We start from the raw sequence: 72089 nt of genomic DNA on the forward strand, positions 1-72089 counted from the left end.
AGGCATTTTGCGCATACATGAAATGAACACATTTTTCTCCAAACCTATAACACATGCAAGCTTGTCCTGTTTGGTGGAGATGATATTTAATAAAATAAGTAGAAATCCACTAAAAGTTTTGTTTGGTTATCTTGCAATCCCGAGATAATCGTTTCCATGCTCCAAATCCATTTTAAAGCCATTTTTAAGGCATTTCGCGCATACATGAAATGAACACATTTTTCTCCAAAACTATAACAGATGCAAGCTTGTCCTGTTTGGTGGAGATGATATTTAATAAAATAAGTAGAAATCCACTAAAAGTTTTGTTTGGTTATCTTGCAATCCCGAGATAATCGTCTCCATGCTCCAAATCCATTTTAAAGCCATTTTTAAGGCATTTCGCGCATACATGAAATGAACACATTTTTCTCCAAAACTATAACAGATGCAAGCTTGTCCTGTTTGGTGGAGATAATATTTAATAAAATAAGTAGAAATCTACTAAAAGTTTCGTTTGTTTATATTGCCATCCTGAGATAAACGTCTCCATGCTCCAAATCCATTTTAAAGCCATTTCAAAGGCATTTTGCGCATACATGAAATGAACACATTTTTCTCCAAAACTATAACACATGCAAGCTTGTCCTGTTTGGTGGAGATGATATTTAATAAAATAAGTAGAAATCCACTAAAAGTTTTGTTTGGTTATCTTGCAATCTCGAGATAATCGTCTCCATGCTCCAAATCCATTTTAAAGCCATTTTTAAGGCATTTCGCGCATACATGAAATGAACACATTTTTCTCCAAAACTATAACAGATGCAAGCTTGTCCTGTTTGGTGGAGATGATATTTAATAAAATAAGTAGAAATCCACTAAAAGTTTTGTTTGGTTATCTTGCAATCCCGAGATAATCGTCTCCATGCTCCAAATCCATTTTAAAGCCATTTTTAAGGCATTTCGCGCATACATGAAATGAACACATTTTTCTCCTAAACTATAACAGATGCAAGCTTGTCCTGTTTGGTGGAGATAATATTTAATAAAATAAGTAGAAATCTACTAAAAGTTTCGTTTGTTTATATTGACATCCTGAGATAATCGTCTCCATGCTCCAAATCCATTTTAAAGCCATTTCAAAGGCATTTTGCGCATACATGAAATGAACACATTTTTCTCCAAAACTATAACACATGCAAGCTTGTCCTGTTTGGTGGAGATGATATTTAATAAAATAAGCAGAAATCCACTAAAAGTTTTGTTTGGTTATCTTGCAATCCCGAGATAATCGTCTCCATGCTCCAAATCCATTTTAAAGCCATTTTTAAGGCATTTCGCGCATACATGAAATGAACACATTTTTCTCCAAAACTATAACAGATGCAAGCTTGTCCTGTTTGGTGGAGATGATATTTAATAAAATAAGTAGAAATCCACTAAAAGTTTTGTTTGGTTATCTTGCAATCCCGAGATAATCGTCTCCATGCTCCAAATCCATTTTAAAGCCATTTTTAAGGCATTTCGCGCATACATGAAATGAACACATTTTTCTCCAAAACTATAACAGATGCAAGCTTGTCCTGTTTGGTGGAGATAATATTTAATAAAATAAGTAGAAATCTACTAAAAGTTTCGTTTGTTTATATTGCCATCCTGAGATAATCGTCTTCATGCTCCAAATCCATTTTAAAGCCATTTCAAAGGCATTTTGCGCATACATGAAATGAACACATTTTTCTCCAAAACTATAACACATGCAAGCTTGTCCTGTTTGGTGGAAATGATATTTAATAAAATAAGTAGAAATCCACTAAAAGTTTTGTTTGGTTATCTTGCAATCCCGAGATAATCGTCTCCATGCTCCAAATCCATTTTAAAGCCATTTTTAAGGCATTTCGCGCATACATGAAATGAACACATTTTTCTCCAAAACTATAACAGATGCAAACTTGTCCTGTTTGGTGGAGATGATATTTAATAAAATAAGTAGAAATCCACTAAAAGTTTTGTTTGGTTATCTTGCAATCGCGAGATAATCGTCTCCATGCTCCAAATCCATTTTAAAGCCATTTTTAAGGCATTTCGCGCATACATGAAATGAACACATTTTTCTCCAAAACTATAACAGATGCAAGCTTGTCCTGTTTGGTGGAGATGATATTTAATAAAATAAGTAGAAATCCACTAAAAGTTTTGTTTGGTTATCTTGCAATCCCGAGATAATCGTCTCCATGCTCCAAATCCATTTTAAAGCCATTTTTAAGGCATTTCGCGCATACATGAAATGAACACATTTTTCTCCAAAACTATAACAGATGCAAGCTTGTCCTGTTTGGTGGAGATGATATTTAATAAAATAAGTAGAAATCCACTAAAAGTTTTGTTTGGTTATCTTGCAATCCCGAGATAATCGTCTCCATGCTCCAAATCCATTTTAAAGCCATTTCAAAGGCATTTTGCGCATACATGAAATGAACACATTTTTCTCCAAAACTATAACACATGCAAGCTTGTCCTGTTTGGTGGAGATGATATTTAATAAAATAAGTAGAAATCCACTAAAAGTTTTGTTTGGTTATCTTGCAATCCCGAGATAATCGTCTCCATGCTCCAAATCCATTTTAAAGCCATTTTTAAGGCATTTCGCGCATACATGAAATGAACACATTTTTCTCCAAAACTATAACAGATGCAAGCTTGTCCTGTTTGGTGGAGATAATATTTAATAAAATAAGTAGAAATCTACTAAAAGTTTCGTTTGTTTATATTGCCATCCTGAGATAATCGTCTTCATGCTCCAAATCCATTTTAAAGCCATTTCAAAGGCATTTTGCGCATACATGAAATGAACACATTTTTCTCCAAAACTATAACACATGCAAGCTTGTCCTGTTTGGTGGAGATGATATTTAATAAAATAAGTAGAAATCCACTAAAAGTTTTGTTTGGTTATCTTGCAATCCCGAGATAATCGTCTCCATGCTCCAAATCCATTTTAAAGCCATTTTTAAGGCATTTCGCGCATACATGAAATGAACACATTTTTCTCCAAAACTATAACAGATGCAAACTTGTCCTGTTTGGTGGAGATGATATTTAATAAAATAAGTAGAAATCCACTAAAAGTTTTGTTTGGTTATCTTGCAATCCCGAGATAATCGTCTCCATGCTCCAAATCCATTTTAAAGCCATTTTTAAGGCATTTCGCGCATACATGAAATGAACACATTTTTCTCCAAAACTATAACAGATGCAAGCTTGTCCTGTTTGGTGGAGATGATATTTAATAAAATAAGTAGAAATCCACTAAAAGTTTTGTTTGGTTATCTTGCAATCCCGAGATAATCGTCTCCATGCTCCAAATCCATTTTAAAGCCATTTTTAAGGCATTTCGCGCATACATGAAATGAACACATTTTTCTCCAAAACTATAACAGATGCAAGCTTGTCCTGTTTGGTGGAGATGATATTTAATAAAATAAGTAGAAATCCACTAAACGTTTTGTTTGGTTATCTTGCAATCCCGAGATAATCGTCTCCATGCTCCAAATCCATTTTAAAGCCATTTCAAAGGCATTTTGCGCATACATGAAATGAACACATTTTTCTCCAAAACTATAACACATGCAAGCTTGTCCTGTTTGGTGGAGATGATATTTAATAAAATAAGTAGAAATCCACTAAAAGTTTTGTTTGGTTATCTTGCAATCCCGAGATAATCGTCTCCATGCTCCAAATCCATTTTAAAGCCATTTTTAAGGCATTTCGCGCATACATGAAATGAACACATTTTTCTCCAAAACTATAACAGATGCAAGCTTGTCCTGTTTGGTGGAGATGATATTTAATAAAATAAGTAGAAATCCACTAAAAGTTTTGTTTGGTTATCTTGCAATCCCGAGATAATCGTCTCCATGCTCCAAATCCATTTTAAAGCCATTTTTAAGGCATTTCGCGCATACATGAAATGAACACATTTTTCTCCAAAACTATAACAGATGCAAGCTTGTCCTGTTTGGTGGAGATATTTAATAAAATAAGTAGAAATCCACTAAAAGTTTTGTTTGGTTATCTTGCAATCCCGAGATAATCGTCTCCATGCTCCAAATCCATTTTAAAGCCATTTTTAAGGCATTTCGCGCATACATGAAATGAACACATTTTTCTCCAAAACTATAACAGATGCAAGCTTGTCCTGTTTGGTGGAGATGATATTTAATAAAATAAGTAGAAATCCACTAAAAGTTTTGTTTGGTTATATTGCAATCCCGAGATAATCGTCTCCATGCTCCAAATCCATTTTAAAGCCATTTTTAAGGCATTTCGCGCATACATGAAATGAACACATTTTTCTCCAAAACTATAACAGATGCAAGCTTGTCCTGTTTGGTGGAGATGATATTTAATAAAATAAGTAGAAATCCACTAAAAGTTTTGTTTGGTTATCTTGCAATCCCGAGATAATCGTCTCCATGCTCCAAATCCATTTTAAAGCCATTTTTAAGGCATTTCGCGCATACATGAAATGAACACATTTTTCTCCAAAACTATAACAGATGCAAGCTTGTCCTGTTTGGTGGAGATGATATTTAATAAAATAAGTAGAAATCCACTAAAAGTTTTGTTTGGTTATCTTGCAATCCCGAGATAATCGTCTCCATGCTCCAAATCCATTTTAAAGCCATTTTTAAGGCATTTCGCGCATACATGAAATGAACACATTTTTCTCCAAAACTATAACAGATGCAAGCTTGTCCTGTTTGGTGGAGATGATATTTAATAAAATAAGTAGAAATCCACTAAAAGTTTTGTTTGGTTATCTTGCAATCCCGAGATAATCGTCTCCATGCTCCAAATCCATTTTAAAGCCATTTTTAAGGCATTTCGCGCATACATGAAATGAACACATTTTTCTCCAAAACTATAACAGATGCAAGCTTGTCCTGTTTGGTGGAGATGATATTTAATAAAATAAGTAGAAATCCACTAAAAGTTTTGTTTGGTTATCTTGCAATCCCGAGATAATCGTCTCCATGCTCCAAATCCATTTTAAAGCCATTTTTAAGGCATTTCGCGCATACATGAAATGAACACATTTTTCTCCAAAACTATAACAGATGCAAGCTTGTCCTGTTTGGTGGAGATAATATTTAATAAAATAAGTAGAAATCTACTAAAAGTTTCGTTTGTTTATATTGCCATCCTGAGATAATCGTCTCCATGCTCCAAATCCATTTTAAAGCCATTTCAAAGGCATTTTGCGCATACATGAAATGAACACATTTTTCTCCAAAACTATAACACATGCAAGCTTGTCCTGTTTGGTGGAGATGATATTTAATAAAATAAGTAGAAATCCACTAAAAGTTTTGTTTGGTTATCTTGCAATCCCGAGATAATCGTCTCCATGCTCCAAATCCATTTTAAAGCCGTTTTTAAGGCATTTCGCGCATACATGAAATGAACACATTTTTCTCCAAAACTATAACAGATGCAAGCTTGTCCTGTTTGGTGGAGATGATATTTAATAAAATAAGTAGAAATCCACTAAAAGTTTTGTTTGGTTATCTTGCAATCCCGAGATAATCGTCTCCATGCTCCAAATCCATTTTAAAGCCATTTTTAAGGCATTTCGCGCATACATGAAATGAACACATTTTTCTCCAAAACTATAACAGATGCAAGCTTGTCCTGTTTGGTGGAGATGATATTTAATAAAATAAGTAGAAATCCACTAAAAGTTTTGTTTGGTTATCTTGCAATCCCGAGATAATCGTCTCCATGCTCCAAATCCATTTTAAAGCCATTTTTAAGGCATTTCGCGCATACATGAAATGAACACATTTTTCTCCAAAACTATAACAGATGCAAGCTTGTCCTGTTTGGTGGAGATGATATTTAATAAAATAAGTAGAAATCCACTAAAAGTTTTGTTTGGTTATCTTGCAATCCCGAGATAATCGTCTCCATGCTCCAAATCCATTTTAAAGCCATTTTTAAGGCATTTCGCGCATACATGAAATGAACACATTTTTCTCCAAAACTATAACAGATGCAAGCTTGTCCTGTTTGGTGGAGATGATATTTAATAAAATAAGTAGAAATCCACTAAAAGTTTTGTTTGGTTATCTTGCAATCCCGAGATAATCGTCTCCATGCTCCAAATCCATTTTAAAGCCATTTTTAAGGCATTTCGTGCATACATGAAATGAACACATTTTTCTCCAAAACTATAACAGATGCAAGCTTGTCCTGTTTGGTGGAGATGATATTTAATAAAATAAGTAGAAATCCACTAAAAGTTTTGTTTGGTTATCTTGCAATCCCGAGATAATCGTCTCCATGCTCCAAATCCATTTTAAAGCCATTTCAAAGGCATTTTGCGCATACATGAAATGAACACATTTTTCTCCAAAACTATAACACATGCAAGCTTGTCCTGTTTGGTGGAGATGATATTTAATAAAATAAGTAGAAATCCACTAAAAGTTTTGTTTGGTTATCTTGCAATCCCGAGATAATCGTCTCCATGCTCCAAATCCATTTTAAAGCCATTTTTAAGGCATTTCGCGCATACATGAAATGAACACATTTTTCTCCAAAACTATAACAGATGCAAGCTTGTCCTGTTTGGTGGAGATAATATTTAATAAAATAAGTAGAAATCTACTAAATGTTTCGTTTGTTTATAATGCCATCCTGAGATAATCGTCTCCATGCTCCAAATCCATTTTAAAGCCATTTCAAAGGCATTTTGCGCATACATGAAATGAACACATTTTTCTCCAAAACTATAACACATGCAAGCTTGTCCTGTTTGGTGGAGATGATATTTAATAAAATAAGTAGAAATCCACTAAAAGTTTTGTTTGGTTATCTTGCAATCCCGAGATAATCGTCTCCATGCTCCAAATCCATTTTAAAGCCGTTTTTAAGGCATTTCGCGCATACATGAAATGAACACATTTTTCTCCAAAACTATAACAGATGCAAGCTTGTCCTGTTTGGTGGAGATGATATTTAATAAAATAAGTAGAAATCCACTAAAAGTTTTGTTTGGTTATCTTGCAATCCCGAGATAATCGTCTCCATGCTCCAAATCCATTTTAAAGCCATTTTTAAGGCATTTCGCGCATACATGAAATGAACACATTTTTCTCCAAAACTATAACAGATGCAAGCTTGTCCTGTTTGGTGGAGATGATATTTAATAAAATAAGTAGAAATCCACTAAAAGTTTTGTTTGGTTATCTTGCAATCCCGAGATAATCGTCTCCATGCTCCAAATCCATTTTAAAGCCATTTTTAAGGCATTTCGCGCATACATGAAATGAACACATTTTTCTCCAAAACTATAACAGATGCAAGCTTGTCCTGTTTGGTGGAGATGATATTTAATAAAATAAGTAGAAATCCACTAAAAGTTTTGTTTGGTTATCTTGCAATCCCGAGATAATCGTCTTCATGCTCCAAATCCATTTTAAAGCCATTTTTAAGGCATTTCGCGCATACATGAAATGAACACATTTTTCTCCAAAACTATAACAGATGCAAGCTTGTCCTGTTTGGTGGAGATGATATTTAATAAAATAAGTAGAAATCCACTAAAAGTTTTGTTTGGTTATCTTGCAATCCCGAGATAATCGTCTCCATGCTCCAAATCCATTTTAAAGCCATTTTTAAGGCATTTCGCGCATACATGAAATGAACACATTTTTCTCCAAAACTATAACAGATGCAAGCTTGTCCTGTTTGGTGGAGATGATATTTAATAAAATAAGTAGAAATCCACTAAAAGTTTTGTTTGGTTATCTTGCAATCCCGAGATAATCGTCTCCATGCTCCAAATCCATTTTAAAGCCATTTTTAAGGCATTTCGCGCATACATGAAATGAACACATTTTTCTCCAAAACTATAACAGATGCAAGCTTGTCCTGTTTGGTGGAGATGATATTTAATAAAATAAGTAGAAATCCACTAAAAGTTTTGTTTGGTTATCTTGCAATCCCGAGATAATCGTCTCCATGCTCCAAATCCATTTTAAAGCCATTTTTAAGGCATTTCGCGCATACATGAAATGAACACATTTTTCTCCAAAACTATAACAGATGCAAGCTTGTCCTGTTTGGTGGAGATGATATTTAATAAAATAAGTAGAAATCCACTAAAAGTTTTGTTTGGTTATATTGCAATCCCGAGATAATCGTCTCCATGCTCCAAATCCATTTTAAAGCCATTTTTAAGGCATTTCGCGCATACATGAAATGAACACATTTTTCTCCAAAACTATAACAGATGCAAGCTTGTCCTGTTTGGTGGAGATGATATTTAATAAAATAAGTAGAAATCCACTAAAAGTTTTGTTTGGTTATCTTGCAATCCCGAGATAATCGTCTCCATGCTCCAAATCCATTTTAAAGCCATTTTTAAGGCATTTCGCGCATACATGAAATGAACACATTTTTCTCCAAAACTATAACAGATGCAAGCTTGTCCTGTTTGGTGGAGATAATATTTAATAAAATAAGTAGAAATCTACTTAAAGTTTCGTTTGTTTATATTGCCATCCTGAGATAATCGTCTCCATGCTCCAAATCCATTTTAAAGCCATTTCAAAGGCATTTTGCGCATACATGAAATGAACACATTTTTCTCCAAAACTATAACACATGCAAGCTTGTCCTGTTTGGTGGAGATGATATTTAATAAAATAAGTAGAAATCCACTAAAAGTTTTGTTTGGTTATCTTGCAATCCCGAGATAATCGTCTCCATGCTCCAAATCCATTTTAAAGCCATTTTTAAGGCATTTCGCGCATACATGAAATGAACACATTTTTCTCCAAAACTATAACAGATGCAAGCTTGTCCTGTTTGGTGGAGATGATATTTAATAAAATAAGTAGAAATCCACTAAAAGTTTTGTTTGGTTATCTTGCAATCCCGAGATAATCGTCTTCATGCTCCAAATCCATTTTAAAGCCATTTTTAAGGCATTTCGCGCATACATGAAATGAACACATTTTTCTCCAAAACTATAACAGATGCAAGCTTGTCCTGTTTGGTGGAGATGATATTTAATAAAATAAGTAGAAATCCACTAAAAGTTTTGTTTGGTTATCTTGCAATCCCGAGATAATCGTCTCCATGCTCCAAATCCATTTTAAAGCCATTTTTAAGGCATTTCGTGCATACATGAAATGAACACATTTTTCTCCAAAACTATAACAGATGCAAGCTTGTCCTGTTTGGTGGAGATGATATTTAATAAAATAAGTAGAAATCCACTAAAAGTTTTGTTTGGTTATCTTGCAATCCCGAGATAATCGTCTCCATGCTCCAAATCCATTTTAAAGCCATTTCAAAGGCATTTTGCGCATACATGAAATGAACACATTTTTCTCCAAAACTATAACACATGCAAGCTTGTCCTGTTTGGTGGAGATGATATTTAATAAAATAAGTAGAAATCCACTAAAAGTTTTGTTTGGTTATCTTGCAATCCCGAGATAATCGTCTCCATGCTCCAAATCCATTTTAAAGCCATTTTTAAGGCATTTCGCGCATACATGAAATGAACACATTTTTCTCCAAAACTATAACAGATGCAAGCTTGTCCTGTTTGGTGGAGATAATATTTAATAAAATAAGTAGAAATCTACTAAATGTTTCGTTTGTTTATAATGCCATCCTGAGATAATCGTCTCCATGCTCCAAATCCATTTTAAAGCCATTTCAAAGGCATTTTGCGCATACATGAAATGAACACATTTTTCTCCAAAACTATAACACATGCAAGCTTGTCCTGTTTGGTGGAGATGATATTTAATAAAATAAGTAGAAATCCACTAAAAGTTTTGTTTGGTTATCTTGCAATCCCGAGATAATCGTCTCCATGCTCCAAATCCATTTTAAAGCCATTTTTAAGGCATTTCGCGCATACATGAAATGAACACATTTTTCTCCAAAACTATAACAGATGCAAGCTTGTCCTGTTTGGTGGAGATGATATTTAATAAAATAAGTAGAAATCCACTAAAAGTTTTGTTTGGTTATCTTGCAATCCCGAGATAATCGTCTCCATGCTCCAAATTTATTTTAAAGCCATTTTTAAGGCATTTCGCGCATACATGAAATGAACACATTTTTCTCCAAAACTATAACAGATGCAAGCTTGTCCTGTTTGGTGGAGATGATATTTAATAAAATAAGTAGAAATCCACTAAAAGTTTTGTTTGGTTATCTTGCAATCCCGAGATAATCGTCTCCATGCTCCAAATCCATTTTAAAGCCATTTTTAAGGCATTTCGCGCATACATGAAATGAACACATTTTTCTCCAAAACTATAACAGATGCAAGCTTGTCCTGTTTGGTGGAGATGATATTTAATAAAATAAGTAGAAATCCACTAAAAGTTTTGTTTGGTTATCTTGCAATCCCGAGATAATCGTCTTCATGCTCCAAATCCATTTTAAAGCCATTTTTAAGGCATTTCGCGCATACATGAAATGAACACATTTTTCTCCAAAACTATAACAGATGCAAGCTTGTCCTGTTTGGTGGAGATGATATTTAATAAAATAAGTAGAAATCCACTAAAAGTTTTGTTTGGTTATCTTGCAATCCCGAGATAATCGTCTCCATGCTCCAAATCCATTTTAAAGCCATTTTTAAGGCATTTCGCGCATACATGAAATGAACACATTTTTCTCCAAAACTATAACAGATGCAAGCTTGTCCTGTTTGGTGGAGATGATATTTAATAAAATAAGTAGAAATCCACTAAAAGTTTTGTTTGGTTATCTTGCAATCCCGAGATAATCGTCTCCATGCTCCAAATCCATTTTAAAGCCATTTTTAAGGCATTTCGCGCATACATGAAATGAACACATTTTTCTCCAAAACTATAACAGATGCAAGCTTGTCCTGTTTGGTGGAGATGATATTTAATAAAATAAGTAGAAATCCACTAAAAGTTTTGTTTGGTTATCTTGCAATCCCGAGATAATCGTCTCCATGCTCCAAATCCATTTTAAAGCCATTTTTAAGGCATTTCGCGCATACATGAAATGAACACATTTTTCTCCAAAACTATAACAGATGCAAGCTTGTCCTGTTTGGTGGAGATAATATTTAATAAAATAAGTAGAAATCTACTAAAAGTTTCGTTTGTTTATATTGCCATCCTGAGATAATCGTCTCCATGCTCCAAATGCATTTTAAAGCCATTTTTAAGGCATTTCGCGCATACATGAAATGAACACATTTTTCTCCAAAACTATAACAGATGCAAGCTTGTCCTGTTTGGTGGAGATGATATTTAATAAAATAAGTAGAAATCCACTAAAAGTTTTGTTTGGTTATCTTGCAATCCCGAGATAATCGTCTCCATGCTCCAAATCCATTTTAAAGCCATTTTTAAGGCATTTCGCGCATACATGAAATGAACACATTTTTCTCCAAAACTATAACAGATGCAAGCTTGTCCTGTTTGGTGGAGATGATATTTAATAAAATAAGTAGAAATCCACTAAAAGTTTTGTTTGGTTATATTGCAATCCCGAGATAATCGTCTCCATGCTCCAAATCCATTTTAAAGCCATTTTTAAGGCATTTCGCGCATACATGAAATGAACACATTTTTCTCCAAAACTATAACAGATGCAAGCTTGTCCTGTTTGGTGGAGATGATATTTAATAAAATAAGTAGAAATCCACTAAAAGTTTTGTTTGGTTATCTTGCAATCCCGAGATAATCGTCTCCATGCTCCAAATCCATTTTAAAGCCATTTTTAAGGCATTTCGCGCATACATGAAATGAACACATTTTTCTCCAAAACTATAACAGATGCAAGCTTGTCCTGTTTGGTGGAGATAATATTTAATAAAATAAGTAGAAATCTACTTAAAGTTTCGTTTGTTTATATTGCCATCCTGAGATAATCGTCTCCATGCTCCAAATCCATTTTAAAGCCATTTCAAAGGCATTTTGCGCATACATGAAATGAACACATTTTTCTCCAAAACTATAACACATGCAAGCTTGTCCTGTTTGGTGGAGATGATATTTAATAAAATAAGTAGAAATCCACTAAAAGTTTTGTTTGGTTATCTTGCAATCCCGAGATAATCGTCTCCATGCTCCAAATCCATTTTAAAGCCATTTTTAAGGCATTTCGCGCATACATGAAATGAACACATTTTTCTCCAAAACTATAACAGATGCAAGCTTGTCCTGTTTGGTGGAGATGATATTTAATAAAATAAGTAGAAATCCACTAAAAGTTTTGTTTGGTTATCTTGCAATCCCGAGATAATCGTCTTCATGCTCCAAATCCATTTTAAAGCCATTTTTAAGGCATTTCGCGCATACATGAAATGAACACATTTTTCTCCAAAACTATAACAGATGCAAGCTTGTCCTGTTTGGTGGAGATGATATTTAATAAAATAAGTAGAAATCCACTAAAAGTTTTGTTTGGTTATCTTGCAATCCCGAGATAATCGTCTCCATGCTCCAAATCCATTTTAAAGCCATTTTTAAGGCATTTCGTGCATACATGAAATGAACACATTTTTCTCCAAAACTATAACAGATGCAAGCTTGTCCTGTTTGGTGGAGATGATATTTAATAAAATAAGTAGAAATCCACTAAAAGTTTTGTTTGGTTATCTTGCAATCCCGAGATAATCGTCTCCATGCTCCAAATCCATTTTAAAGCCATTTCAAAGGCATTTTGCGCATACATGAAATGAACACATTTTTCTCCAAAACTATAACACATGCAAGCTTGTCCTGTTTGGTGGAGATGATATTTAATAAAATAAGTAGAAATCCACTAAAAGTTTTGTTTGGTTATCTTGCAATCCCGAGATAATCGTCTCCATGCTCCAAATCCATTTTAAAGCCATTTTTAAGGCATTTCGCGCATACATGAAATGAACACATTTTTCTCCAAAACTATAACAGATGCAAGCTTGTCCTGTTTGGTGGAGATAATATTTAATAAAATAAGTAGAAATCTACTAAATGTTTCGTTTGTTTATAATGCCATCCTGAGATAATCGTCTCCATGCTCCAAATCCATTTTAAAGCCATTTCAAAGGCATTTTGCGCATACATGAAATGAACACATTTTTTTCCAAAACTATAACACATGCAAGCTTGTCCTGTTTGGTGGAGATGATATTTAATAAAATAAGTAGAAATCCACTAAAAGTTTTGTTTGGTTATCTTGCAATCCCGAGATAATCGTCTCCATGCTCCAAATCCATTTTAAAGCCATTTTTAAGGCATTTCGCGCATACATGAAATGAACACATTTTTCTCCAAAACTATAACAGATGCAAGCTTGTCCTGTTTGGTGGAGATGATATTTAATAAAATAAGTAGAAATCCACTAAAAGTTTTGTTTGGTTATCTTGCAATCCCGAGATAATCGTCTCCATGCTCCAAATCCATTTTAAAGCCATTTTTAAGGCATTTCGCGCATACATGAAATGAACACATTTTTCTCCAAAACTATAACAGATGCAAGCTTGTCCTGTTTGGTGGAGATAATATTTAATAAAATAAGTAGAAATCTACTTAAAGTTTCGTTTGTTTATATTGCCATCCTGAGATAATCGTCTCCATGCTCCAAATCCATTTTAAAGCCATTTCAAAGGCATTTTGCGCATACATGAAATGAACACATTTTTCTCCAAAACTATAACACATGCAAGCTTGTCCTGTTTGGTGGAGATGATATTTAATAAAATAAGTAGAAATCCACTAAAAGTTTTGTTTGGTTATCTTGCAATCCCGAGATAATCGTCTCCATGCTCCAAATCCATTTTAAAGCCATTTTTAAGGCATTTCGCGCATACATGAAATGAACACATTTTTCTCCAAAACTATAACAGATGCAAGCTTGTCCTGTTTGGTGGAGATGATATTTAATAAAATAAGTAGAAATCCACTAAAAGTTTTGTTTGGTTATCTTGCAATCCCGAGATAATCGTCTTCATGCTCCAAATCCATTTTAAAGCCATTTTTAAGGCATTTCGCGCATACATGAAATGAACACATTTTTCTCCAAAACTATAACAGATGCAAGCTTGTCCTGTTTGGTGGAGATGATATTTAATAAAATAAGTAGAAATCCACTAAAAGTTTTGTTTGGTTATCTTGCAATCCCGAGATAATCGTCTCCATGCTCCAAATCCATTTTAAAGCCATTTTTAAGGCATTTCGTGCATACATGAAATGAACACATTTTTCTCCAAAACTATAACAGATGCAAGCTTGTCCTGTTTGGTGGAGATGATATTTAATAAAATAAGTAGAAATCCACTAAAAGTTTTGTTTGGTTATCTTGCAATCCCGAGATAATCGTCTCCATGCTCCAAATCCATTTTAAAGCCATTTCAAAGGCATTTTGCGCATACATGAAATGAACACATTTTTCTCCAAAACTATAACACATGCAAGCTTGTCCTGTTTGGTGGAGATGATATTTAATAAAATAAGTAGAAATCCACTAAAAGTTTTGTTTGGTTATCTTGCAATCCCGAGATAATCGTCTCCATGCTCCAAATCCATTTTAAAGCCATTTTTAAGGCATTTCGCGCATACATGAAATGAACACATTTTTCTCCAAAACTATAACAGATGCAAGCTTGTCCTGTTTGGTGGAGATAATATTTAATAAAATAAGTAGAAATCTACTAAATGTTTCGTTTGTTTATAATGCCATCCTGAGATAATCGTCTCCATGCTCCAAATCCATTTTAAAGCCATTTCAAAGGCATTTTGCGCATACATGAAATGAACACATTTTTCTCCAAAACTATAACACATGCAAGCTTGTCCTGTTTGGTGGAGATGATATTTAATAAAATAAGTAGAAATCCACTAAAAGTTTTGTTTGGTTATCTTGCAATCCCGAGATAATCGTCTCCATGCTCCAAATCCATTTTAAAGCCATTTTTAAGGCATTTCGCGCATACATGAAATGAACACATTTTTCTCCAAAACTATAACAGATGCAAGCTTGTCCTGTTTGGTGGAGATGATATTTAATAAAATAAGTAGAAATCCACTAAAAGTTTTGTTTGGTTATCTTGCAATCCCGAGATAATCGTCTCCATGCTCCAAATCCATTTTAAAGCCATTTTTAAGGCATTTCGCGCATACATGAAATGAACACATTTTTCTCCAAAACTATAACAGATGCAAGCTTGTCCTGTTTGGTGGAGATGATATTTAATAAAATAAGTAGAAATCCACTAAAAGTTTTGTTTGGTTATCTTGCAATCCCGAGATAATCGTCTCCATGCTCCAAATCCATTTTAAAGCCATTTTTAAGGCATTTCGCGCATACATGAAATGAACACATTTTTCTCCAAAACTATAACAGATGCAAGCTTGTCCTGTTTGGTGGAGATGATATTTAATAAAATAAGTAGAAATCCACTAAAAGTTTTGTTTGGTTATATTGCAATCCCGAGATAATCGTCTCCATGCTCCAAATCCATTTTAAAGCCATTTTTAAGGCATTTCGCGCATACATGAAATGAACACATTTTTCTCCAAAACTATAACAGATGCAAGCTTGTCCTGTTTGGTGGAGATGATATTTAATAAAATAAGTAGAAATCCACTAAAAGTTTTGTTTGGTTATCTTGCAATCCCGAGATAATCGTCTCCATGCTCCAAATCCATTTTAAAGCCATTTTTAAGGCATTTCGCGCATACATGAAATGAACACATTTTTCTCCAAAACTATAACAGATGCAAGCTTGTCCTGTTTGGTGGAGATGATATTTAATAAAATAAGTAGAAATCCACTAAAAGTTTTGTTTGGTTATCTTGCAATCCTGAGATAATCGTCTCCATGCTCCAAATCCATTTTAAAGCCATTTCAAAGGCATTTTGCGCATACATGAAATGAACACATTTTTCTCCAAAACTATAACAGATGCAAGCTTGTCCTGTTTGGTGGAGATGATATTTAATAAAATAAGTAGAAATCCACTAAAAGTTTTGTTTGGTTATCTTGCAATCCCGAGATAATCGTCTCCATGCTCCAAATCCATTTTAAAGCCATTTTTAAGGCATTTCGCGCATACATGAAATGAACACATTTTTCTCCAAAACTATAACAGATGCAAGCTTGTCCTGTTTGGTGGAGATGATATTTAATAAAATAAGTAGAAATCCACTAAAAGTTTTGTTTGGTTATCTTGCAATCCCGAGATAATCGTCTCCATGCTCCAAATCCATTTTAAAGCCATTTTTAAGGCATTTCGCGCATACATGAAATGAACACATTTTTCTCCAAAACTATAACAGATGCAAGCTTGTCCTGTTTGGTGGAGATAATATTTAATAAAATAAGTAGAAATCTACTAAAAGTTTCGTTTGTTTATATTGCCATCCTGAGATAATCGTCTCCATGCTCCAAATCCATTTTAAAGCCATTTCAAAGGCATTTCGCGCATACATGAAATGAACACATTTTTCTCCAAAACTATAACAGATGCAAGCTTGTCCTGTTTGGTGGAGATAATATTTAATAAAATAAGTAGAAATCTACTAAAAGTTTCGTTTGTTTATATTGCCATCCTGAGATAATCGTCTCCATGCTCCAAATCCATTTTAAAGCCATTTCAAAGGCATTTTGCGCATACATGAAATGAACACATTTTTCTCCAAAACTATAACACATGCAAGCTTGTCCTGTTTGGTGGAGATGATATTTAATAAAATAAGTAGAAATCCACTAAAAGTTTTGTTTGGTTATCTTGCAATCCCGAGATAATCGTCTCCATGCTCCAAATCCATTTTAAAGCCATTTTTAAGGCATTTCGCGCATACATGAAATGAACACATTTTTCTCCAAAACTATAACAGATGCAAGCTTGTCCTGTTTGGTGGAGATGATATTTAATAAAATAAGTAGAAATCCACTAAAAGTTTTGTTTGGTTATCTTGCAATCCCGAGATAATCGTCTCCATGCTCCAAATCCATTTTAAAGCCATTTTTAAGGCATTTCGCGCATACATGAAATGAACACATTTTTCTCCAAAACTATAACAGATGCAAGCTTGTCCTGTTTGGTGGAGATGATATTTAATAAAATAAGTAGAAATCCACTAAACGTTTTATTTGGTTATCTTGCAATCCCGAGATAATCGTCTCCATGCTCCAAATCCATTTTAAAGCCATTTTTAAGGCATTTCGCGCATACATGAAATGAACACATTTTTCTCCAAAACTATAACAGATGCAAGCTTGTCCTGTTTGGTGGAGATGATATTTAATAAAATAAGTAGAAATCCACTAAAAGTTTTGTTTGGTTATATTGCAATCCCGAGATAATCGTCTCCATGCTCCAAATCCATTTTAAAGCCATTTTTAAGGCATTTCGCGCATACATGAAATGAACACATTTTTCTCCAAAACTATAACAGATGCAAGCTTCTCCTGTTTGGTGGAGATGATATTTAATAAAATAAGTAGAAATCCACTAAAAGTTTTGTTTGGTTATCTTGCAATCCCGAGATAATCGTCTCCATGCTCCAAATCCATTTTAAAGCCATTTTTAAGGCATTTCGCGCATACATGAAATGAACACATTTTTCTCCAAAACTATAACAGATGCAAGCTTGTCCTGTTTGGTGGAGATGATATTTAATAAAATAAGTAGAAATCCACTAAAAGTTTTGTTTGGTTATCTTGCAATCCCGAGATAATCGTCTCCATGCTCCAAATCCATTTTAAAGCCATTTTTAAGGCATTTCGCGCATACATGAAATGAACACATTTTTCTCCAAAACTATAACAGATGCAAGCTTGTCCTGTTTGGTGGAGATGATATTTAATAAAATAAGTAGAAATCCACTAAAAGTTTTGTTTGGTTTTCTTGCAATCCCGAGATAATCGTCTCCATGCTCCAAATCCATTTTAAAGCCATTTTTAAGGCATTTCGCGCATACATGAAATGAACACATTTTTCTCCAAAACTATAACAGATGCAAGCTTGTCCTGTTTGGTGGAGATGATATTTAATAAAATAAGTAGAAATCCACTAAAAGTTTTGTTTGGTTATCTTGCAATCCCGAGATAATCGTCTCCATGCTCCAAATCCATTTTAAAGCCATTTTTAAGGCATTTCGCGCATACATGAAATGAACACATTTTTCTCCAAAACTATAACAGATGCAAGCTTGTCCTGTTTGGTGGAGATAATATTTAATAAAATAAGTAGAAATCTACTAAAAGTTTCGTTTGTTTATATTGCCATCCTGAGATAATCGTCTCCATGCTCCAAATCCATTTTAAAGCCATTTCAAAGGCATTTTGCGCATACATGAAATGAACACATTTTTCTCCAAAACTATAACACATGCAAGCTTGTCCTGTTTGGTGGAGATGATATTTAATAAAATAAGTAGAAATCCACTAAAAGTTTTGTTTGGTTATCTTGCAATCCCGAGATAATCGTCTCCATGCTCCAAATCCATTTTAAAGCCATTTTTAAGGCATTTCGCGCATACATGAAATGAACACATTTTTCTCCAAAACTATAACAGATGCAAGCTTGTCCTGTTTGGTGGAGATGATATTTAATAAAATAAGTAGAAATCCACTAAAAGTTTTGTTTGGTTATCTTGCAATCCCGAGATAATCGTCTCCATGCTCCAAATCCATTTTAAAGCCATTTTTAAGGCATTTCGCGCATACATGAAATGAACACATTTTTCTCCAAAACTATAACAGATGCAAGCTTGTCCTGTTTGGTGGAGATAATATTTAATAAAAAAAGTAGAAATCTACTAAAAGTTTCGTTTGTTTATATTGCCATCCTGAGATAATCGTCTCCATGCTCCAAATCCATTTTAAAGCCATTTCAAAGGCATTTTGCGCATACATGAAATGAACACATTTTTCTCCAAAACTATAACAGATGCAAGCTTGTCCTGTTTGGTGGAGATGATATTTAATAAAATAAGTAGAAATCCACTAAAAGTTTTGTTTGGTTATCTTGCAATCCCGAGATAATCGTCTCCATGCTCCAAATCCATTTTAAAGCCATTTTTAAGGCATTTCGCGCATACATGAAATGAACACATTTTTCTCCAAAACTATAACAGATGCAAGCTTGTCCTGTTTGGTGGAGATGATATTTAATAAAATAAGTAGAAATCCACTAAAAGTTTTGTTTGGTTATCTTGCAATCCCGAGATAATCGTCTCCATGCTCCAAATCCATTTTAAAGCCATTTTTAAGGCATTTCGCGCATACATGAAATGAACACATTTTTCTCCAAAACTATAACAGATGCAAGCTTGTCCTGTTTGGTGGAGATGATATTTAATAAAATAAGTAGAAATCCACTAAAAGTTTTGTTTGGTTATCTTGCAATCCCGAGATAATCGTCTCCATGCTCCAAATCCATTTTAAAGCCATTTTTAAGGCATTTCGCGCATACATGAAATGAACACATTTTTCTCCAAAACTATAACAGATGCAAGCTTGTCCTGTTTGGTGGAGATAATATTTAATAAAATAAGTAGAAATCTACTAAAAGTTTCGTTTGTTTATATTGCCATCCTGAGATAATCGTCTCCATGCTCCAAATCCATTTTAAAGCCATTTCAAAGGCATTTTGCGCATACATGAAATGAACACATTTTTCTCCAAAACTATAACACATGCAAGCTTGTCCTGTTTGGTGGAGATGATATTTAATAAAATAAGTAGAAATCCACTAAAAGTTTTGTTTGGTTATCTTGCAATCCCGAGATAATCGTCTCCATGCTCCAAATCCATTTTAAAGCCATTTTTAAGGCATTTCGTGCATACATGAAATGAACACATTTTTCTCCAAAACTATAACAGATGCAAGCTTGTCCTGTTTGGTGGAGATGATATTTAATAAAATAAGTAGAAATCCACTAAAAGTTTTGTTTGGTTATCTTGCAATCCCGAGATAATCGTCTCCATGCTCCAAATCCATTTTAAAGCCATTTCAAAGGCATTTTGCGCATACATGAAATGAACACATTTTTCTCCAAAACTATAACACATGCAAGCTTGTCCTGTTTGGTGGAGATGATATTTAATAAAATAAGTAGAAATCCACTAAAAGTTTTGTTTGGTTATCTTGCAATCCCGAGATAATCGTCTCCATGCTCCAAATCCATTTTAAAGCCATTTTTAAGGCATTTCGCGCATACATGAAATGAACACATTTTTCTCCAAAACTATAACAGATGCAAGCTTGTCCTGTTTGGTGGAGATAATATTTAATAAAATAAGTAGAAATCCACTAAAAGTTTTGTTTGGTTATCTTGCAATCCCGAGATAATCGTCTCCATGCTCCAAATCCATTTTAAAGCCATTTTTAAGGCATTTCGCGCATACATGAAATGAACACATTTTTCTCCAAAACTATAACAGATGCAAGCTTGTCCTGTTTGGTGGAGATGATATTTAATAAAATAAGTAGAAATCCACTAAACGTTTTGTTTGGTTATCTTGCAATCCCGAGATAATCGTCTCCATGCTCCAAATCCATTTTAAAGTCATTTTTAAGGCATTTCGCGCATACATGAAATGAACACATTTTTCTCCAAAACTATAACAGATGCAAGCTTGTCCTGTTTGGTGGAGATGATATTTAATAAAATAAGTAGAAATCCACTAAAAGTTTTGTTTGGTTATATTGCAATCCCGAGATAATCGTCTCCATGCTCCAAATCCATTTTAAAGCCATTTTTAAGGCATTTCGCGCATACATGAAATGAACACATTTTTCTCCAAAACTATAACAGATGCAAGCTTGTCCTGTTTGGTGGAGATGATATTTAATAAAATAAGTAGAAATCCACTAAAAGTTTTGTTTGGTTATCTTGCAATCCCGAGATAATCGTCTCCATGCTCCAAATCCATTTTAAAGCCATTTTTAAGGCATTTCGCGCATACATGAAATGAACACATTTTTCTCCAAAACTATAACAGATGCAAGCTTGTCCTGTTTGGTGGAGATGATATTTAATAAAATAAGTAGAAATCCACTAAAAGTTTTGTTTGGTTATCTTGCAATCCCGAGATAATCGTCTCCATGCTCCAAATCCATTTTAAAGCCATTTTTAAGGCATTTCGCGCATACATGAAATGAACACATTTTTCTCCAAAACTATAACAGATGCAAGCTTGTCCTGTTTGGTGGAGATGATATTTAATAAAATAAGTAGAAATCCACTAAAAGTTTTGTTTGTTTATCTTGCAATCCCGAGATAATCGTCTCCATGCTCCAAATCCATTTTAAAGCCATTTTTAAGGCATTTCGCGCATACATGAAATGAACACATTTTTCTCCAAAACTATAACAGATGCAAGCTTGTCCTGTTTGGTGGAGATGATATTTAATAAAATAAGTAGAAATTCACTAAAAGTTTTGTTTGGTTATCTTGCAATCCCGAGATAATCGTCTCCATGCTCCAAATCCATTTTAAAGCCATTTTTAAGGCATTTCGCGCATACATGAAATGAACACATTTTTCTCCAAAACTATAACAGATGCAAGCTTGTCCTGTTTGGTGGAGATAATATTTAATAAAATAAGTAGAAATCTACTAAAAGTTTCGTTTGTTTATATTGCCATCCTGAGATAATCGTCTCCATGCTCCAAATCCATTTTAAAGCCATTTCAAAGGCATTTTGCGCATACATGAAATGAACACATTTTTCTCCAAAACTATAACACATGCAAGCTTGTCCTGTTTGGTGGAGATGATATTTAATAAAATAAGTAGAAATCCACTAAAAGTTTTGTTTGGTTATCTTGCAATCCCGAGATAATCGTCTCCATGCTCCAAATCCATTTTAAAGCCATTTTTAAGGCATTTCGCGCATACATGAAATGAACACATTTTTCTCCAAAACTATAACAGATGCAAGCTTGTCCTGTTTGGTGGAGATGATATTTAATAAAATAAGTAGAAATCCACTAAAAGTTTTGTTTGGTTATCTTGCAATCCCGAGATAATCGTCTCCATGCTCCAAATCCATTTTAAAGCCATTTTTAAGGCATTTCGCGCATACATGAAATGAACACATTTTTCTCCAAAACTATAACAGATGCAAGCTTGTCCTGTTTGGTGGAGATGATATTTAATAAAATAAGTAGAAATCCACTAAACGTTTTGTTTGGTTATCTTGCAATCCCGAGATAATCGTCTCCATGCTCCAAATCCATTTTAAAGCCATTTTTAAGGCATTTCGCGCATACATGAAATGAACACATTTTTCTCCAAAACTATAACAGATGCAAGCTTGTCCTGTTTGGTGGAGATGATATTTAATAAAATAAGTAGAAATCCACTAAAAGTTTTGTTTGGTTATATTGCAATCCCGAGATAATCGTCTCCATGCTCCAAATCCATTTTAAAGCCATTTTTAAGGCATTTCGCGCATACATGAAATGAACACATTTTTCTCCAAAACTATAACAGATGCAAGCTTGTCCTGTTTGGTGGAGATGATATTTAATAAAATAAGTAGAAATCCACTAAAAGTTTTGTTTGGTTATCTTGCAATCCCGAGATAATCGTCTCCATGCTCCAAATCCATTTTAAAGCCATTTTTAAGGCATTTCGCGCATACATGAAATGAACACATTTTTCTCCAAAACTATAACAGATGCAAGCTTGTCCTGTTTGGTGGAGATGATATTTAATAAAATAAGTAGAAATCCACTAAAAGTTTTGTTTGGTTATATTGCAATCCCGAGATAATCGTCTCCATGCTCCAAATCCATTTTAAAGCCATTTTTAAGGCATTTCGCGCATACATGAAATGAACACATTTTTCTCCAAAACTATAACAGATGCAAGCTTGTCCTGTTTGGTGGAGATGATATTTAATAAAATAAGTAGAAATCCACTAAAAGTTTTGTTTGGTTATCTTGCAATCCCGAGATAATCGTCTCCATGCTCCAAATCCATTTTAAAGCCATTTTTAAGGCATTTCGCGCATACATGAAATCAACACATTTTTCTCCAAAACTATAACAGATGCAAGCTTGTCCTGTTTGGTGGAGATGATATTTAATAAAATAAGTAGAAATCCACTAAAAGTTTTGTTTGGTTATCTTGCAATCCCGAGATAATCGTCTCCATGCTCCAAATCCATTTTAAAGCCATTTTTAAGGCATTTCGCGCATACATGAAATGAACACATTTTTCTCCAAAACTATAACAGATGCAAGCTTGTCCTGTTTGGTGGAGATAATATTTAATAAAATAAGTAGAAATCTACTAAAAGTTTCGTTTGTTTATATTGCCATCCTGAGATAATCGTCTCCATGCTCCAAATCCATTTTAAAGCCATTTCAAAGGCATTTTGCGCATACATGAAATGAACACATTTTTCTCCAAAACTATAACACATGCAAGCTTGTCCTGTTTAATGGAGATGATATTTAATAAAATAAGTAGAAATCCACTAAAAAATTTGTTTGGTTATCTTGCAATCCCGAGATAATCGTCTCCATGCTCCAAATCCATTTTAAAGCCATTTTTAAGGCATTTCGCGCATACATGAAATGAACACATTTTTCTCCAAAACTATAACAGATGCAAGCTTGTCCTGTTTGGTGGAGATGATATTTAATAAAATAAGTAGAAATCCACTAAAAGTTTTGTTTGGTTATCTTGCAATCCCGAGATAATCGTCTCCATGCTCCACATCCATTTTAAAGCCATTTTTAAGGCATTTCGCGCATACATGAAATGAACACATTTTTCTCCAAAACTATAACAGATGCAAGCTTGTCCTGTTTGGTGGAGATGATATTTAATAAAATAAGTAGAAATCCACTAAAAGTTTTGTTTGGTTATCTTGCAATCCCGAGATAATCGTCTCCATGCTCCAAATCCATTTTAAAGCCATTTTTAAGGCATTTAGCGCATACATGAAATGAACACATTTTTCTCCAAAACTATAACAGATGCAAGCTTGTCCTGTTTGGTGGAGATGATATTTAATAAAATAAGTAGAAATCCACTAAAAGTTTTGTTTGGTTATCTTGCAATCCCGAGATAATCGTCTCCATGCTCCAAATCCATTTTAAAGCCATTTTTAAGGCATTTCGCGCATACATGAAATGAACACATTTTTCTCCAAAACTATAACAGATGCAAGCTTGTCCTGTTTGGTGGAGATGATATTTAATAAAATAAGTAGAAATCCACTAAAAGTTTTGTTTGGTTATCTTGCAATCCCGAGATAATCGTCTCCATGCTCCAAATCCATTTTAAAGCAATTTTTAAGGCATTTCGCGCATACATGAAATGAACACATTTTTCTCCAAAACTATAACAGATGCAAGCTTGTCCTGTTTGGTGGAGATAATATTTAATAAAATAAGTAGAAATCTACTAAAAGTTTCGTTTGTTTATATTGCCATCCTGAGATAATCGTCTCCATGCTCCAAATCCATTTTAAAGCCATTTCAAAGGCATTTTGCGCATACATGAAATGAACACATTTTTCTCCAAAACTATAACACATGCAAGCTTGTCCTGTTTGGTGGAGATGATATTTAATAAAATAAGTAGAAATCCACTAAAAGTTTTGTTTGGTTATCTTGCAATCCCGAGATAATCGTCTCAATGCTCCAAATCCATTTTAAAGCCATTTTTAAGGCATTTCGCGCATACATGAAATGAACACATTTTTCTCCAAAACTATAACAGATGCAAGCTTGTCCTGTTTGGTGGAGATGATATTTAATAAAATAAGTAGAAATCCACTAAAAGTTTTGTTTGGTTATCTTGCAATCCCGAGATAATCGTCTCCATGCTCCAAATCCATTTTAAAGCCATTTTTAAGGCATTTCGCGCATACATGAAATGAACACATTTTTCTCCAAAACTATAACAGATGCAAGCTTGTCCTGTTTGGTGGAGATGATATTTAATAAAATAAGTAGAAATCCACTAAAAGTTTTGTTTGGTTATCTTGCAATCCCGAGATAATCGTCTCCATGCTCCAAATCCATTTTAAAGCCCTTTTTAAGGCATTTCGCGCATACATGAAATGAACACATTTTTCTCCAAAACTATAACAGATGCAAGCTTGTCCTGTTTGGTGGAGATGATATTTAATAAAATAAGTAGAAATCCACTAAAAGTTTTGTTTGGTTATCTTGCAATCCCGAGATAATCGTCTCCATGCTCCAAATCCATTTTAAAGCCATTTTTAAGGCATTTCGCGCATACATGAAATGAACACATTTTTCTCCAAAACTATAACAGATGCAAGCTTGTCCTGTTTGGTGGAGATGATATTTAATAAAATAAGTAGAAATCCACTAAAAGTTTTGTTTGGTTATCTTGCAATCCCGAGATAATCGTCTCCATGCTCCAAATCCATTTTAAAGCCATTTTTAAGGCATTTCGCGCATACATGAAATGAACACATTTTTCTCCAAAACTATAACAGATGCAAGCTTGTCCTGTTTGGTGGAGATGATATTTAATAAAATAAGTAGAAATCCACTAAAAGTTTTGTTTGGTTATCTTGCAATCCCGAGATAATCGTCTCCATGCTCCAAATCCATTTTAAAGCCATTTTTAAGGCATTTCGCGCATACATGAAATGAACACATTTTTCTCCAAAACTATAACAGATGCAAGCTTGTCCTGTTTGGTGGAGATGATATTTAATAAAATAAGTAGAAATCCACTAAAAGTTTTGTTTGGTTATCTTGCAATCCCGAGATAATCGTCTCCATGCTCCAAATCCATTTTAAAGCAATTTTTAAGGCATTTCGCGCATACATGAAATGAACACATTTTTCTCCAAAACTATAACAGATGCAAGCTTGTCCTGTTTGGTGGAGATAATATTTAATAAAATAAGTAGAAATCTACTAAAAGTTTCGTTTGTTTATATTGCCATCCTGAGATAATCGTCTCCATGCTCCAAATCCATTTTAAAGCCATTTCAAAGGCATTTTGCGCATACATGAAATGAACACATTTTTCTCCAAAACTATAACACATGCAAGCTTGTCCTGTTTGGTGGAGATGATATTTAATAAAATAAGTAGAAATCCACTAAAAGTTTTGTTTGGTTATCTTGCAATCCCGAGATAATCGTCTCCATGCTCCAAATCCATTTTAAAGCCATTTTTAAGGCATTTCGCGCATACATGAAATGAACACATTTTTCTCCAAAACTATAACAGATGCAAGCTTGTCCTGTTTGGTGGAGATGATATTTAATAAAATAAGTAGAAATCCACTAAAAGTTTTGTTTGGTTATCTTGCAATCCCGAGATAATCGTCTCCATGCTCCAAATCCATTTTAAAGCCATTTTTAAGGCATTTCGCGCATACATGAAATGAACACATTTTTCTCCAAAACTATAACAGATGCAAGCTTGTCCTGTTTGGTGGAGATGATATTTAATAAAATAAGTAGAAATCCACTAAAAGTTTTGTTTGGTTATCTTGCAATCCCGAGATAATCGTCTCCATGCTCCAAATCCATTTTAAAGCCATTTTTAAGGCATTTCGCGCATACATGAAATGAACACATTTTTCTCCAAAACTATAACAGATGCAAGCTTGTCCTGTTTGGTGGAGATGATATTTAATAAAATAAGTAGAAATCCACTAAAAGTTTTGTTTGGTTATCTTGCAATCCCGAGATAATCGTCTCCATGCTCCAAATCCATTTTAAAGCCATTTTTAAGGCATTTCGCGCATACATGAAATGAACACATTTTTCTCCAAAACTATAACAGATGCAAGCTTGTCCTGTTTGGTGGAGATGATATTTAATAAAATAAGTAGAAATCCACTAAAAGTTTTGTTTGGTTATCTTGCAATCCCGAGATAATCGTCTCCATGCTCCAAATCCATTTTAAAGCCATTTTTAAGGCATTTCGCGCATACATGAAATGAACACATTTTTCTCCAAAACTATAACAGATGCAAGCTTGTCCTGTTTGGTGGAGATAATATTTAATAAAATAAGTAGAAATCTACTAAAAGTTTCGTTTGTTTATATTGCCATCCTGAGATAATCGTCTCCATGCTCCAAATCCATTTTAAAGCCATTTCAAAGGCATTTTGCGCATACATGAAATGAACACATTTTTCTCCAAAACTATAACACATGCAAGCTTGTCCTGTTTGGTGGAGATGATATTTAATAAAATAAGTGGTAATCCACTAAAAGTTTCGTTTGGTTATCTTGCAATCCCGAGATAATCGTCTCCATGCTCCAAATCCATTTTAAAGCCATTTTTAAGGCATTTCGCGCATACATGAAATGAACACATTTTTCTCCAAAACTATAACAGATGCAAGCTTGTCCTGTTTGGTGGAGATAATATTTAATAAAATAAGTAGAAATCTACTAAAAGTTTCGTTTGTTTATATTGCCATCCTGAGATAATCGTCTCCATGCTCCAAATCCATTTTAAAGCCATTTCAAAGGCATTTTGCGCATACATGAAATGAACACATTTTTCTCCAAAACTATAACACATGCAAGCTTGTCCTGTTTGGTGGAGATGATATTTAATAAAATAAGTAGAAATCCACTAAAAGTTTTGTTTGGTTATCTTGCAATCCCGAGATAATCGTCTCCATGCTCCAAATCCATTTTAAAGCCATTTTTAAGGCATTTCGCGCATACATGAAATGAACACATTTTTCTCCAAAACTATAACACATGCAAGCTTGTCCTGCTTGGTGGAGATGATATTTAATAAAATAAGTAGAAATCCACTAAAAGTTTTGTTTGGTTATCTTGCAATCCCGAGATAATCGTCTCCATGCTCCAAATCCATTTTAAAGCCATTTTTAAGGCATTTCGCGCATACATGAAATGAACACATTTTTCTCCAAAACTATAACAGATGCAAGCTTGTCCTGTTTGGTGGAGATGATATTTAATAAAATAAGTAGAAATCTACTAAAAGTTTCGTTTGTTTATATTGCCATCCTGAGATAATCGTCTCCATGCTCCAAATCCATTTTAAAGCCATTTCAAAGGCATTTTGCGCATACATGAAATGAACACATTTTTCTCCAAAACTATAACAGATGCAAGCTTGTCCTGTTTGGTGGAGATGATATTTAATAAAATAAGTAGAAATCCACTAAAAGTTTTGTTTGGTTATATTGCAATCCCGAGATAATCGTCTCCATGCTCCAAATCCATTTTAAAGCCATTTTTAAGGCATTTCGCGCATACATGAAATGAACACATTTTTCTCCAAAACTATAACAGATGCAAGCTTGTCCTGTTTGGTGGAGATGATATTTAATAAAATAAGTAGAAATCCACTAAAAGTTTTGTTTGGTTATCTTGCAATCCCGAGATAATCGTCTCCATGCTCCAAATCCATTTTAAAGCCATTTTTAAGGCATTTCGCGCATACATGAAATGAACACATTTTTCTCCAAAACTATAACAGATGCAAGCTTGTCCTGTTTGGTGGAGATGATATTTAATAAAATAAGTAGAAATCCACTAAACGTTTTATTTGGTTATCTTGCAATCCCGAGATAATCGTCTCCATGCTCCAAATCCATTTTAAAGCCATTTTTAAGGCATTTCGCGCATACATGAAATGAACACATTTTTCTCCAAAACTATAACAGATGCAAGCTTGTCCTGTTTGGTGGAGATGATATTTAATAAAATAAGTAGAAATCCACTAAAAGTTTTGTTTGGTTATCTTGCAATCCCGAGATAATCGTCTCCATGCTCCAAATCCATTTTAAAGCCATTTTTAAGGCATTTCGCGCATACATGAAATGAACACATTTTTCTCCAAAACTATAACAGATGCAAGCTTGTCCTGTTTAGTGGAGATGATATTTAATAAAATAAGTAGAAATCCACTAAAAGTTTTGTTTGGTTATCTTGCAATCCCGAGATAATCGTCTCCATGCTCCAAATCCATTTTAAAGCCATTTTTAAGGCATTTCGCGCATACATGAAATGAACACATTTTTCTCCAAAACTATAACAGATGCAAGCTTGTCCTGTTTGGTGGAGATGATATTTAATAAAATAAGTAGAAATCCACTAAAAGTTTTGTTTGGTTATCTTGCAATCCCGAGATAATCGTCTCCATGCTCCAAATCCATTTTAAAGCCATTTTTAAGGCATTTCGCGCATACATGAAATGAACACATTTTTCTCCAAAACTATAACAGATGCAAGCTTGTCCTGTTTGGTGGAGATGATATTTAATAAAATAAGTAGAAATCCACTAAAAGTTTTGTTTGGTTATCTTGCAATCCCGAGATAATCGTCTCCATGCTCCAAATCCATTTTAAAGCCATTTTTAAGGCATTTCGCGCATACATGAAATGAACACATTTTTCTCCAAAACTATAACAGATGCAAGCTTGTCCTGTTTGGTGGAGATAATATTTAATAAAATAAGTAGAAATCTACTAAAAGTTTCGTTTGTTTATATTGCCATCCTGAGATAATCGTCTCCATGCTCCAAATCCATTTTAAAGCCATTTCAAAGGCATTTCGCGCATACATGAAATGAACACATTTTTCTCCAAAACTATAACAGATGCAAGCTTGTCCTGTTTGGTGGAGATGATATTTAATAAAATAAGTAGAAATCCACTAAAAGTTTTGTTTGGTTATATTGCAATCCCGAGATAATCGTCTCCATGCTCCAAATCCATTTTAAAGCCATTTTTAAGGCATTTCGCGCATACATGAAATGAACACATTTTTCTCCAAAACTATAACAGATGCAAGCTTCTCCTGTTTGGTGGAGATGATATTTAATAAAATAAGTAGAAATCCACTAAAAGTTTTGTTTGGTTATCTTGCAATCCCGAGATAATCGTCTCCATGCTCCAAATCCATTTTAAAGCCATTTTTAAGGCATTTCGCGCATACATGAAATGAACACATTTTTCTCCAAAACTATAACAGATGCAAGCTTGTCCTGTTTGGTGGAGATGATATTTAATAAAATAAGTAGAAATCCACTAAAAGTTTTGTTTGGTTATCTTGCAATCCCGAGATAATCGTCTCCATGCTCCAAATCCATTTTAAAGCCATTTTTAAGGCATTTCGCGCATACATGAAATGAACACATTTTTCTCCAAAACTATAACAGATGCAAGCTTGTCCTGTTTGGTGGAGATGATATTTAATAAAATAAGTAGAAATCCACTAAAACTTTTGTTTGGTTATCTTGCAATCCCGAGATAATCGTCTCCATGCTCCAAATCCATTTTAAAGCCATTTTTAAGGCATTTCGCGCATACATGAAATGAACACATTTTTCTCCAAAACTATAACAGATGCAAGCTTGTCCTGTTTGGTGGAGATGATATTTAATAAAATAAGTAGAAATCCACTAAAAGTTTTGTTTGGTTATCTTGCAATCCCGAGATAATCGTCTCCATGCTCCAAATCCATTTTAAAGCCATTTTTAAGGCATTTCGCGCATACATGAAATGAACACATTTTTCTCCAAAACTATAACAGATGCAAGCTTGTCCTGTTTGGTGGAGATAATATTTAATAAAATAAGTAGAAATCTACTAAAAGTTTCGTTTGTTTATATTGCCATCCTGAGATAATCGTCTCCATGCTCCAAATCCATTTTAAAGCCATTTCAAAGGCATTTTGCGCATACATGAAATGAACACATTTTTCTCCAAAACTATAACACATGCAAGCTTGTCCTGTTTGGTGGAGATGATATTTAATAAAATAAGTAGAAATCCACTAAAAGTTTTGTTTGGTTATCTTGCAATCCCGAGATAATCGTCTCCATGCTCCAAATCCATTTTAAAGCCATTTTTAAGGCATTTCGCGCATACATGAAATGAACACATTTTTCTCCAAAACTATAACAGATGCAAGCTTGTCCTGTTTGGTGGAGATGATATTTAATAAAATAAGTAGAAATCCACTAAAACTTTTGTTTGGTTATCTTGCAATCCCGAGATAATCGTCTCCATGCTCCAAATCCATTTTAAAGCCATTTTTAAGGCATTTCGCGCATACATGAAATGAACACATTTTTCTCCAAAACTATAACAGATGCAAGCTTGTCCTGTTTGGTGGAGATGATATTTAATAAAATAAGTAGAAATCCACTAAAAGTTTTGTTTGGTTATCTTGCAATCCCGAGATAATCGTCTCCATGCTCCAAATCCATTTTAAAGCCATTTTTAAGGCATTTCGCGCATACATGAAATGAACACATTTTTCTCCAAAACTATAACAGATGCAAGCTTGTCCTGTTTGGTGGAGATAATATTTAATAAAATAAGTAGAAATCTACTAAAAGTTTCGTTTGTTTATATTGCCATCCTGAGATAATCGTCTCCATGCTCCAAATCCATTTTAAAGCCATTTCAAAGGCATTTTGCGCATACATGAAATGAACACATTTTTCTCCAAAACTATAACACATGCAAGCTTGTCCTGTTTGGTGGAGATGATATTTAATAAAATAAGTAGAAATCCACTAAAAGTTTTGTTTGGTTATCTTGCAATCCCGAGATAATCGTCTCCATGCTCCAAATCCATTTTAAAGCCATTTTTAAGGCATTTCGCGCATACATGAAATGAACACATTTTTCTCCAAAACTATAACAGATGCAAGCTTGTCCTGTTTGGTGGAGATGATATTTAATAAAATAAGTAGAAATCCACTAAAAGTTTTGTTTGGTTATCTTGCAATCCCGAGATAATCGTCTCCATGCTCCAAATCCATTTTAAAGCCATTTTTAAGGCATTTCGCGCATACATGAAATGAACACATTTTTCTCCAAAACTATAACAGATGCAAGCTTGTCCTGTTTGGTGGAGATGATATTTAATAAAATAAGTAGAAATCCACTAAAAGTTTTGTTTGGTTATTTTGCAATCCCGAGATAATCGTCTCCATGCTCCAAATCCATTTTAAAGCCATTTTTAAGGCATTTCGCGCATACATGAAATGAACACATTTTTCTCCAAAACTATAACAGATGCAAGCTTGTCCTGTTTGGTGGAGATGATATTTAATAAAATAAGTAGAAATCCACTAAAAGTTTTGTTTGGTTATCTTGCAATCCCGAGATAATCGTCTCCATGCTCCAAATCCATTTTAAAGCCATTTTTAAGGCATTTCGCGCATACATGAAATGAACACATTTTTCTCCAAAACTATAACAGATGCAAGCTTGTCCTGTTTGGTGGAGATGATATTAAATAAAATAAGTAGAAATCCACTAAAAGTTTTGTTTGGTTATCTTGCAATCCCGAGATAATCGTCTCCATGCTCCAAATCCATTTTAAAGCCATTTTTAAGGCATTTCGCGCATACATGAAATGAACACATTTTTCTCCAAAACTATAACAGATGCAAGCTTGTCCTGTTTGGTGGAGATAATATTTAATAAAATAAGTAGAAATCTACTAAAAGTTTCGTTTGTTTATATTGCCATCCTGAGATAATCGTCTCCATGCTCCAAATCCATTTTAAAGCCATTTCAAAGGCATTTTGCGCATACATGAAATGAACACATTTTTCTCCAAAACTATAACACATGCAAGCTTGTCCTGTTTGGTGGAGATGATATTTAATAAAATAAGTAGAAATCCACTAAAAGTTTTGTTTGGTTATCTTGCAATCCCGAGATAATCGTCTCCATGCTCCAAATCCATTTTAAAGCCATTTTTAAGGCATTTCGCGCATACATGAAATGAACACATTTTTCTCCAAAACTATAACAGATGCAAGCTTGTCCTGTTTGGTGGAGATGATATTTAATAAAATAAGTAGAAATCCACTAAAAGTTTTGTTTGGTTATCTTGCAATCCCGAGATAATCGTCTCCATGCTCCAAATCCATTTTAAAGCCATTTTTAAGGCATTTCGCGCATACATGAAATGAACACATTTTTCTCCAAAACTATAACAGATGCAAGCTTGTCCTGTTTGGTGGAGATAATATTTAATAAAATAAGTAGAAATCTACTAAAAGTTTCGTTTGTTTATATTGCCATCCTGAGATAATCGTCTCCATGCTCCAAATCCATTTTAAAGCCATTTCAAAGGCATTTTGCGCATACATGAAATGAACACATTTTTCTCCAAAACTATAACACATGCAAGCTTGTCCTGTTTGGTGGAGATGATATTTAATAAAATAAGTAGAAATCCACTAAAAGTTTTGTTTGGTTATCTTGCAATCCCGAGATAATCGTCTCCATGCTCCAAATCCATTTTAAAGCCATTTTTAAGGCATTTCGCGCATACATGAAATGAACACATTTTTCTCCAAAACTATAACAGATGCAAGCTTGTCCTGTTTGGTGGAGATGATATTTAATAAAATAAGTAGAAATCCACTAAACGTTTTATTTGGTTATCTTGCAATCCCGAGATAATCGTCTCCATGCTCCAAATCCATTTTAAAGCCATTTTTAAGGCATTTCGCGCATACATGAAATGAACACATTTTTCTCCAAAACTATAACAGATGCAAGCTTGTCCTGTTTGGTGGAGATGATATTTAATAAAATAAGTAGAAATCCACTAAAAGTTTTGTTTGGTTATATTGCAATCCCGAGATAATCGTCTCCATGCTCCAAATCCATTTTAAAGCCATTTTTAAGGCATTTCGCGCATACATGAAATGAACACATTTTTCTCCAAAACTATAACAGATGCAAGCTTCTTCTGTTTGGTGGAGATGATATTTAATAAAATAAGTAGAAATCCACTAAAAGTTTTGTTTGGTTATCTTGCAATCCCGAGATAATCGTCTCCATGCTCCAAATCAATTTTAAAGCCATTTTTAAGGCATTTCGCGCATACATGAAATGAACACATTTTTCTCCAAAACTATAACAGATGCAAGCTTGTCCTGTTTGGTGGAGATGATATTTAATAAAATAAGTAGAAATCCACTAAAAGTTTTGTTTGGTTATCTTGCAATCCCGAGATAATCGTCTCCATGCTCCAAATCCATTTTAAAGCCATTTTTAAGGCATTTCGCGCATACATGAAATGAACACATTTTTCTCCAAAACTATAACAGATGCAAGCTTGTCCTGTTTGGTGGAGATGATATTTAATAAAATAAGTAGAAATCCACTAAAAGTTTTGTTTGGTTATCTTGCAATCCCGAGATAATCGTCTCCATGCTCCAAATCCATTTTAAAGCCATTTTTAAGGCATTTCGCGCATACATGAAATGAACACATTTTTCTCCAAAACTATAACAGATGCAAGCTTGTCCTGTTTGGTGGAGATGATATTTAATAAAATAAGTAGAAATCCACTAAAAGTTTTGTTTGGTTATCTTGCAATCCCGAGATAATCGTCTCCATGCTCCAAATCCATTTTAAAGCCATTTTTAAGGCATTTCGCGCATACATGAAATGAACACATTTTTCTCCAAAACTATAACAGATGCAAGCTTGTCCTGTTTGGTGGAGATGATATTAAATAAAATAAGTAGAAATCCACTAAAAGTTTTGTTTGGTTATCTTGCAATCCCGAGATAATCGTCTCCATGCTCCAAATCCATTTTAAAGCCATTTTTAAGGCATTTCGCGCATACATGAAATGAACACATTTTTCTCCAAAACTATAACAGATGCAAGCTTGTCCTGTTTGGTGGAGATAATATTTAATAAAATAAGTAGAAATCTACTAAAAGTTTCGTTTGTTTATATTGCCATCCTGAGATAATCGTCTCCATGCTCCAAATCCATTTTAAAGCCATTTCAAAGGCATTTTGCGCATACATGAAATGAACACATTTTTCTCCAAAACTATAACACATGCAAGCTTGTCCTGTTTGGTGGAGATGATATTTAATAAAATAAGTAGAAATCCACTAAAAGTTTTGTTTGGTTATCTTGCAATCCCGAGATAATCGTCTCCATGCTCCAAATCCATTTTAAAGCCATTTTTAAGGCATTTCGCGCATACATGAAATGAACACATTTTTCTCCAAAACTATAACAGATGCAAGCTTGTCCTGTTTGGTGGAGATGATATTTAATAAAATAAGTAGAAATCCACTAAAAGTTTTGTTTGGTTATCTTGCAATCCCGAGATAATCGTCTCCATGCTCCAAATCCATTTTAAAGCCATTTTTAAGGCATTTCGCGCATACATGAAATGAACACATTTTTCTCCAAAACTATAACAGATGCAAGCTTGTCCTGTTTGGTGGAGATAATATTTAATAAAATAAGTAGAAATCTACTAAAAGTTTCGTTTGTTTATATTGCCATCCTGAGATAATCGTCTCCATGCTCCAAATCCATTTTAAAGCCATTTCAAAGGCATTTTGCGCATACATGAAATGAACACATTTTTCTCCAAAACTATAACACATGCAAGCTTGTCCTGTTTGGTGGAGATGATATTTAATAAAATAAGTAGAAATCCACTAAAAGTTTTGTTTGGTTATCTTGCAATCCCGAGATAATCGTCTCCATGCTCCAAATCCATTTTAAAGCCATTTTTAAGGCATTTCGCGCATACATGAAATGAACACATTTTTCTCCAAAACTATAACAGATGCAAGCTTGTCCTGTTTGGTGGAGATGATATTTAATAAAATAAGTAGAAATCCACTAAACGTTTTATTTGGTTATCTTGCAATCCCGAGATAATCGTCTCCATGCTCCAAATCCATTTTAAAGCCATTTTTAAGGCATTTCGCGCATACATGAAATGAACACATTTTTCTCCAAAACTATAACAGATGCAAGCTTGTCCTGTTTGGTGGAGATGATATTTAATAAAATAAGTAGAAATCCACTAAAAGTTTTGTTTGGTTATATTGCAATCCCGAGATAATCGTCTCCATGCTCCAAATCCATTTTAAAGCCATTTTTAAGGCATTTCGCGCATACATGAAATGAACACATTTTTCTCCAAAACTATAACAGATGCAAGCTTCTTCTGTTTGGTGGAGATGATATTTAATAAAATAAGTAGAAATCCACTAAAAGTTTTGTTTGGTTATCTTGCAATCCCGAGATAATCGTCTCCATGCTCCAAATCAATTTTAAAGCCATTTTTAAGGCATTTCGCGCATACATGAAATGAACACATTTTTCTCCAAAACTATAACAGATGCAAGCTTGTCCTGTTTGGTGGAGATGATATTTAATAAAATAAGTAGAAATCCACTAAAAGTTTTGTTTGGTTATCTTGCAATCCCGAGATAATCGTCTCCATGCTCCAAATCCATTTTAAAGCCATTTTTAAGGCATTTCGCGCATACATGAAATGAACACATTTTTCTCCAAAACTATAACAGATGCAAGCTTGTCCTGTTTGGTGGAGATGATATTTAATAAAATAAGTAGAAATCCACTAAAAGTTTTGTTTGGTTATCTTGCAATCCCGAGATAATCGTCTCCATGCTCCAAATCCATTTTAAAGCCATTTTTAAGGCATTTCGCGCATACATGAAATGAACACATTTTTCTCCAAAACTATAACAGATGCAAGCTTGTCCTGTTTGGTGGAGATGATATTTAATAAAATAAGTAGAAATCCACTAAAAGTTTTGTTTGGTTATATTGCAATCCCGAGATAATCGTCTCCATGCTCCAAATCCATTTTAAAGCCATTTTTAAGGCATTTCGCGCATACATGAAATGAACACATTTTTCTCCAAAACTATAACAGATGCAAGCTTGTCCTGTTTGGTGGAGATGATATTTAATAAAATAAGTAGAAATCCACTAAAAGTTTTGTTTGGTTATCTTGCAATCCCGAGATAATCGTCTCCATGCTCCAAATCCATTTTAAAGCCATTTTTAAGGCATTTCGCGCATACATGAAATGAACACATTTTTCTCCAAAACTATAACAGATGCAAGCTTGTCCTGTTTGGTGGAGATGATATTTAATAAAATAAGTAGAAATCCACTAAAAGTTTTGTTTGGTTATCTTGCAATCCCGAGATAATCGTCTCCATGCTCCAAATCCATTTTAAAGCCATTTTTAAGGCATTTCGCGCATACATGAAATGAACACATTTTTCTCCAAAACTATAACAGATGCAAGCTTGTCCTGTTTGGTGGAGATAATATTTAATAAAATAAGTAGAAATCTACTAAAAGTTTCGTTTGTTTATATTGCCATCCTGAGATAATCGTCTCCATGCTCCAAATCCATTTTAAAGCCATTTCAAAGGCATTTTGCGCATACATGAAATGAACACATTTTTCTCCAAAACTATAACACATGCAAGCTTGTCCTGTTTGGTGGAGATGATATTTAATAAAATAAGTAGAAATCCACTAAAAGTTTTGTTTGGTTATCTTGCAATCCCGAGATAATCGTCTCCATGCTCCAAATCCATTTTAAAGCCATTTTTAAGGCATTTCGCGCATACATGAAATGAACACATTTTTCTCCAAAACTATAACAGATGCAAGCTTGTCCTGTTTGGTGGAGATAATATTTAATAAAATAAGTAGAAATCTACTAAAAGTTTCGTTTGTTTATATTGCCATCCTGAGATAATCGTCTCCATGCTCCAAATCCATTTTAAAGCCATTTCAAAGGCATTTTGCGCATACATGAAATGAACACATTTTTCTCCAAAACTATAACACATGCAAGCTTGTCCTGTTTGGTGGAGATGATATTTAATAAAATAAGTAGAAATCCACTAAAAGTTTTGTTTGGTTATCTTGCAATCCCGAGATAATCGTCTCCATGCTCCAAATCCATTTTAAAGCCATTTTTAAGGCATTTCGCGCATACATGAAATGAACACATTTTTCTCCAAAACTATAACAGATGCAAGCTTGTCCTGTTTGGTGGAGATGATATTTAATAAAATAAGTAGAAATCCACTAAAAGTTTTGTTTGGTTATCTTGCAATCCCGAGATAATCGTCTCCATGCTCCAAATCCATTTTAAAGCCATTTTTAAGGCATTTCGCGCATACATGAAATGAACACATTTTTCTCCAAAACTATAACAGATGCAAGCTTGTCCTGTTTGGTGGAGATGATATTTAATAAAATAAGTAGAAATCCACTAAACGTTTTATTTGGTTATCTTGCAATCCCGAGATAATCGTCTCCATGCTCCAAATCCATTTTAAAGCCATTTTTAAGGCATTTCGCGCATACATGAAATGAACACATTTTTCTCCAAAACTATAACAGATGCAAGCTTGTCCTGTTTGGTGGAGATGATATTTAATAAAATAAGTAGAAATCCACTAAAAGTTTTGTTTGGTTATATTGCAATCCCGAGATAATCGTCTCCATGCTCCAAATCCATTTTAAAGCCATTTTTAAGGCATTTCGCGCATACATGAAATGAACACATTTTTCTCCAAAACTATAACAGATGCAAGCTTCTCCTGTTTGGTGGAGATGATATTTAATAAAATAAGTAGAAATCCACTAAAAGTTTTGTTTGGTTATCTTGCAATCCCGAGATAATCGTCTCCATGCTCCAAATCCATTTTAAAGCCATTTTTAAGGCATTTCGCGCATACATGAAATGAACACATTTTTCTCCAAAACTATAACAGATGCAAGCTTGTCCTGTTTGGTGGAGATGATATTTAATAAAATAAGTAGAAATCCACCAAAAGTTTTGTTTGGTTATCTTGCAATCCCGAGATAATCGTCTCCATGCTCCAAATCCATTTTAAAGCCATTTTTAAGGCATTTCGCGCATACATGAAATGAACACATTTTTCTCCAAAACTATAACAGATGCAAGCTTGTCCTGTTTGGTGGAGATGATATTTAATAAAATAAGTAGAAATCCACTAAAAGTTTTGTTTGGTTATCTTGCAATCCCGAGATAATCGTCTCCATGCTCCAAATCCATTTTAAAGCCATTTTTAAGGCATTTCGCGCATACATGAAATGAACACATTTTTCTCCAAAACTATAACACATGCAAGCTTGTCCTGTTTGGTGGAGATGATATTTAATAAAATAAGTAGAAATCCACTAAAAGTTTTGTTTGGTTATCTTGCAATCCCGAGATAATCGTCTCCATGCTCCAAATCCATTTTAAAGCCATTTTTAAGGCATTTCGCGCATACATGAAATGAACACATTTTTCTCCAAAACTATAACAGATGCAAGCTTGTCCTGTTTGGTGGAGATGATATTTAATAAAATAAGTAGAAATCCACTAAAAGTTTTGTTTGGTTATCTTGCAATCCCGAGATAATCGTCTCCATGCTCCAAATCCATTTTAAAGCCATTTTTAAGGCATTTCGCGCATACATGAAATGAACACATTTTTCTCCAAAACTATAACAGATGCAAGCTTGTCCTGTTTGGTGGAGATGATATTTAATAAAATAAGTAGAAATCCACTAAAAGTTTTGTTTGGTTATCTTGCAATCCCGAGATAATCGTCTCCATGCTCCAAATCCATTTTAAAGCCATTTTTAAGGCATTTCGCGCATACATGAAATGAACACATTTTTCTCCAAAACTATAACAGATGCAAGCTTGTCCTGTTTGGTGGAGATAATATTTAATAAAATAAGTAGAAATCTACTAAAAGTTTCGTTTGTTTATATTGCCATCCTGAGATAATCGTCTCCATGCTCCAAATCCATTTTAAAGCCATTTCAAAGGCATTTTGCGCATACATGAAATGAACACATTTTTCTCCAAAACTATAACACATGCAAGCTTGTCCTGTTTGGTGGAGATGATATTTAATAAAATAAGTAGAAATCCACTAAAAGTTTTGTTTGGTTATCTTGCAATCCCGAGATAATCGTCTCCATGCTCCAAATCCATTTTAAAGCCATTTTTAAGGCATTTCGCGCATACATGAAATGAACACATTTTTCTCCAAAACTATAACAGATGCAAGCTTGTCCTGTTTGGTGGAGATAATATTTAATAAAATAAGTAGAAATCTACTAAAAGTTTCGTTTGTTTATATTGCCATCCTGAGATAATCGTCTCCATGCTCCAAATCCATTTTAAAGCCATTTCAAAGGCATTTTGCGCATACATGAAATGAACACATTTTTCTCCAAAACTATAACACATGCAAGCTTGTCCTGTTTGGTGGAGATGATATTTAATAAAATAAGTAGAAATCCACTAAAAGTTTTGTTTGGTTATCTTGCAATCCCGAGATAATCGTCTCCATGCTCCAAATCCATTTTAAAGCCATTTTTAAGGCATTTCGCGCATACATGAAATGAACACATTTTTCTCCAAAACTATAACAGATGCAAGCTTGTCCTGTTTGGTGGAGATGATATTTAATAAAATAAGTAGAAATCCACTAAAAGTTTTGTTTGGTTATCTTGCAATCCCGAGATAATCGTCTCCATGCTCCAAATCCATTTTAAAGCCATTTTTAAGGCATTTCGCGCATACATGAAATGAACACATTTTTCTCCAAAACTATAACAGATGCAAGCTTGTCCTGTTTGGTGGAGATGATATTTAATAAAATAAGTAGAAATCCACTAAACGTTTTATTTGGTTATCTTGCAATCCCGAGATAATCGTCTCCATGCTCCAAATCCATTTTAAAGCCATTTTTAAGGCATTTCGCGCATACATGAAATGAACACATTTTTCTCCAAAACTATAACAGATGCAAGCTTGTCCTGTTTGGTGGAGATGATATTTAATAAAATAAGTAGAAATCCACTAAAAGTTTTGTTTGGTTATATTGCAATCCCGAGATAATCGTCTCCATGCTCCAAATCCATTTTAAAGCCATTTTTAAGGCATTTCGCGCATACATGAAATGAACACATTTTTCTCCAAAACTATAACAGATGCAAGCTTCTCCTGTTTGGTGGAGATGATATTTAATAAAATAAGTAGAAATCCACTAAAAGTTTTGTTTGGTTATCTTGCAATCCCGAGATAATCGTCTCCATGCTCCAAATCCATTTTAAAGCCATTTTTAAGGCATTTCGCGCATACATAAAATGAACACATTTTTCTCCAAAACTATAACAGATGCAAGCTTGTCCTGTTTGGTGGAGATGATATTTAATAAAATAAGTAGAAATCCACCAAAAGTTTTGTTTGGTTATCTTGCAATCCCGAGATAATCGTCTCCATGCTCCAAATCCATTTTAAAGCCATTTTTAAGGCATTTCGCGCATACATGAAATGAACACATTTTTCTCCAAAACTATAACAGATGCAAGCTTGTCCTGTTTGGTGGAGATGATATTTAATAAAATAAGTAGAAATCCACTAAAAGTTTTGTTTGGTTATCTTGCAATCCCGAGATAATCGTCTCCATGCTCCAAATCCATTTTAAAGCCATTTTTAAGGCATTTCGCGCATACATGAAATGAACACATTTTTCTCCAAAACTATAACACATGCAAGCTTGTCCTGTTTGGTGGAGATGATATTTAATAAAATAAGTAGAAATCCACTAAAAGTTTTGTTTGGTTATCTTGCAATCCCGAGATAATCGTCTCCATGCTCCAAATCCATTTTAAAGCCATTTTTAAGGCATTTCGCGCATACATGAAATGAACACATTTTTCTCCAAAACTATAACAGATGCAAGCTTGTCCTGTTTGGTGGAGATGATATTTAATAAAATAAGTAGAAATCCACTAAAAGTTTTGTTTGGTTATCTTGCAATCCCGAGATAATCGTCTCCATGCTCCAAATCCATTTTAAAGCCATTTTTAAGGCATTTCGCGCATACATGAAATGAACACATTTTTCTCCAAAACTATAACAGATGCAAGCTTGTCCTGTTTGGTGGAGATGATATTTAATAAAATAAGTAGAAATCCACTAAAAATTTTGTTTGGTTATCTTGCAATCCCGAGATAATCGTCTCCATGCTCCAAATCCATTTTAAAGCCATTTTTAAGGCATTTCGCGCATACATGAAATGAACACATTTTTCTCCAAAACTATAACAGATGCAAGCTTGTCCTGTTTGGTGGAGATGATATTTAATAAAATAAGTAGAAATCCACTAAAAGTTTTGTTTGGTTATCTTGCAATCCCGAGATAATCGTCTCCATGCTCCAAATCCATTTTAAAGCCATTTTTAAGGCATTTCGCGCATACATGAAATGAACACATTTTTCTCCAAAACTATAACAGATGCAAGCTTGTCCTGTTTGGTGGAGATGATATTTAATAAAATAAGTAGAAATCCACTAAAAGTTTTGTTTGGTTATCTTGCAATCCCGAGATAATCGTCTCCATGCTCCAAATCCATTTTAAAGCCATTTTTAAGGCATTTCGCGCATACATGAAATGAACACATTTTTCTCCAAAACTATAACAGATGCAAGCTTGTCCTGTTTGGTGGAGATGATATTTAATAAAATAAGTAGAAATCCACTAAAAGTTTTGTTTGGTTATCTTGCAATCCCGAGATAATCGTCTCCATGCTCCAAATCCATTTTAAAGCCATTTTTAAGGCATTTCGCGCATACATGAAATGAACACATTTTTCTCCAAAACTATAACAGATGCAAGCTTGTCCTGTTTGGTGGAGATGATATTTAATAAAATAAGTAGAAATCCACTAAAAGTTTTGTTTGGTTATCTTGCAATCCCGAGATAATCGTCTCCATGCTCCAAATCCATTTTAAAGCCATTTTTAAGGCATTTCGCGCATACATGAAATGAACACATTTTTCTCCAAAACTATAACAGATGCAAGCTTGTCCTGTTTGGTGGAGATGATATTTAATAAAATAAGTAGAAATCCACTAAAAGTTTTGTTTGGTTATCTTGCAATCCCGAGATAATCGTCTCCATGCTCCAAATCCATTTTAAAGCCATTTTTAAGGCATTTCGCGCATACATGAAATGAACACATTTTTCACCAAAACTATAACAGATGCAAGCTTGCCCTGTTTGGTGGAGATGATATTTAATAAAATAAGTAGAAATCCACTAAAAGTTTTGTTTGGTTATATTGCAATCCCGAGATAATCGTCTCCATGCTCCAAATCCATTTTAAAGCCATTTTTAAGGCATTTCGCGCATACATGAAATGAACACATTTTTCTCCAAAACTATAACAGATGCAAGCTTGTCCTGTTTGGTGGAGATGATATTTAATAAAATAAGTAGAAATCCACTAAAAGTTTTGTTTGGTTATCTTGCAATCCCGAGATAATCGTCTCCATGCTCCAAATCCATTTTAAAGCCATTTTTAAGGCATTTCGCGCATACATAAAATGAACACATTTTTCTCCAAAACTATAACAGATGCAAGCTTGTCCTGTTTGGTGGAGATAATATTTAATAAAATAAGTAGAAATCTACTAAAAGTTTCGTTTGTTTATATTGCCATCCTGAGATAATCGTCTCCATGCTCCAAATCCATTTTAAAGCCATTTCAAAGGCATTTTGCGCATACATGAAATGAACACATTTTTCTCCAAAACTATAACACATGCAAGCTTGTCCTGTTTGGTGGAGATGATATTTAATAAAATAAGTAGAAATCCACTAAAAGTTTTGTTTGGTTATCTTGCAATCCCGAGATAATCGTCTCCATGCTCCAAATCCATTTTAAAGCCATTTTTAAGGCATTTCGCGCATACATGAAATGAACACATTTTTCTCCAAAACTATAACAGATGCAAGCTTGTCCTGTTTGGTGGAGATGATATTTAATAAAATAAGTAGAAATCCACTAAAAGTTTTGTTTGGTTATCTTGCAATCCCGAGATAATCGTCTCCATGCTCCAAATCCATTTTAAAGCCATTTTTAAGGCATTTGGCGCATACATGAAATGAACACATTTTTCTCCAAAACTATAACAGATGCAAGCTTGTCCTGTTTGGTGGAGATAATATTTAATAAAATAAGTAGAAATCTACTAAAAGTTTCGTTTGTTTATATTGTCATCCTGAGATAATCGTCTCCATGCTCCAAATCCATTTTAAAGCCATTTCAAAGGCATTTTGCGCATACATGAAATGAACACATTTTTCTCCAAAACTATAACACATGCAAGCTTGTCCTGTTTGGTGGAGATGATATTTAATAAAATAAGTAGAAATCCACTAAAAGTTTTGTTTGGTTATCTTGCAATCCCGAGATAATCGTCTCCATGCTCCAAATCCATTTTAAAGCCATTCTTAAGGCATTTCGCGCATACATGAAATGAACACATTTTTCTCCAAAACTATAACAGATGCAAGCTTGTCCTGTTTGGTGGAGATGATATTTAATAAAATAAGTAGAAATCCACTAAAAGTTTTGTTTGGTTATCTTGCAATCCCGAGATAATCGTCTCCATGCTCCAAATCCATTTTAAAGCCATTTTTAAGGCATTTCGCGCATACATGAAATGAACACATTTTTCTCCAAAACTATAACAGATGCAAGCTTGTCCTGTTTGGTGGAGATGATATTTAATAAAATAAGTAGAAATCCACTAAAAGTTTTGTTTGGTTATCTTGCAATCCCGAGATAATCGTTTCCATGCTCCAAATCCATTTTAAAGCTATTTGTAAGGCATTTCGCGCATACATGAAATGAACACATTTTTCTCCAAAACTATAACAGATGCAAGCTTGTCCTGTTTGGTGGAGATGATATTTAATAAAATAAGTAGAAATCCACTAAAAGTTTTGTTTGGTTATCTTGCAATCCCGAGATAATCGTCTCCATGCTCCAAATCCATTTTAAAGCCATTTCAAAGGCATTTTGCGCATACATGAAATGAACACATTTTTCTCCAAAACTATAACACATGCAAGCTTGTCCTGTTTGGTGGAGATGATATTTAATAAAATAAGTAGAAATCCACTAAAAGTTTTGTTTGGTTATCTTGCAATCCCGAGATAATCGTCTCCATGCTCCAAATCCATTTTAAAGCCATTTTTAAGGCATTTCGCGCATACATGAAATGAACACATTTTTCTCCAAAACTATAACAGATGCAAGCTTGTCCTGTTTGGTGGAGATGATATTTAATAAAATAAGTAGAAATCCACTAAAAGTTTTGTTTGGTTATCTTGCAATCCCGAGATAATCGTCTCCATGCTCCAAATCCATTTTAAAGCCATTTTTAAGGCATTTCGCGCATACATGAAATGAACACATTTTTCTCCAAAACTATAACAGATGCAAGCTTGTCCTGTTTGGTGGAGATGATATTTAATAAAATAAGTAGAAATCCACTAAAAGTTTTGTTTGGTTATCTTGCAATCCCGAGATAATCGTCTCCATGCTCCAAATCCATTTTAAAGCCATTTTTAAGGCATTTCGCGCATACATGAAATGAACACATTTTTCTCCAAAACTATAACAGATGCAAGCTTGTCCTGTTTGGTGGAGATGATATTTAATAAAATAAGTAGAAATCCACTAAAAGTTTTGTTTGGTTATATTGCAATCCCGAGATAATCGTCTCCATGCTCCAAATCCATTTTAAAGCCATTTTTAAGGCATTTCGCGCATACATGAAATGAACACATTTTTCTCCAAAACTATAACAGATGCAAGCTTGTCCTGTTTGGTGGAGATGATATTTAATAAAATAAGTAGAAATCCACTAAAAGTTTTGTTTGGTTATCTTGCAATCCCGAGATAATCGTCTCCATGCTCCAAATCCATTTTAAAGCCATTTTTAAGGCATTTCGCGCATACATGAAATGAACACATTTTTCTCCAAAACTATAACAGATGCAAGCTTGTCCTGTTTGGTGGAGATGATATTTAATAAAATAAGTAGAAATCCACTAAAAGTTTTGTTTGGTTATCTTGCAATCCCGAGATAATCGTCTCCATGCTCCAAATCCATTTTAAAGCCATTTTTAAGGCATTTCGCGCATACATGAAATGAACACATTTTTCTCCAAAACTATAACAGATGCAAGCTTGTCCTGTTTGGTGGAGATGATATTTAATAAAATAAGTAGAAATCCACTAAAAGTTTTGTTTGGTTATCTTGCAATCCCGAGATAATCGTCTCCATGCTCCAAATCCATTTTAAAGCCATTTTTAAGGCATTTCGCGCATACATGAAATGAACACATTTTTCTCCAAAACTATAACAGATGGAAGCTTGTCCTGTTTGGTGGAGATGATATTTAATAAAATAAGTAGAAATCCACTAAAAGTTTTGTTTGGTTATCTTGCAATCCCGAGATAATCGTCTCCATGCTCCAAATCCATTTTAAAGCCATTTTTAAGGCATTTCGCGCATACATGAAATGAACACATTTTTCTCCAAAACTATAACAGATGCAAGCTTGTCCTGTTTGGTGGAGATGATATTTAATAAAATAAGTAGAAATCCACTAAAAGTTTTGTTTGGTTATATTGCAATCCCGAGATAATCGTCTCCATGCTCCAAATCCATTTTAAAGCCATTTTTAAGGCATTTCGCGCATACATGAAATGAACACATTTTTCTCCAAAACTATAACAGATGCAAGCTTGTCCTGTTTGGTGGAGATGATATTTAATAAAATAAGTAGAAATCCACTAAAAGTTTTGTTTGGTTATCTTGCAATCCCGAGATAATCGTCTCCATGCTCCAAATCCATTTTAAAGCCATTTTTAAGGCATTTCGCGCATACATGAAATGAACACATTTTTCACCAAAACTATAACATGCAAGCTTGCCCTGTTTGGTGGAGATGATATTTAATAAAATAAGTAGAAATCCACTAAAAGTTTTGTTTGGTTATATTGCAATCCCGAGATAATCGTCTCCATGCTCCAAATCCATTTTAAAGCCATTTTTAAGGCATTTCGCGCATACATGAAATGAACACATTTTTCTCCAAAACTATAACAGATGCAAGCTTGTCCTGTTTGGTGGAGATGATATTTAATAAAATAAGTAGAAATCCACTAAAAGTTTTGTTTGGTTATCTTGCAATCCCGAGATAATCGTCTCCATGCTCCAAATCCATTTTAAAGCCATTTTTAAGGCATTTCGCGCATACATAAAATGAACACATTTTTCTCCAAAACTATAACAGATGCAAGCTTGTCCTGTTTGGTGGAGATAATATTTAATAAAATAAGTAGAAATCTACTAAAAGTTTCGTTTGTTTATATTGCCATCCTGAGATAATCGTCTCCATGCTCCAAATCCATTTTAAAGCCATTTCAAAGGCATTTTGCGCATACATGAAATGAACACATTTTTCTCCAAAACTATAACACATGCAAGCTTGTCCTGTTTGGTGGAGATGATATTTAATAAAATAAGTAGAAATCCACTAAAAGTTTTGTTTGGTTATCTTGCAATCCCGAGATAATCGTCTCCATGCTCCAAATCCATTTTAAAGCCATTTTTAAGGCATTTCGCGCATACATGAAATGAACACATTTTTCTCCAAAACTATAACAGATGCAAGCTTGTCCTGTTTGGTGGAGATGATATTTAATAAAATAAGTAGAAATCCACTAAAAGTTTTGTTTGGTTATCTTGCAATCCCGAGATAATCGTCTCCATGCTCCAAATCCATTTTAAAGCCATTTTTAAGGCATTTGGCGCATACATGAAATGAACACATTTTTCTCCAAAACTATAACAGATGCAAGCTTGTCCTGTTTGGTGGAGATAATATTTAATAAAATAAGTAGAAATCTACTAAAAGTTTCGTTTGTTTATATTGCCATCCTGAGATAATCGTCTCCATGCTCCAAATCCATTTTAAAGCCATTTCAAAGGCATTTTGCGCATACATGAAATGAACACATTTTTCTCCAAAACTATAACACATGCAAGCTTGTCCTGTTTGGTGGAGATGATATTTAATAAAATAAGTAGAAATCCACTAAAAGTTTTGTTTGGTTATCTTGCAATCCCGAGATAATCGTCTCCATGCTCCAAATCCATTTTAAAGCCATTTTTAAGGCATTTCGCGCATACATGAAATGAACACATTTTTCTCCAAAACTATAACAGATGCAAGCTTGTCCTGTTTGGTGGAGATGATATTTAATAAAATAAGTAGAAATCCACTAAAAGTTTTGTTTGGTTATCTTGCAATCCCGAGATAATCGTCTCCATGCTCCAAATCCATTTTAAAGCCATTTTTAAGGCCTTTCGCGCATACATGAAATGAACACATTTTTCTCCAAAACTATAACAGATGCAAGCTTGTCCTGTTTGGTGGAGATGATATTTAATAAAATAAGTAGAAATCCACTAAAAGTTTTGTTTGGTTATCTTGCAATCCCGAGATAATCGTCTCCATGCTCCAAATCCATTTTAAAGCCATTTTTAAGGCATTTCGCGCATACATGAAATGAACACATTTTTCTCCAAAACTATAACAGATGCAAGCTTGTCCTGTTTGGTGGAGATGATATTTAATAAAATAAGTAGAAATCCACTAAAAGTTTTGTTTGGTTATCTTGCAATCCCGAGATAATCGTCTCCATGCTCCAAATCCATTTTAAAGCCATTTCAAAGGCATTTTGCGCATACATGAAATGAACACATTTTTCTCCAAAACTATAACACATGCAAGCTTGTCCTGTTTGGTGGAGATGATATTTAATAAAATAAGTAGAAATCCACTAAAAGTTTTGTTTGGTTATCTTGCAATCCCGAGATAATCGTCTCCATGCTCCAAATCCATTTTAAAGCCATTTTTAAGGCATTTCGCGCATACATGAAATGAACACATTTTTCTCCAAAACTATAACAGATGCAAGCTTGTCCTGTTTGGTGGAGATGATATTTAATAAAATAAGTAGAAATCCACTAAAAGTTTTGTTTGGTTATCTTGCAATCCCGAGATAATCGTCTCCATGCTCCAAATCCATTTTAAAGCCATTTTTAAGGCATTTCGCGCATACATGAAATGAACACATTTTTCTCCAAAACTATAACAGATGCAAGCTTGTCCTGTTTGGTGGAGATGATATTTAATAAAATAAGTAGAAATCCACTAAAAGTTTTGTTTGGTTATCTTGCAATCCCGAGATAATCGTCTCCATGCTCCAAATCCATTTTAAAGCCATTTTTAAGGCATTTCGCGCATACATGAAATGAACACATTTTTCTCCAAAACTATCACAGATGCAAGCTTGTCCTGTTTGGTGGAGATGATATTTAATAAAATAAGTAGAAATCCACTAAAAGTTTTGTTTGGTTATCTTGCAATCCCGAGATAATCGTCTCCATGCTCCAAATCCATTTTAAAGCCATTTCAAAGGCATTTTGCGCATACATGAAATGAACACATTTTTCTCCAAAACTATAACACATGCAAGCTTGTCCTGTTTGGTGGAGATGATATTTAATAAAATAAGTAGAAATCCACTAAAAGTTTTGTTTGGTTATCTTGCAATCCCGAGATAATCGTCTCCATGCTCCAAATCCATTTTAAAGCCATTTTTAAGGCATTTCGCGCATACATGAAATGAACACATTTTTCTCCAAAACTATAACAGATGCAAGCTTGTCCTGTTTGGTGGAGATGATATTTAATAAAATAAGTAGAAATCCACTAAAAGTTTTGTTTGGTTATCTTGCAATCCCGAGATAATCGTCTCCATGCTCCAAATCCATTTTAAAGCCATTTTTAAGGCATTTCGCGCATACATGAAATGAACACATTTTTCTCCAAAACTATAACAGATGCAAGCTTGTCCTGTTTGGTGGAGATGATATTTAATAAAATAAGTAGAAATCCACTAAAAGTTTTGTTTGGTTATCTTGCAATCCCGAGATAATCGTCTCCATGCTCCAAATCCATTTTAAAGCCATTTTTAAGGCCTTTCGCGCATACATGAAATGAACACATTTTTCTCCAAAACTATAACAGATGCAAGCTTGTCCTGTTTGGTGGAGATGATATTTAATAAAATAAGTAGAAATCCACTAAAAGTTTTGTTTGGTTATCTTGCAATCCCGAGATAATCGTCTCCATGCTCCAAATCCATTTTAAAGCCATTTTTAAGGCATTTCGCGCATACATGAAATGAACACATTTTTCTCCAAAACTATAACAGATGCAAGCTTGTCCTGTTTGGTGGAGATGATATTTAATAAAATAAGTAGAAATCCACTAAAAGTTTTGTTTGGTTATCTTGCAATCCCGAGATAATCGTCTCCATGCTCCAAATCCATTTTAAAGCCATTTCAAAGGCATTTTGCGCATACATGAAATGAACACATTTTTCTCCAAAACTATAACACATGCAAGCTTGTCCTGTTTGGTGGAGATGATATTTAATAAAATAAGTAGAAATCCACTAAAAGTTTTGTTTGGTTATCTTGCAATCCCGAGATAATCGTCTCCATGCTCCAAATCCATTTTAAAGCCATTTTTAAGGCATTTCGCGCATACATGAAATGAACACATTTTTCTCCAAAACTATAACAGATGCAAGCTTGTCCTGTTTGGTGGAGATGATATTTAATAAAATAAGTAGAAATCCACTAAAAGTTTTGTTTGGTTATCTTGCAATCCCGAGATAATCGTCTCCATGCTCCAAATCCATTTTAAAGCCATTTTTAAGGCATTTCGCGCATACATGAAATGAACACATTTTTCTCCAAAACTATAACAGATGCAAGCTTGTCCTGTTTGGTGGAGATGATATTTAATAAAATAAGTAGAAATCCACTAAAAGTTTTGTTTGGTTATCTTGCAATCCCGAGATAATCGTCTCCATGCTCCAAATCCATTTTAAAGCCATTTTTAAGGCATTTCGCGCATACATGAAATGAACACATTTTTCTCCAAAACTATCACAGATGCAAGCTTGTCCTGTTTGGTGGAGATGATATTTAATAAAATAAGTAGAAATCCACTAAAAGTTTTGTTTGGTTATCTTGCAATCCCGAGATAATCGTCTCCATGCTCCAAATCCATTTTAAAGCCATTTCAAAGGCATTTTGCGCATACATGAAATGAACACATTTTTCTCCAAAACTATAACACATGCAAGCTTGTCCTGTTTGGTGGAGATGATATTTAATAAAATAAGTAGAAATCCACTAAAAGTTTTGTTTGGTTATCTTGCAATCCCGAGATAATCGTCTCCATGCTCCAAATCCATTTTAAAGCCATTTTTAAGGCATTTCGCGCATACATGAAATGAACACATTTTTCTCCAAAACTATAACAGATGCAAGCTTGTCCTGTTTGGTGGAGATGATATTTAATAAAATAAGTAGAAATCCACTAAAAGTTTTGTTTGGTTATCTTGCAATCCCGAGATAATCGTCTCCATGCTCCAAATCTATTTTAAAGCCATTTTTAAGGCATTTCGCGCATACATGAAATGAACACATTTTTCTCCAAAACTATAACAGATGCAAGCTTGTCCTGTTTGGTGGAGATGATATTTAATAAAATAAGTAGAAATCCACTAAAAGTTTTGTTTGGTTATCTTGCAATCCCGAGATAATCGTCTCCATGCTCCAAATCCATTTTAAAGCCATTTTTAAGGCATTTCGCGCATACATGAAATGAACACATTTTTCTCCAAAACTATAACAGATGCAAGCTTGTCCTGTTTGGTGGAGATGATATTTAATAAAATAAGTAGAAATCCACTAAAAGTTTTGTTTGGTTATCTTGCAATCCCGAGATAATCGTCTCCATGCTCCAAATCCATTTTAAAGCCATTTTTAAGGCATTTCGCGCATACATGAAATGAACACATTTTTCTCCAAAACTATAACAGATGCAAGCTTGTCCTGTTTGGTGGAGATGATATTTAATAAAATAAGTAGAAATCCACTAAAAGTTTTGTTTGGTTATCTTGCAATCCCGAGATAATCGTCTCCATGCTCCAAATCCATTTTAAAGCCATTTTTAAGGCATTTCGCGCATACATGAAATGAACACATTTTTCTCCAAAACTATAACAGATGCAAGCTTGTCCTGTTTGGTGGAGATGATATTTAATAAAATAAGTAGAAATCCACTAAAAGTTTTGTTTGGTTATCTTGCAATCCCGAGATAATCGTCTCCATGCTCCAAATCCATTTTAAAGCCATTTTTAAGGCATTTCGCGCATACATGAAATGAACACATTTTTCTCCAAAACTATAACAGATGCAAGCTTGTCCTGTTTGGTGGAGATGATATTTAATAAAATAAGTAGAAATCCACTAAAAGTTTTGTTTGGTTATATTGCAATCCCGAGATAATCGTCTCCATGCTCCAAATCCATTTTAAAGCCATTTTTAAGGCATTTCGCGCATACATGAAATGAACACATTTTTCTCCAAAACTATAACAGATGCAAGCTTGTCCTGTTTGGTGGAGATGATATTTAATAAAATAAGTAGAAATCCACTAAAAGTTTTGTTTGGTTATCTTGCAATCCCGAGATAATCGTCTCCATGCTCCAAATCCATTTTAAAGCCATTTTTAAGGCATTTCGCGCATACATGAAATGAACACATTTTTCTCCAAAACTATAACAGATGCAAGCTTGTCCTGTTTGGTGGAGATGATATTTAATAAAATAAGTAGAAATCCACTAAAGGTTTTGTTTGGTTATCTTGCAATCCCGAGATAATCGTCTCCATGCTCCAAATCCATTTTAAAGCCATTTCAAAGGCATTTTGCGCATACATGAAATGAACACATTTTTCTCCAAAACTATAACACATGCAAGCTTGTCCTGTTTGGTGGAGATGATATTTAATAAAATAAGTAGAAATCCACTAAAAGTTTTGTTTGGTTATCTTGCAATCCCGAGATAATCGTCTCCATGCTCCAAATCCATTTTAAAGCCATTTTTAAGGCATTTCGCGCATACATGAAATGAACACATTTTTCTCCAAAACTATAACAGATGCAAGCTTGTCCTGTTTGGTGGAGATGATATTTAATAAAATAAGTAGAAATCCACTAAAAGTTTTGTTTGGTTATCTTGCAATCCCGAGATAATCGTCTCCATGCTCCAAATCTATTTTAAAGCCATTTTTAAGGCATTTCGCGCATACATGAAATGAACACATTTTTCTCCAAAACTATAACAGATGCAAGCTTGTCCTGTTTGGTGGAGATGATATTTAATAAAATAAGTAGAAATCCACTAAAAGTTTTGTTTGGTTATCTTGCAATCCCGAGATAATCGTCTCCATGCTCCAAATCCATTTTAAAGCCATTTTTAAGGCATTTCGCGCATACATGAAATGAACACATTTTTCTCCAAAACTATAACAGATGCAAGCTTGTCCTGTTTGGTGGAGATGATATTTAATAAAATAAGTAGAAATCCACTAAAAGTTTTGTTTGGTTATATTGCAATCCCGAGATAATCGTCTCCATGCTCCAAATCCATTTTAAAGCCATTTTTAAGGCATTTCGCGCATACATGAAATGAACACATTTTTCTCCAAAACTATAACAGATGCAAGCTTGTCCTGTTTGGTGGAGATGATATTTAATAAAATAAGTAGAAATCCACTAAAAGTTTTGTTTGGTTATCTTGCAATCCCGAGATAATCGTCTCCATGCTCCAAATCCATTTTAAAGCCATTTTTAAGGCATTTCGCGCATACATGAAATGAACACATTTTTCTCCAAAACTATAACAGATGCAAGCTTGTCCTGTTTGGTGGAGATGATATTTAATAAAATAAGTAGAAATCCACTAAAAGTTTTGTTTGGTTATCTTGCAATCCCGAGATAATCGTCTCCATGCTCCAAATCCATTTTAAAGCCATTTTTAAGGCATTTCGCGCATACATGAAATGAACACATTTTTCTCCAAAACTATAACAGATGCAAGCTTGTCCTGTTTGGTGGAGATGATATTTAATAAAATAAGTAGAAATCCACTAAAAGTTTTGTTTGGTTATCTTGCAATCCCGAGATAATCGTCTCCATGCTCCAAATCCATTTTAAAGCCATTTTTAAGGCATTTCGCGCATACATGAAATGAACACATTTTTCTCCAAAACTATAACAGATGCAAGCTTGTCCTGTTTGGTGGAGATGATATTTAATAAAATAAGTAGAAATCCACTAAAAGTTTTGTTTGGTTATCTTGCAATCCCGAGATAATCGTCTCCATGCTCCAAATCCATTTTAAAGCCATTTTTAAGGCATTTCGCGCATACATGAAATGAACACATTTTTCTCCAAAACTATAACAGATGCAAGCTTGTCCTGTTTGGTGGAGATGATATTTAATAAAATAAGTAGAAATCCACTAAAAGTTTTGTTTGGTTATATTGCAATCCCGAGATAATCGTCTCCATGCTCCAAATCCATTTTAAAGCCATTTTTAAGGCATTTCGCGCATACATGAAATGAACACATTTTTCTCCAAAACTATAACAGATGCAAGCTTGTCCTGTTTGGTGGAGATGATATTTAATAAAATAAGTAGAAATCCACTAAAAGTTTTGTTTGGTTATCTTGCAATCCCGAGATAATCGTCTCCATGCTCCAAATCCATTTTAAAGCCATTTTTAAGGCATTTCGCGCATACATGAAATGAACACATTTTTCACCAAAACTATAACAGATGCAAGCTTGCCCTGTTTGGTGGAGATGATATTTAATAAAATAAGTAGAAATCCACTAAAAGTTTTGTTTGGTTATATTGCAATCCCGAGATAATCGTCTCCATGCTCCAAATCCATTTTAAAGCCATTTTTAAGGCTATTCGCGCATAAATGAAATGAACACATTTTTCTCCAAAACTATAACAGATGCAAGCTTGTCCTGTTTGGTGGAGATGATATTTAATAAAATAAGTAGAAATCCACTAAAAGTTTTGTTTGGTTATCTTGCAATCCCGAGATAATCGTCTCCATGCTCCAAATCCATTTTAAAGCCATTTTTAAGGCATTTCGCGCATACATAAAATGAACACATTTTTCTCCAAAACTATAACAGATGCAAGCTTGTCCTGTTTGGTGGAGATAATATTTAATAAAATAAGTAGAAATCTACTAAAAGTTTCGTTTGTTTATATTGCCATCCTGAGATAATCGTCTCCATGCTCCAAATCCATTTTAAAGCCATTTCAAAGGCATTTTGCGCATACATGAAATGAACACATTTTTCTCCAAAACTATAACACATGCAAGCTTGTCCTGTTTGGTGGAGATGATATTTAATAAAATAAGTAGAAATCCACTAAAAGTTTTGTTTGGTTATCTTGCAATCCCGAGATAATCGTCTCCATGCTCCAAATCCATTTTAAAGCCATTTTTAAGGCATTTCGCGCATACATGAAATGAACACATTTTTCTCCAAAACTATAACAGATGCAAGCTTGTCCTGTTTGGTGGAGATGATATTTAATAAAATAAGTAGAAATCCACTAAAAGTTTTGTTTGGTTATCTTGCAATCCCGAGATAATCGTCTCCATGCTCCAAATCCATTTTAAAGCCATTTTTAAGGCATTTGGCGCATACATGAAATGAACACATTTTTCTCCAAAACTATAACAGATGCAAGCTTGTCCTGTTTGGTGGAGATAATATTTAATAAAATAAGTAGAAATCTACTAAAAGTTTCGTTTGTTTATATTGCCATCCTGAGATAATCGTCTCCATGCTCCAAATCCATTTTAAAGCCATTTCAAAGGCATTTTGCGCATACATGAAATGAACACATTTTTCTCCAAAACTATAACACATGCAAGCTTGTCCTGTTTGGTGGAGATGATATTTAATAAAATAAGTAGAAATCCACTAAAAGTTTTGTTTGGTTATCTTGCAATCCCGAGATAATCGTCTCCATGCTCCAAATCCATTTTAAAGCCATTTTTAAGGCATTTCGCGCATACATGAAATGAACACATTTTTCTCCAAAACTATAACAGATGCAAGCTTGTCCTGTTTGGTGGAGATGATATTTAATAAAATAAGTAGAAATCCACTAAAAGTTTTGTTTGGTTATCTTGCAATCCCGAGATAATCGTCTCCATGCTCCAAATCCATTTTAAAGCCATTTTTAAGGCATTTCGCGCATACATGAAATGAACACATTTTTCTCCAAAACTATAACAGATGCAAGCTTGTCCTGTTTGGTGGAGATGATATTTAATAAAATAAGTAGAAATCCACTAAAAGTTTTGTTTGGTTATCTTGCAATCCCGAGATAATCGTCTCCATGCTCCAAATCCATTTTAAAGCCATTTTTAAGGCATTTCGCGCATACATGAAATGAACACATTTTTCTCCAAAACTATAACAGATGCAAGCTTGTCCTGTTTGGTGGAGATGATATTTAATAAAATAAGTAGAAATCCACTAAAAGTTTTGTTTGGTTATCTTGCAATCCCGAGATAATCGTCTCCATGCTCCAAATCCATTTTAAAGCCATTTCAAAGGCATTTTGCGCATACATGAAATGAACACATTTTTCTCCAAAACTATAACACATGCAAGCTTGTCCTGTTTGGTGGAGATGATATTTAATAAAATAAGTAGAAATCCACTAAAAGTTTTGTTTGGTTATCTTGCAATCCCGAGATAATCGTCTCCATGCTCCAAATCCATTTTAAAGCCATTTTTAAGGCATTTCGCGCATACATGAAATGAACACATTTTTCTCCAAAACTATAACAGATGCAAGCTTGTCCTGTTTGGTGGAGATGATATTTAATAAAATAAGTAGAAATCCACTAAAAGTTTTGTTTGGTTATCTTGCAATCCCGAGATAATCGTCCCCATGCTCCAAATCCATTTTAAAGCCATTTTTAAGGCATTTCGCGCATACATGAAATGAACACATTTTTCTCCAAAACTATAACAGATGCAAGCTTGTCCTGTTTGGTGGAGATGATATTTAATAAAATAAGTAGAAATCCACTAAAAGTTTTGTTTGGTTATCTTGCAATCCCGAGATAATCGTCTCCATGCTCCAAATCCATTTTAAAGCCATTTTTAAGGCATTTCGCGCATACATGAAATGAACACATTTTTCTCCAAAACTATAACAGATGCAAGCTTGTCCTGTTTGGTGGAGATGATATTTAATAAAATAAGTAGAAATCCACTAAAAGTTTTGTTTGGTTATATTGCAATCCCGAGATAATCGTCTCCATGCTCCAAATCCATTTTAAAGCCATTTTTAAGGCATTTCGCGCATACATGAAATGAACACATTTTTCTCCAAAACTATAACAGATGCAAGCTTGTCCTGTTTGGTGGAGATGATATTTAATAAAATAAGTAGAAATCCACTAAAAGTTTTGTTTGGTTATCTTGCAATCCCGAGATAATCGTCTCCATGCTCCAAATCCATTTTAAAGCCATTTTTAAGGCATTTCGCGCATACATGAAATGAACACATTTTTCTCCAAAACTATAACAGATGCAAGCTTGTCCTGTTTGGTGGAGATGATATTTAATAAAATAAGTAGAAATCCACTAAAAGTTTTGTTTGGTTATCTTGCAATCCCGAGATAATCGTCTCCATGCTCCAAATCCATTTTAAAGCCATTTTTAAGGCATTTCGCGCATACATGAAATGAACACATTTTTCTCCAAAACTATAACAGATGCAAGCTTGTCCTGTTTGGTGGAGATGATATTTAATAAAATAAGTAGAAATCCACTAAAAGTTTTGTTTGGTTATCTTGCAATCCCGAGATAATCGTCTCCATGCTCCAAATCCATTTTAAAGCCATTTTTAAGGCATTTCGCGCATACATGAAATGAACACATTTTTCTCCAAAACTATAACAGATGCAAGCTTGTCCTGTTTGGTGGAGATGATATTTAATAAAATAAGTAGAAATCCACTAAAGGTTTTGTTTGGTTATCTTGCAATCCCGAGATAATCGTCTCCATGCTCCAAATCCATTTTAAAGCCATTTTTAAGGCATTTCGCGCATACATGAAATGAACACATTTTTCTCCAAAACTATAACAGATGCAAGCTTGTCCTGTTTGGTGGAGATGATATTTAATAAAATAAGTAGAAATCCACTAAAAGTTTTGTTTGGTTATATTGCAATCCCGAGATAATCGTCTCCATGCTCCAAATCCATTTTAAAGCCATTTTTAAGGCATTTCGCGCATACATGAAATGAACACATTTTTCTCCAAAACTATAACAGATGCAAGCTTGTCCTGTTTGGTGGAGATGATATTTAATAAAATAAGTAGAAATCCACTAAAAGTTTTGTTTGGTTATCTTGCAATCCCGAGATAATCGTCTCCATGCTCCAAATCCATTTTAAAGCCATTTTTAAGGCATTTCGCGCATACATGAAATGAACACATTTTTCTCCAAAACTATAACAGATGCAAGCTTGTCCTGTTTGGTGGAGATAATATTTAATAAAATAAGTAGAAATCTACTAAAAGTTTCGTTTGTTTATATTGCCATCCTGAGATAATCGTCTCCATGCTCCAAATCCATTTTAAAGCCATTTCAAAGGCATTTTGCGCATACATGAAATGAACACATTTTTCTCCAAAACTATAACAGATGCAAGCTTGTCCTGTTTGGTGGAGATGATATTTAATAAAATAAGTAGAAATCCACTAAAAGTTTTGTTTGGTTATCTTGCAATCCCGAGATAATCGTCTCCATGCTCCAAATCCATTTTAAAGCCATTTTTAAGGCATTTCGCGCATACATGAAATGAACACATTTTTCTCCAAAACTATAACAGATGCAAGCTTGTCCTGTTTGGTGGAGATGATATTTAATAAAATAAGTAGAAATCCACTAAAAGTTTTGTTTGGTTATCTTGCAATCCCGAGATAATCGTCTCCATGCTCCAAATCCATTTTAAAGCCATTTTTAAGGCATTTCGCGCATACATGAAATGAACACATTTTTCTCCAAAACTATAACAGATGCAAGCTTGCCCTGTTTGGTGGAGATGATATTTAATAAAATAAGTAGAAATCCACTAAAAGTTTTGTTTGGTTATCTTGCAATCCCGAGATAATCGTCTCCATGCTCCAAATCCATTTTAAAGCCATTTTTAAGGCATTTCGCGCATACATGAAATGAACACATTTTTCTCCAAAACTATAACAGATGCAAGCTTGTCCTGTTTGGTGGAGATGATATTTAATAAAATAAGTAGAAATCCACTAAAAGTTTTGTTTGGTTATCTTGCAATCCCGAGATAATCGTCTCCATGCTCCAAATCCATTTTAAAGCCATTTTAAGGCATTTCGCGCATACATGAAATGAACACATTTTTCTCCAAAACTATAACAGATGCAAGCTTGTCCTGTTTGGTGGAGATGATATTTAATAAAATAAGTAGAAATCCACTAAAAGTTTTGTTTGGTTATCTTGCAATCCCGAGATAATCGTCTCCATGCTCCAAATCCATTTTAAAGCCATTTTTAAGGCATTTCGCGCATACATGAAATGAACACATTTTTCTCCAAAACTATAACAGATGCAAGCTTGTCCTGTTTGGTGGAGATAATATTTAATAAAATAAGTAGAAATCTACTAAAAGTTTCGTTTGTTTATATTGCCATCCTGAGATAATCGTCTCCATTCTCCAAATCCATTTTAAAGCCATTTCAAAGGCATTTTGCGCATACATGAAATGAACACATTTTTCTCCAAAACTATAACACATGCAAGCTTGTCCTGTTTGGTGGAGATGATATTTAATAAAATAAGTAGAAATCCACTAAAAGTTTTGTTTGGTTATCTTGCAATCCCGAGATAATCGTCTCCATGCTCCAAATCCATTTTAAAGCCATTTTTAAGGCATTTCGCGCATACATGAAATGAACACATTTTTCTCCAAAACTATAACAGATGCAAGCTTGTCCTGTTTGGTGGAGATGATATTTAATAAAATAAGTAGAAATCCACTAAAAGTTTTGTTTGGTTATCTTGCAATCCCGAGATAATCGTCTCCATGCTCCAAATCCATTTTAAAGCCATTTTTAAGGCATTTCGCGCATACATGAAATGAACACATTTTTCTCCAAAACTATAACAGATGCAAGCTTGTCCTGTTTGGTGGAGATGATATTTAATAAAATAAGTAGAAATCTACTAAAAGTTTCGTTTGTTTATATTGCCATCCTGAGATAATCGTCTCCATGCTCCAAATCCATTTTAAAGCCATTTTTAAGGCATTTCGCGCATACATGAAATGAACACATTTTTCTCCAAAACTATAACAGATGCAAGCTTGTCCTGTTTGGTGGAGATAATATTTAATAAAATAAGTAGAAATCTACTAAAAGTTTCGTTTGTTTATATTGCCATCCTGAGATAATCGTCTCCATGCTCCAAATCCATTTTAAAGCCATTTCAAAGGCATTTTGCGCATACATGAAATGAACACATTTTTCTCCAAAACTATAACACATGCAAGCTTGTCCTGTTTGGTGGAAATGATATTTAATAAAATAAGTAGAAATCCACTAAAAGTTTTGTTTGGTTATCTTGCAATCCCGAGATAATCGTCTCCATGCTCCAAATCCATTTTAAAGCCATTTTTAAGGCATTTCGCGCATACATGAAATGAACACATTTTTCTCCAAAACTATAACAGATGCAAGCTTGTCCTGTTTGGTGGAGATGATATTTAATAAAATAAGTAGAAATCTACTAAAAGTTTCGTTTGTTTATATTGCCATCCTGAGATAATCGTCTCCATGCTCCAAATCCATTTTAAAGCCATTTCAAAGGCATTTTGCGCATACATGAAATGAACACATTTTTCTCCAAAACTATAACAGATGCAAGCTTGTCCTGTTTGGTGGAGATGATATTTAATAAAATAAGTAGAAATCCACTAAAAGTTTTGTTTGGTTATCTTGCAATCCCGAGATAATCGTCTCCATGCTCCAAATCCATTTTAAAGCCATTTTTAAGGCATTTCGCGCATAAATGAAATGAACACATTTTTCTCCAAAACTATAACAGATGCAAGCTTGTCCTGTTTGGTGGAGATAATATTTAATAAAATAAGTAGAAATCTACTAAAAGTTTTGTTTGGTTATCTTGCAATCCCGAGATAATCGTCTCCATGCTCCAAATCCATTTTAAAGCCATTTTTAAGGCATTTCGCGCATACATGAAATGAACACATTTTTCTCCAAAACTATAACAGATGCAAGCTTGTCCTGTTTGGTGGAGATGATATTTAATAAAATAAGTAGAAATCTACTAAAAGTTTCGTTTGTTTATATTGCCATCCTGAGATAATCGTCTCCATGCTCCAAATCCATTTTAAAGCCATTTTTAAGGCATTTCGCGCATACATGAAATGAACACATTTTTCTCCAAAACTATAACAGATGCAAGCTTGTCCTGTTTGGTGGAGATAATATTTAATAAAATAAGTAGAAATCTACTAAAAGTTTCGTTTGTTTATATTGCCATCCTGAGATAATCGTCTCCATGCTCCAAATCCATTTTAAAGCCATTTCAAAGGCATTTTGCGCATACATGAAATGAACACATTTTTCTCCAAAACTATAACACATGCAAGCTTGTCCTGTTTGGTGGAGATGATATTTAATAAAATAAGTAGAAATCCACTAAAAGTTTTGTTTGGTTATCTTGCAATCCCGAGATAATCGTCTCCATGCTCCAAATCCATTTTAAAGCCATTTTTAAGGCATTTCGCGCATACATGAAATGAACACATTTTTCTCCAAAACTATAACACATGCAAGCTTGTCCTGTTTGGTGGAGATGATATTTAATAAAATAAGTAGAAATCCACTAAAAGTTTTGTTTGGTTATCTTGCAATCCCGAGATAATCGTCTCCATGCTCCAAATCCATTTTAAAGCCATTTTTAAGGCATTTCGCGCATACATGAAATGAACACATTTTTCTCCAAAACTATAACAGATGCAAGCTTGTCCTGTTTGGTGCAGATGATATTTAATAAAATAAGTAGAAATCCACTAAAAGTTTTGTTTGGTTATCTTGCAATCCCGAGATAATCGTCTCCATGCTCCAAATCCATTTTAAAGCCATTTTTAAGGCATTTCGCGCATACATGAAATGAACACATTTTTCTCCAAAACTATAACAGATGCAAGCTTGTCCTGTTTGGTGGAGATGATATTTAATAAAATAAGTAGAAATCCACTAAAAGTTTTGTTTGGTTATCTTGCAATCCCGAGATAATCGTCTCCATGCTCCAAATCCATTTTAAAGCCATTTTTAAGGCATTTCGCGCATACATGAAATGAACACATTTTTCTCCAAAACTATAACAGATGCAAGCTTGTCCTGTTTGGTGGAGATGATATTTAATAAAATAAGTAGAAATCCACTAAAAGTTTTGTTTGGTTATCTTGCAATCCTGAGATAATCGTCTCCATGCTCCAAATCCATTTTAAAGCCATTTTTAAGGCATTTCGCGCATACATGAAATGAACACATTTTTCTCCAAAACTATAACAGATGCAAGCTTGTCCTGTTTGGTGGAGATGATATTTAATAAAATAAGTAGAAATCCACTAAAAGTTTTGTTTGGTTATCTTGCAATCCCGAGATAATCGTCTCCATGCTCCAAATCCATTTTAAAGCCATTTTTAAGGCATTTCGCGCATACATGAAATGAACACATTTTTCTCCAAAACTATAACAGATGCAAGCTTGTCCTGTTTGGTGGAGATAATATTTAATAAAATAAGTAGAAATCTACTAAAAGTTTCGTTTGTTTATATTGCCATCCTGAGATAATCGTCTCCATGCTCCAAATCCATTTTAAAGCCATTTCAAAGGCATTTTGCGCATACATGAAATGAACACATTTTTCTCCAAAACTATAACACATGCAAGCTTGTCCTGTTTGGTGGAGATGATATTTAATAAAATAAGTAGAAATCCACTAAAAGTTTTGTTTGGTTATCTTGCAATCCCGAGATAATCGTCTCCATGCTCCAAATCCATTTTAAAGCCATTTTTAAGGCATTTCGCGCATACATGAAATGAACACATTTTTCTCCAAAACTATAACAGATGCAAGCTTGTCCTGTTTGGTGGAGATGATATTTAATAAAATAAGTAGAAATCCACTAAAAGTTTTGTTTGGTTATCTTGCAATCCCGAGATAATCGTCTCCATGCTCCAAATCCATTTTAAAGCCATTTTTAAGGCATTTCGCGCATACATGAAATGAACACATTTTTCTCCAAAACTATAACACATGCAAGCTTGTCCTGTTTGGTGGAGATGATATTTAATAAAATAAGTAGAAATCCACTAAAAGTTTTGTTTGGTTATCTTGCAATCCCAAGATAATCGTCTCCATGCTCCAAATCCATTTTAAAGCCATTTTTAAGGCATTTCGCGCATACATGAAATGAACACATTTTTCTCCAAAACTATAACACATGCAAGCTTCTCCTGTTTGGTGGAGATGATATTTAATAAAATAAGTAGAAATCCACTAAAAGTTTTGTTTGGTTATCTTGCAATCCCGAGATAATCGTCTCCATGCTCCAAATCCATTTTAAAGCCATTTTTAAGGCATTTCGCGCATACATGAAATGAACACATTTTTCCCCAAAACTATAACAGATGCAAGCTTGTCCTGTTTGGTGGAGATGATATTTAATAAAATAAGTAGAAATCCACTAAAACTTTTAATGGATTTCTACTTATTTTATTAAATATCATCTCCACCAAACAGGACAAGCTTGCATGTGTTATAGTTTTGGAGAAAAATGTGTTAATTTCATGTATGCGCAAAATGCCTTTGAAATGGCTTTAAAATGGATTTGGAGCATGGAGACGATTATCTCAGGATGGCAATATAAACAAACGAAACTTTTAGTAGATTTCTACTTATTTTATTAAATATCATCTCCACCAAACAGGACAAGCTTGCATCTGTTATAGTTTTGGAGAAAAATGTGTTCATTTCATTTATGCGCGAAATGCCTTAAAAATGGCTTTAAAATGGATTTGGAGCATGGAGACGATTATCTCGGGATTGCAAGATAACCAAACAAAACTTTTAGTAGATTTCTACTTATTTTATTAAATATTATCTCCACCAAACAGGACAAGCTTGCATCTGTTATAGTTTTGGAGAAAAATGTGTTCATTTCATGTATGCGCGAAATGCCTTAAAAATGGCTTTAAAATGGATTTGGAGCATGGAGACGATTATCTCAGGATGGCAATATAAACAAACAAAACTTTTAGTAGATTTCTACTTATTTTATTAAATATCATCTCCACCAAACAGGACAAGCTTGCATCTGTTATAGTTTTGGAGAAAAATATGTTCATTTCATGTATGCGCGAAATGCCTTAAAAATGGCTTTAAAATGGATTTGGAGCATGGAGACGATTATCTCGGGATTGCAAGATAACCAAACAAAACTTTTAGTGGATTTCTACTTATTTTATTAAATATCATCTCCACCAAACAGGACAAGCTTGCATCTGTTATAGTTTTGGAGAAAAATGTGTTCATTTCATGTATGCGCGAAATGCCTTAAAAATGGCTTTAAAATGGATTTGGAGCATGGAGACGATTATCTCGGGATTGCAAGATAACCAAACAAAACTTTTAGTGGATTTCTACTTATTTTATTAAATATCATCTCCACCAAACAGGACAAGCTTGCATCTGTTATAGTTTTGGAGAAAAATGTGTTCATTTCATGTATGCGCAAAATGCCTTTGAAATGGCTTTAAAATGGATTTGGAGCATGAAGACGATTATCTCAGGATGGCAATATAAACAAACGAAACTTTTAGTAGATTTCTACTTATTTTATTAAATATCATCTCCACCAAACAGGACAAGCTTGCATCTGTTATAGTTTTGGAGAAAAATGTGTTCATTTCATGTATGCGCGAAATGCCTTAAAAATGGCTTTAAAATGGATTTGGAGCATGGAGACGATTATCTCGGGATTGCAAGATAACCAAACAAAACTTTTAGTGGATTTCTACTTATTTTATTAAATATCATCTCCACCAAACAGGACAAGCTTGCATCTGTTATAGTTTTGGAGAAAAATGTGTTCATTTCATGTATGCGCGAAATGCCTTAAAATGGCTTTAAAATGGATTTGGAGCATGGAGACGATTATCTCGGGATTGCAAGATAACCAAACAAAACTTTTAGTGGATTTCTACTTATTTTATTAAATATCATCTCCACCAAACAGGACAAGCTTGCATCTGTTATAGTTTTGGAGAAAAATGTGTTCATTTCATGTATGCGCGAAATGCCTTAAAAATGGCTTTAAAATGGATTTGGAGCATGGAGACGATTATCTCGGGATTGCAAGATAACCAAACAAAACTTTTAGTGGATTTCTACTTATTTTATTAAATATCATCTCCACCAAACAGGACAAGCTTGCATCTGTTATAGTTTTGGAGAAAAATGTGTTCATTTCATGTATGCGCGAAATGCCTTAAAAATGGCTTTAAAATGGATTTGGAGCATGGAGACGATTATCTCGGGATTGCAAGATAACCAAACAAAACTTTTAGTGGATTTCTACTTATTTTATTAAATATCATCTCCACCAAACAGGACAAGCTTGCATCTGTTATAGTTTTGGAGAAAAATGTGTTCATTTCATGTATGCGCGAAATGCCTTAAAAATGGCTTTAAAATGGATTTGGAGCATGGAGACGATTATCTCGGGATTGCAATATAACCAAACAAAACTTTTAGTGGATTTCTACTTATTTTATTAAATATCATCTCCACCAAACAGGACAAGCTTGCATCTGTTATAGTTTTGGAGAAAAATGTGTTCATTTCATGTATGCGCGAAATGCCTTAAAAATGGCTTTAAAATGGATTTGGAGCATGTAGACGATTATCTCGGGATTGCAAGATAACCAAACAAAACTTTTAGTGAATTTCTACTTATTTTATTAAATATCATCTCCACCAAACAGGACAAGCTTGCATCTGTTATAGTTTTGGAGAAAAATGTGTTCATTTCATGTATGCGCGAAATGCCTTAAAAATGGCTTTAAAATGGATTTGGAGCATGTAGACGATTATCTCGGGATTGCAAGATAACCAAACAAAACTTTTAGTGGATTTCTACTTATTTTATTAAATATCATCTCCACCAAACAGGACAAGCTTGCATCTGTTATAGTTTTGGAGAAAAATGTGTTCATTTCATGTATGCGCGAAATGCCTTAAAAATGGCTTTAAAATGGATTTGGAGCATGGAGACGATTATCTCGGGATTGCAAGATAACCAAACAAAACTTTTAGTGGATTTCTACTTATTTTATTAAATATCATCTCCACCAAACAGGACAAGCTTGCATCTGTTATAGTTTTGGAGAAAAATGTGTTCATTTCATGTATGCGCGAAATGCCTTAAAAATGGCTTTAAAATGGATTTGGAGCATGGAGACGATTATCTCGGGATTGCAATATAACCAAACAAAACTTTTAGTGGATTTCTACTTATTTTATTAAATATCATCTCCACCAAACAGGACAAGCTTGCATCTGTTATAGTTTTGGAGAAAAATGTGTTCATTTCATGTATGCGCGAAATGCCTTAAAAATGGCTTTAAAATGGATTTGGAGCATGTAGACGATTATCTCGGGATTGCAAGATAACCAAACAAAACTTTTAGTGAATTTCTACTTATTTTATTAAATATCATCTCCACCAAACAGGACAAGCTTGCATCTGTTATAGTTTTGGAGAAAAATGTGTTCATTTCATGTATGCGCGAAATGCCTTAAAAATGGCTTTAAAATGGATTTGGAGCATGGAGACGATTATCTCGGGATTGCAAGATAACCAAACAAAACTTTTAGTGGATTTCTACTTATTTTATTAAATATCATCTCCACCAAACAGGACAAGCTTGCATCTGTTATAGTTTTGGAGAAAAATGTGTTCATTTCATGTATGCGCGAAATGCCTTAAAATGGCTTTAAAATGGATTTGGAGCATGGAGACGATTGTCTCGGGATTGCAATATAACCAAACAAAACTTTTAGTGGATTTCTACTTATTTTATTAAATATCATCTCCACCAAACAGGACAAGCTTGCATCTGTTATAGTTTTGGAGAAAAATGTGTTCATTTCATGTATGCGCGAAATGCCTTAATGGCTTTAAAATGGATTTGGAGCATGGAGACGATTATCTCGGGATTGCAAGATAACCAAACAAAACTTTTAGTGGATTTCTACTTATTTTATTAAATATCATCTCCACCAAACAGGACAAGCTTGCATCTGTTATAGTTTTGGAGAAAAATGTGTTCATTTCATGTATGCGCGAAATGCCTTAAAAATGGCTTTAAAATGGATTTGGAGCATGGAGACGATTATCTCGGGATTGCAAGATAACCAAACAAAACTTTTAGTGGATTTCTACTTATTTTATTAAATATCATCTCCACCAAACAGGACAAGCTTGCATCTGTTATAGTTTTGGAGAAAAATGTGTTCATTTCATGTATGCGCGAAATGCCTTAAAAATGGCTTTAAAATGGATTTGGAGCATGGAGACGATTATCTCGGGATTGCAAGATAACCAAACAAAACTTTTAGTGGATTTCTACTTATTTTATTAAATATCATCTCCACCAAACAGGACAAGCTTGCATGTGTTATAGTTTTGGAGAAAAATGTGTTCATTTCATGTATGCGCAAAATGCCTTTGAAATGGCTTTAAAATGGATTTGGAGCATGGAGACGATTATCTCGGGATTGCAAGATAACCAAACAAAACTTTTAGTGGATTTCTACTTATTTTATTAAATATCATCTCCACCAAACAGGACAAGCTTGCATCTGTTATAGTTTTGGAGAAAAATGTGTTCATTTCATGTATGCGCGAAATGCCTTAAAAATGGCTTTAAAATGGATTTGGAGCATGGAGACGATTATCTCGGGATTGCAAGATAACCAAACAAAACTTTTAGTGGATTTCTACTTATTTTATTAAATATCATCTCCACCAAACAGGACAAGCTTGCATCTGTTATAGTTTTGGAGAAAAATGTGTTCATTTCATGTATGCGCGAAATGCCTTAAAAATGGCTTTAAAATGGATTTGGAGCATGGAGACGATTATCTCGGGATTGCAAGATAACCAAACAAAACTTTTAGTGGATTTCTATTTATTTTATTAAATATCATCTCCACCAAACAGGACAAGCTTGCATGTGTTATAGTTTTGGAGAAAAATGTGTTCATTTCATGTATGCGCAAAATGCCTTTGAAATGGCTTTAAAATGGATTTGGAGCATGGAGACGATTATCTCAGGATGGCAATATAAACAAACGAAACTTTTAGTAGATTTCTACTTATTTTATTAAATATTATCTCCACCAAACAGGACAAGCTTGCATCTGTTATAGTTTTGGAGAAAAATGTGTTCATTTCATGTATGCGCGAAATGCCTTAAAAATGGCTTTAAAATGGATTTGGAGCATGGAGACGATTATCTCGGGATTGCAAGATAACCAAACAAAACTTTTAGTGGATTTCTACTTATTTTATTAAATATCATCTCCACCAAACAGGACAAGCTTGCATGTGTTATAGTTTTGGAGAAAAATGTGTTCATTTCATGTATGCGCAAAATGCCTTTGAAATGGCTTTAAAATGGATTTGGAGCATGGAGACGATTATCTCGGGATTGCAAGATAACCAAACAAAACTTTTAGTGGATTTCTACTTATTTTATTAAATATCATCTCCACCAAACAGGACAAGCTTGCATCTGTTATAGTTTTGGAGAAAAATGTGTTCATTTCATGTATGCGCGAAATGCCTTAAAAATGGCTTTAAAATGGATTTGGAGCATGGAGACGATTATCTCGGGATTGCAAGATAACCAAACAAAACTTTTAGTGGATTTCTACTTATTTTATTAAATATCATCTCCACCAAACAGGACAAGCTTGCATCTGTTATAGTTTTGGAGAAAAATGTGTTCATTTCATGTATGCGCGAAATGCCTTAAAAATGGCTTTAAAATGGATTTGGAGCATGGAGACGATTATCTCGGGATTGCAAGATAACCAAACAAAACTTTTAGTGGATTTCTACTTATTTTATTAAATATCATCTCCACCAAACAGGACAAGCTTGCATCTGTTATAGTTTTGGAGAAAAATGTGTTCATTTCATGTATGCGCGAAATGCCTTAAAAATGGCTTTAAAATGGATTTGGAGCATGGAGACGATTATCTCGGGATTGCAAGATAACCAAACAAAACTTTTAGTGGATTTCTACTTATTTTATTAAATATCATCTCCACCAAACAGGACAAGCTTGCATGTGTTATAGTTTTGGAGAAAAATGTGTTCATTTCATGTATGCGCAAAATGCCTTTGAAATGGCTTTAAAATGGATTCGGAGCATGGAGACGATTATCTCAGGATGGCAATATAAACAAACGAAACTTTTAGTAGATTTCTACTTATTTTATTAAATATTATCTCCACCAAACAGGACAAGCTTGCATCTGTTATAGTTTTGGAGAAAAATGTGTTCATTTCATGTATGCGCGAAATGCCTTAAAAATGGCTTTAAAATGGATTTGGAGCATGGAGACGATTATCTCGGGATTGCAAGATAACCAAACAAAACGTTTAGTGGATTTCTACTTATTTTATTAAATATCATCTCCACCAAACAGGACAAGCTTGCATCTGTTATAGTTTTGGAGAAAAATGTGTTCATTTCATGTATGCGCGAAATGCCTTAAAAATGGCTTTAAAATGGATTTGGAGCATGGAGACGATTATCTCGGGATTGCAAGATAACCAAACAAAACTTTTAGTGGATTTCTACTTATTTTATTAAATATCATCTCCACCAAACAGGACAAGCTTGCATCTGTTATAGTTTTGGAGAATAATGTGTTCATTTCATGTATGCGCGAAATGCCTTAAAAATGGCTTTAAAATGGATTTGGAGCATGGAGACAATTATCTCGGGATTGCAAGATAACCAAACAAAACTTTTAGTGGATTTCTACTTATTTTATTAAATATCATCTCCACCAAACAGGACAAGCTTGCATCTGTTATAGTTTTGGAGAAAAATGTGTTCATTTCATGTATGCGCGAAATGCCTTAAAAATGGCTTTAAAATGGATTTGGAGCATGGAGACGATTATCTCGGGATTGCAAGATAACCAAACAAAACTTTTAGTGGATTTCTACTTATTTTATTAAATATCATCTCCACCAAACAGGACAAGCTTGCATCTGTTATAGTTTTGGAGAAAAATGTGTTCATTTCATGTATGCGCGAAATGCCTTAAAAATGGCTTTAAAATGGATTTGGAGCATGGAGACGATTATCTTGGGATTGCAATATAACCAAACAAAACTTTTAGTGGATTTCTACTTATTTTATTAAATATCATCTCCACCAAACAGGACAAGCTTGCATCTGTTATAGTTTTGGAGAAAAATGTGTTCATTTCATGTATGCGCGAAATGCCTTAAAAATGGCTTTAAAATGGATTTGGAGCATGGAGACGATTATCTCGGGATTGCAAGATAACCAAACAAAACTTTTAGTGGATTTCTACTTATTTTATTAAATATCATCTCCACCAAACAGGACAAGCTTGCATCTGTTATAGTTTTGGAGAAAAATGTGTTCATTTCATGTATGCGCGAAATGCCTTAAAAATGGCTTTTAAAATGGATTTGGAGCATGGAGACGATTATCTCGGGATTGCAAGATAACCAAACAAAACTTTTAGTGGATTTCTACTTATTTTATTAAATATCATCTCCACCAAACAGGACAAGCTTGCATGTGTTATAGTTTTGGAGAAAAATGTGTTCATTTCATGTATGCGCAAAATGCCTTAAAAATGGCTTTAAAATGGATTTGGAGCATGGAGATGATTATCTCAGGATGGCAATATAAACAAACGAAACTTTTAGTAGATTTCTACTTATTTTATTAAATATTATCTCCACCAAACAGGACAAGCTTGCATCTGTTATAGTTTTGGAGAAAAATGTGTTCATTTCATGTATGCGCGAAATGCCTTAAAAATGGCTTTAAAATGGATTTGGAGCATGGAGACGATTATCTCGGGATTGCAAGATAACCAAACAAAACTTTTAGTGGATTTCTACTTATTTTATTAAATATCATCTCCACCAAACAGGACAAGCTTGCATCTGTTATAGTTTTGGAGAAAAATGTGTTCATTTCATGTATGCGCGAAATGCCTTAAAAATGGCTTTAAAATGGATTTGGAGCATGGAGACGATTATCTCGGGATTGCAAGATAACCAAACAAAACTTTTAGTGGATTTCTACTTATTTTATTAAATATCATCTCCACCAAACAGGACAAGCTTGCATCTGTTATAGTTTTGGAGAAAAATGTGTTCATTTCATGTATGCGCGAAATGCCTTAAAAATGGCTTTAAAATGGATTTGGAGCATGGAGACGATTATCTCGGGATTGCAAGATAACCAAACAAAACTTTTAGTGGATTTCTACTTATTTTATTAAATATCATCTCCACCAAACAGGACAAGCTTGCATCTGTTATAGTTTTGGAGAAAAATGTGTTCATTTCATGTATGCGCGAAATGCCTTAAAAATGGCTTTAAAATGGATTTGGAGCATGGAGACGATTATCTCGGGATTGCAAGATAACCAAACAAAACTTTTAGTGGATTTCTACTTATTTTATTAAATATCATCTCCACCAAACAGGACAAGCTTGCATCTGTTATAGTTTTGGAGAAAAATGTGTTCATTTCATGTATGCGCGAAATGCCTTAAAAATGGCTTTAAAATGGATTTGGAGCATGGAGACGATTATCTCGGGATTGCAAGATAACCAAACAAAACTTTTAGTGGATTTCTACTTATTTTATTAAATATCCTCTCCACCAAACAGGACAAGCTTGCATCTGTTATAGTTTTGGAGAAAAATGTGTTCATTTCATGTATGCGCGAAATGCCTTAAAAATGGCTTTAAAATGGATTTGGAGCATGGAGACGATTATCTCGGGATTGCAAGATAACCAAACAAAACTTTTAGTGGATTTCTACTTATTTTATTAAATATCATCTCCATCAAACAGGACAAGCTTGCATCTGTTATAGTTTTGGAGAAAAATGTGTTCATTTCATGTATGCGCGAAATGCCTTAAAAATGGCTTTAAAATGGATTTGGAGCATGGAGACGATTATCTCGGGATTGCAAGATA

Source organism: Anomaloglossus baeobatrachus, unplaced genomic scaffold, assembly GCF_048569485.1.
Source record: "Anomaloglossus baeobatrachus isolate aAnoBae1 unplaced genomic scaffold, aAnoBae1.hap1 Scaffold_82, whole genome shotgun sequence".
Classification (NCBI taxonomy): Eukaryota; Metazoa; Chordata; class Amphibia; order Anura; family Aromobatidae; genus Anomaloglossus; species Anomaloglossus baeobatrachus.